Below are 60,948 nucleotides of genomic sequence, written 5' to 3'. Positions count from 1 at the left end.
GTTAGTAGTTTAGTTAACTTGAAAAAGTGAAGAGTCAGGTGTATAGAATAACCAGTGCTACATAGGAGTCCGTACAGGAAATCTCAGTCCTTCCCATTGAAAAAAATTCAAGTGGATTCAAGTGAGCTATGAAGTAACAGATTTAACAAGTAAAAGGAACCAAATCTTTAACAACACTAACTTCAGGATGTCACTGATTCATTTTAATTCAAATTTTCCACTCAAACAATTTAGAAAAATTAATGACTGCAAGAAGCTTATCTAAAATATCATTTACTTCTTTATTAGCAGTTATCACCAAAAGCAGAGCATCAAGCTAAGAGGAAAGATACTTAAGGGTTTTTTAACCACCTCTGATGTTGATTTGTTGTGTTAACTTCGGAAAGACATTCTATGCCTTTATGGTGCTCTTCTTAAATCCTGCCTGGCTTTTTCAGATTAATAGGAAAATTCTAGTTTTACTTTGCAGCAAGGAGACTGTGTCTTGCTATCGATGCATGATACCTGGCTATGCACAGCTTCAATCTGTCTCACTTGGGAACTGTAAAAGCTCTCCTATCAATAAATATATAGAAGATAGGTCACAAACTGTTGAAGGAGGAGTCTAAAGAATAATTGCTTTTTCTGCCTAGGGTTTTTGGTCTTTTTGATGCTTCCCACTCTTTTGCTAGCTCCTGGTTTTGGGTCTCTCACCCTATACCTTCAGTCTCCCCCATGTCATCCTTTAAATCTCAGACTCTCATTGTTGCTGAAAATCACATCCTACCCTACATTACTCAGCAGGAATTAGGTGTAAGTCACAGTAATAAAACATGGCATTAAAAACAAAACAAAAGAATAAAGACCACTAACTTGTGCATTACCAAAAAAAACCCCAACCAACCAAAAACCCAAGCTGATGTGACTGTGCCTTTCTCTTCATTGTGAAGTCTGTTTCCTACGAAGAGCTGCTGTGGGTAAAGGCAGGGCTATCGATCATTTGCCTTTTCTACTGTGTTAATGTCATGGGAGTGAGTGGGAAATGCCAAAGGGAAATGTCACTTCAAATAAACACAATTTGGTTATTCAATCATATTTGTCTGACTATTTCCTGCAGCTAAATTTTCTAGATTTAAATAACTGCCAAAAATCAATAATGATTTAAATTAACATTACTATGACTTTCTCTTGTTTGGATCTCTTACTAAAAAATATCTATTCTTTAAGCTACTGCTTAAAGAAGGCTGGGCACAGACACACTAATCTATGCTCAGTTGACTGAATCCTTAATAGAGCACATCGGTGTACGTTCCTGCCAGATAAACTTGCCATGTTCTTTCTTAGCATTTTCAGACAACCCTTCATGGACAAATATTGCAGGAGCAGTTTACCACAGATCCGATATACCTAATCCCAGGATTAATTTTGTATGCCCATCAGTAGTGAAGCAAGATGGATTTAATAGCCCATTAGTCTTTCAGCATGATCATTTTCATGTCACTTAGCCTGCTGGGTTAATTGCTTTAAAATGGATATTATTGACCTCAATCCCAGTGACAAATGAAGAATGTCTTATTCATCTCCCAAATGTACATTCTTAGACTCTTGTTTCTTTTGGTCCTGACAATAAATCCCCTAGATTATGTGCTTGTATATTATAATTTATACCATATTAGCCCATATTTAAAAGCTTACTGAAGCAATATCTTTCAGATATTATTACCCATGATTGGGCTAACTTTCAGGTTCTATTTTTTATGTAAAGAGTAATATTGCAAGCATAAGAAATAATTGTTTTAACATTTGCTAATAAATTAATTTTAATGCTAAAAGCTGCAGCAGGTGTGGCAGGGATAAAACACTTTTGGGATAAACAGCTGGCCAGTATATTTCCAGCCACAGAAGTCTGGTCATTAGGAGGAGAGAATGAAGAATAAATTTGGATAGAGAAACTGTAGGAAAGTAAATTCAGGTCCTAGGGTAGAGAAACAGCAAAATATGTCAGGGAAAGGAAAACCAAAGAGCAGAGCTGAAGAGTAAAGGTTTTATTCATGTGTTTTATTTGGGGATTTTTTTCCTTTAGTAATTTAGAGAAAACAAAGCAGAACACACACACATACAAACAAAAAACAAATGAGACATCTGCTTTGAGAAAATTAATGCTGGCTGTGAGCAGCAAAAAAATAGTGAAAGAACAGCACAAGTTACATTATTGCTTGTGGGGAGGTGAAACGGCTGGAAGTTAATGCAGCGTTTCCAAACCTACATATGTCAAAAGTATAACACATATATTTACTCATAGGTAGTTGTATTTCTCAAGCACTGGTTCCTATGGGAAATAAGATAAAATATAGAGCAGGGGTGTCAAACTCATTTTCACCAGGGGCCACATCAGCCTCGCAGCTGCCTTCAAAGGGCTGAATGTAATTTTAGGATTGGATAAATGTAGGAGTAGTTACATTTATACACTCCTAAATTACATTCGGCCCTCTGTAGGCAATTGTGAGGCTGATGTGGCCCCTGGTGAAAATGAGTTTGACACCCCTGATATAGATGTTCAGTTGTAGAAACCTGACATTTGGAGCAGACAAGCTCAGTGTCTCTAGAAGAATCCAAATTCCACAGAGTTTCTGGATATTTGGAAAGGGTGTATCCTCACAACCCTCTGAAGTACCATTAGGTAGTTTCTGGGGTAAATCATCTTTCTAAGATATAACATGGAGAGGCTTGGTATTTTTAAAAAGTTACTTCTAAACTAAATTGATGTTAATAAAGGTAATTTATCTACTAGCAAAAGCCCATCTTGGTGCTTACCATGAATAACACCAGAACTGTTTCTTCGTGAAACAAAGGAGAGCCTGCTCCAGTGTGATATGAAATCCATGAGGCTCCTACTGAACTTTGTGAAGGACTTAAACAGCACTAGGATTTTCCCTGGGAGCTCAGTTCCACATTTAAATGTCGATGAAAACTTCAATGGCAATGGTATTGCTTTTATTAACAACTACTCACGTAAGTACATTCGTGACACAAGCAGTTGAAGTCGGACTTTCTCCTGGCAGTTACAAACCACCTTTGACTCTCACTGAAACAAAACCCAACTGTATGCAGCAACTCTCTGCTACAGCAGGTGGTGTGGCCAATCATTGCTCTCCAAAGGATTTTCCAGGAAAAAAACCCTTGCTTTTTAACCTTTAAATTTTCCTTTCCTAAATTTAGGTCATCTACCTCAGGCTGCCTAGGTCATTGGCAAATCACCAATGTTAGCATGTTTCATACAAGGCAAAAGAAATCTTCTGAAAAACAAGAATGTCAGCATTTCAGAGACAAGTGAAAAGAGGAAGCCGTGAGAATTTGATCTTTACAAGGCTGGAGATATATCATGTTTACTTTTAAGAATGCTGTTTAAGCATTTGTGATTATTTAATGATTTAGTGATGTTTATTTTTCACTACGAAAGGCTCCTGTCATCTGTATTAGAAAAATTTGAGATCAGTGCATTATACTCTGGGTTTAAAACTTAGAACTGGTTGATCAACTCACATAAATCCAGAGGAATCGGAGAAGGAATGCTAAATTACTGATACTGAACACCTAGTCCTAGGTTTTTTTAACTAAAACTATGAGGAAAATACACTGGATCAGATCTTGCTCCTACAAATGCTGGTGGTAACATAGGTTCTGACGTCAGAGGTGCAGAACTTGACCCTAAATACACAGCATTGGGAATCATTAAACCTTCAAAGATTTTGATCATATGCAGTGTTGCTAGGCAGTATTGCAAATTAAATCACCAATTTTTAAAGTACATTGCATTTTATTTTTATCTAGAAGTATTTCATGCTCTGTTCAAAAATATTCCTCGAGGCCGGTTTGTAAGGAACAAAAGCATATTTTCTAGATCAGCAGCAGATTTGAGCTCAAGCCAGAGCCAAGGGATATCAGCAGATAGATGTGACTGCTGGGTCTTTTCTTTCCTTTGACGGGGAAAGTGTTCAGTCGGGCACCAACAGCCAGATTCCCAAGGGGAAACTGCACTTCTCATCTCCATAACAAAAAAAGACGGAGACCCAGAGCAGTGTTCTCCTCATAGATCCCGCTGCCCTGTGACAACCGCACTGACAACGCTCGCGGGGCTCCTGGGAAGCACCACGGCCACCAGCGAGGCCCGTGTTTGCTGTTTTATGGAGGAGACTGGGGCTCAGCCCGCGCTCAGCGCCTGGGGCTGGAGGCGCGTGGAGACCCGCGGTCCCAACGGCCCCAACGGCCGCGCCTCGCGCTCGCCCGGGAGCGGTGGACCAGCGCGCCCCAAGCACACGGCGGGGAGGGGGCGGCTCCTCCGCCCCGAGAGCAGGCGAGCCGTACATTTCATTGAGATTTTTCCATCGAGATTCCCTACCAGACTGACCCCCCCGTTCCCCCGGCGTTGTCTCCGGGGCCGCACCTCTCCTCGCTCCCCGGAGCGAGCCCCCCCCACGCCGGGTCACGCCGGGTGACGCGGTAGCTGCGGCGGCACCTCCCGCGGGCCGGGGTCGCGGCGGGAGGGCAGTGCGTCCTCCCGCCCGAGAGGGGGCGCTGCCGCCGGCGAGCGCGTTCGGCTCCGCCGCCGCCATCTCCCTCTCTGATCTCATAAAGGTGTCGCGCAGGTTCCGCCTCGACTCGTCATTCAGCCGCCCCCGGCCTGGCGCCGCCGCCGGTCTCCTCTGCGCCCCGGCCCGCCCCCTCTCGTGGTGCAGCCGGCCGGCGTGAGCGGTGACCGCGCTCCCGCCCCAGCTCATCCGCGGCACCGGTTTCCCTCCCCGCCCCTTCCTTTCCCCCCGCTTCCCCCCCCGCCCCAGCCCCTTCTCCCGCCGGCCGGGCCCCGGAGCGCCGCCGCCGTCGGGGTGTGAGCGGGGCCCGGCGCCGTGCCGGGCCGTCCCTTCACCGGCGGGGCCATGGCCGCGAGCGCCAAGCGGAAGCAGGAGGAGAAGCACCTGAAGCTGCTGCGGGAGATGAGCAGCCTCCCGCCCAACCGCAAGTGCTTCGACTGCGACCAGCGCGGCCCCACCTACACCGACATGACGGTGGGCAGCTTCGTGTGCACCTCCTGCTCCGGCATCCTGTGAGTGCGGGCGGGGGGGCTCTCGGCTCCGGCCCGGGAGGGGGAGGGCGGCCCCGTTGCCGGCGGGGTGACCTCCGCCCCTGGCCGGCCTCCGGGTTCGCTTCGCCGCCGGGAGACGCGGCTGCTGGGGCGGCGGCAGCGCAGCGAGCCGCTACGCGGGTGTAGCCTCTGGTTTGGTTGCGCCGGCCGCTTCCCCTGGGGTCTGCTCTTCCTGCTGCCGCAGGGCAGCGGCGGCTGCTGGGGCAGCCACGTCGGAGGGGAGCAGGCGGGCGGTTTCGCGGCGAGGGGGATGGGGCGGCTTTCTTGGGGTTTTTGCTAAACGTCCCCGTCGGAGTCCCGGCCCGGGGGATGGCGGTGGGTGTCCGGGTGTGCGTGCGGGGAGCGGGGCAGCCTGGCGGCCAGCAGCGCTCCGGACCCGTCCTGCCGCCGTTCCCGGGAGGTGTTTTCCTGCACGTAGGGAGTGGAAGGGTTTGCCTGAGAGACGCACATGAAGGGGGGGCTCCACCGCCACCCTGGAAATCACTGGGGGGTAGTTAATTAAACAAGTGTTTGGAGAATAGTTTTGGAAAGAGAAGGGGGCACATGGCTGAACAGTTAATTTTCATGGCAGTCTTGAAGACGTGGTGAGAGTAACCCTGTCGAGAACACATAGTTTAACGTTTAAAGATCTTACTTTAATATTAAATCACCAGCCTTGCCTTTTGTGTATCAAATTATGCTTGATAGTAGTTTATAAGACAGCTCTCTAAACTCTAGCTTAGAGGATGAACTCTATCCTAATAGTTTAATATGCTTGATCAGAGAAGTAGTAGAAGGGGTTTTTTTCTTGCATCTATTGCTTCCTACAAACTATATATATAAACCTTAGAATGGGATTGGCTCTGATAAAGTGGATTGCATTTTTCCTGTTCCTCATTCCTGCATAGGCCTCCCCCCTATGTCTCCTCCCTTTTCCACCCTTCCCCCTCTGAGACAGTGTGTATGAAACTAAGAGTTGAGATCAGTCAGTTCTGAATTGCAGTTACATGTATGTAACTTGGGGAAAAACCCTACTGTCTTCAGTGTTACTGTTTCTGTAGCAAAATCTGTTTGCTTGTTTATGCTTCTGTGGCACTGTGCTTATGGAATGGAGTGGCCAAAGTAAGCAATAAATAGTATGTCAAAGGATACAGATCTGTGCTCATAAGGGTTTGAGTTCATAAAAGGCATTCAGGAGCCTGAACTAGCTTCTGTCCCCTTACTAAGAAGGACTAAGTACCTCACACAGGCCTTCCAAGTAAGAGGTCTGGTGTTTTAGAACAAAGTTGTTAATTATATTGAGATTCAAAACAAAGTGAACATGTTAGTTCTGTGCTGAATTTACATGGAACAGGCTACCTTTTATACTACTAGACTGCTAATTAGTCTGGTGGGTTTTTTTTTCTTCTTACTTCTACTAAGCGTAGACTTTTGAACAGACTTGACTCAAATACAGAAAATACATTTGGGTTGTGGAACTGAAAGCTTCTAGTTTTTAACTAGATACATGCTACTTAATCAGCCAGCTCTGGCTATTGTTTGTTCTGTTAGCAAACTGTTATTTGTGCTGGCATGCGAAACTATTTTAAGCTACTGCACAGAGCTTATTTAATGGTTGCACATGTTCTTACTGGTTAAACTGACAACATGATAAACCTGCTCCTTGAGAATACGTTCCTTTATTTTTCAGGCTTTTTGACCTTAATAGACAAATATATCATGAGTGCTGCTGAGATTTTTGGTGTGCTCTCGGTAGGATTTGTTCCTTTTGTCTGTTGGCTGGGAGGTATGGACTGCTGGAGTCCATAGTCCAGTGTACAGTAACCAAAGGGATGTACATGCAGCGAGCTGGGGACACTCTCACTTGCTGTGAAGTTGGCCATGTTTGTATGTTAACATGCTTAAAGCAGGAAGACTTTTCCTGAAGAACAGTTGTTAAATGTGTTGGTGTTCTAATAAAATGCAAATAGCTCTTGCGTTCTAAATATGCAGTGTGTTTGTGTTGCCATAAAAAAGAAACCACAGACAACATTTTTGGTTGTTGCAGCTAGTAACACCTACTCTTAAAGCTAGAGTAAAGGACTGTTAAGAGGACAGAGTTTTCTTCTGAAATAGATTTGGGCTCATTCTTTCATGTTAACTTGGAAATGCTTTCATAAATTGTGTGTGCAAGATCATGTGTATTGGCTAACACCTTAGAACCTAGCCAGTGATCAGACTTAGTGTAGAGAGAGGTCATGTCTGTTTCATAATTAGAAACTGTTATTTTTATCACTTCTGTCAGAATAGTCCTTCATGCAACTTGTTTATTTCCAAATGCTTTTCACTGTAGAATTCCACAGTGGAGGGAAATGACTTAGAAAAAACCCACATAGTGGCAAATAAGTGTAAAAGTAGTGCTGCTTCTGTAATGCTTAATGGCTGCTTGCATTCTGCTTCATAATACTTGCTTTACTATAAGGCTTTAATAATGTTATTACTTCATCTTGTTTGTATGCTATGTGAATGACCTGCATTGCTTCTTGTTTTAATTACTTTTTTTCTAGTTTAGTACAGGAAGTATTGTTGGAGTCACATAGACCAGTCTTTTCAAGTATGAAGTGCCCAATGCAAGATTAAAATACTATTAATTCACAAGTCTCCTTCAGAAAGGTTGCTCAAGTAATTAAAAGTGGTTGCTAACATTGATATAATCTTGGACAGGCATGTTGTTCTAGGTACAGTTAACTCTAAACTTTTAAAATCTGAAGAGTAGCTTGTTTTCTTTTGTGAGTTTTCAAAGCGTTTATTCATTGTCCTGGCAAGGACAGTCTATTCAAACCCAAACCTTCATTCTGGATCTATTATTAATTTCTATTAATGATTCTATGTGTAGACAGAGAGTGATACTGTTTATTACTGGGCTTAGTTTTCAAACACTACCATTTTCTTAACTGTTTCCAAAGATAGTATGGCTAGCTTGTTCAAGTACTACTAAAAATGATGAGAGAACTAGTGACTTTGCTATGGAGAGCTGTTTCTGACTTTAGTGTTGGAGGTGACTCTTGTCAAGTTAAAAGTATGAATAACATAGAGGAGTTCCTGTTCTGTAATACCTAGGTTTAAAGTTTTTTCATCAGATTGGGTTTAGCTGTACAGAACGGTGTATGTTCATTGATAGTTGTGTGGATGGTGACTTCCTCCTAAATTCCCTTTTGTCCTGGTTTTGTTAAAAACAAGACCGGTTCTCTTTTAGTGGAGAAATTCAATGAAGCGCGGGTAAACGGCGGGAGTAACTATGACTCTCTTAAGGTAGCCAAGACAGACTGATAAGTTTTCCCATGTTCTGTTGTGAGAGGGGCATGTTTAAGAAGGGGTGGATCGAACAGGTGACTTAAATGGACCAGTTGAGTATTCACCCTCTTATATAGGGGGTATGATGATTATGGGATGGATCACGAGGGTCTGTCGGCTCTTCGACCATGGCCCAGGACCCTGTCTGTCTGCCTGTGATCTACAGGCCTCAGGCCCTGCATCCCTACAACCAGTTTCAGGTTTGCTGTGAAGTCCCGTCTGTGACTTCTGGGGGACTGAGCTGCAGCTGCTGGAGCCACCAGCTCCGCACACCCTGCTCCATCACTGCTGGAGTGACGCCAACTCCACATGGAGCATTCAAGATTGATTTTGTATGTATTTTCTATTTATTAGTAGCATTGGTAAAACCCTTTAAAACCTTCCAGCTTGAAGTCTAAGTCTCTTTTCCTCCTCTTCCCTATCATCTTTCCGATCTAAAGGAAGGGGTGGTGGGAGGTAGGAGGGTAACAGGGAGTGTCTGCCACGGTTTATTGCCGCCTTGCCTTAAACTTTTGACGCCTTTTCTTATCCCCTGTGTTTAAATTCTCTTAATATAGAAAAAAAAGCACGCTAGTATCACACAGGCTGTGCATAATTCAACTTTTTGGTGTTGCACAAGAATATAGGATATGTAGAAATATGCACACAATTATTTCTTCACTGAGAGTGGGAGGAGATGCTCTAGAGGAACAGTCTTCTTGAGTCAAGGATCGTGGTAATACAAAACCAGGAGACTTCTCTTTATTAGAGCAAAACCGCATCTCAGGAAATGCTGGCAGAGATATTCCTTGGTTTGACAGGAGTCCTTTGGTTCAAAGGATGATGTTGGTAGCTGTGTGTGTTGTGTTTCTGCATGCTACCACGTGTCCTGCTGACAGTGACATCCTTCCATTTGTATTATCAGATGCCTCTTTGCCTTGTGTCTCAGCTGTCTGTGTGTATCTTTGCTTCCAAGCACTTTTGTACTGCTTTCAGTCAGCCCTCTCTTAACTTTCATAAAAAGAACAAGTTTTTAAATTCTTGAATGGAAAATATTCCATTCCATCCTGAGTCCCTTCTGCAAGTTTTGTACTACAGAAATTTTTTCTTTAATATTGACTTTTTTTTAATCATCTGCTGATGTGATAATTAGGATGCTCCTACCCTTTCCCTCACTGCCGCCCTCCTTACTCCTTCCCTTCCAATGTACTGAGGAAGTCACTTGTTCAGATGTTTGAACTTCTAGCTTGTGTCAGGAAGGAGCAACAAAGAATGTTTAGAACATGGTTACTGCGGGGAATGCGAAAGCCCTTTTATGATGTTTCTTACAATTATTAGATCACATGGCCTTCTTTTGGCCTCTTGTAATATTCCTAGTTGAAATTTTAAATTTTCCTGGAGAAGGGGCTTCTGTATCAAACACACTGGAGTATTTGATGGCAAATACTAGTAACAAACTGATAAATAAGTTTTGTGCAGTAGTGGTGAATTATTGTCCCTTTCCCCAAAAGAAGTTTTGCAGAAATTAAAATAAACAGTGTTACAATGAAGGTGATTCTAGCTGTGTTGGCAGGATTTTCCAGCCCTTTTTTTCCTTTGGAGCATGTTTGGAATATGGCTCCATATTGTAATGTTTGTGTTTATATATATATTTAAGGGCATTTCCTATACTACTATATTTCTTGTTTTCAGCATCATGGCTGGAGAGCAAAGGAAATGTCTGTACCATGAATACTATGCAGTTCAGAAAGGATGTTTGTTTTTTCTTAAGAAAAGAGTTAAATTAACCTTGACTGTGCTTCTAAATGTGTGTGTGAGCCTTTTGCTGTTAAAAATAAATGAGCTCGTGAGATGGTGGAGGGTCTCCAGGGAGGTCTACAAGTACCAGGAGTGGCCAGTACTGGTTATATTCTCTTTTACTAATAACAGTAGCATAGAAATAATAAGGACTCCTATGACATTGGGTTTTAAAATTGTTTTCCAGACACCTGGGGTTGTAGGATGCTCTATGGTGGCTTGGCATTTGACTTGCCTCATTAACTTCCTGCTTCTTAGGGGATCAGATTTTGCTGGCTTAGACTTGAGATCATGTGAGAATCTGACACAGGGGATGTTAGTGCTGTTGAGTTGCCACCTGTCCACCCTTCCTCCCACAGAAGTTGACCCTCTCTTCCACTAGAATCCACTCTTTAAATGTCGTGGTTGTTTTTTTTTGTGGTTGGTTGGTTTGTTTTTTCCCCATCCTAGCCCTGGCCTTTGCAGATAACTTTGCTGACATTTGATTGAGATGAATGCAAGAATGGCTGCTATGCCAACAATCACAAGTTCAACCATAATTTGCTACTAAATTGTGTTAGTAAGAAATGTTCACTGCTTGTTGACAGTGTTCTGAATGTTTAATATTTCAGTTGCCAGACTGGAGAATCTTGTGTCCGTGGCCCTAAAGCTTCCTTTGTTTGGGAGAGCACTGGTTTTAACAGTGCTCTTTGAAGAACAGAACTCTCCTGTTCTGCTAATGTTCTCTGTAGCTGTCCATATGACAGGCTGTGTCACTAGAAGATTGGACTGATTCAGTGGAGAACAGTCTTAAGCTGGAAGTTCACAGTGCTGGAAGGTCACAGTGCTGTTCCACAGAAATAACCATTGCTGAATATGAAGAAGCTGGCAGCAATGAGTGGGATCTATGTGTGTGATGTTCTAGCTATGGTGTGCTGCATAAGTGCAGATGGCAGAATAGTCTTACTCGGTCATCTTTCCCAAGGGCCTCTTAGGAGACAGCTGCCATCTGGGTCAAGTGCTGAGATAGCATTTGGTTACTGTCTTCCTCAGGAACTCTGTAGTAGAGAAAGGAGTAACTGCTACTGCTGCTTGGGTGCAGGCTGCAAATGCTTGTTCAGGGTCAATTTACATTTAGGCATGATTGGTTTGGACTAAGGGACTATAGTCCATTTTGTCCCCTGTTAAATGTGGAATACTGTAAAGCATTACAGTTGTGCAAACCACTTGTCAAATACATGGAAAGCAACAAAGCAAGTGGTAGATACTTCCCCCCCCCCCCCCCCCGCCCCGTTTAAAAGGTTTGTTAATTCCTCATAATTGATAATTGTACTTGGCTGTCTACCAGTTAACTTCCCCTGTATGTAGATGAGTTGTTTGTGAATCATTTGGGTCATCAAGTAATCTGTATAGGTAAGAAAGAGTATAAAATGTCTTAGCTTTAGTACTTAGGCTTGGTTCTTGAGTTTTGCTTCATAAATCCCACAACTGCTCTGTTTTAGGGAGATTCTAGTCAGTTTGTAGGCATAATGTTATTGAAATGGGCTCACGCTAGTTAGAAATCATAAAAAAGGGGTTTAGCTGTTCTAATGGTAGAATCACAGTAATTTATCTAAGGAACACAATGCACATGTTTTGGGTTGTATTTGTATGCTGTATAATACAGCATCTTGTCTTGAATTCCTTCTTCCAGTCTGACTTATGCTGCTTTAGCATAAGAGGAGGCTTTTCTGAAGCTTTTTCCCCGCTCCTTGGCACGTTAAATAAACATAAAGGTTACTTGTATGTGTAGTACTGTGGCTTGATAGTTAACTTTGCATTTATGGCTATTAACGTTACAGTCAGGATTTCTAGTGTTCCTGACCCATGGATGTGGTGGTGTGCTCTCATCATGCAGGACATCTGCCACTTTGTGAGCTGACCTTTAGGAGTGGGGCATGTCTTCCTCCTTCAGCAGGAGGGTATAGAAGAAATGAGAATTCACCTTATCCCACATCATGGGTATAATGTGTAAATCGGTGAACTTCATAACCTGAACCTTAAAACTTTAGAGCAGTCTTCACTGGAGGGCGTGCCATGTAGGAAGTCTCTAGTTAGGCTAAACAAAATCTAATCTGTGCTTTAAGTACGTTTAATGTTACTGCTTAACAGAACTGAAGATACATGTTTGCTGATGTAAATGCTTTGAAGAGCCCTAGTAGATCAGTGTAGAGTGGGTGCTCCTTAAATAACTTGTGCAGTCCCTTTAAATTGTAAATAGCACTTAGCTATACTTACTGTAAAAATTAATTTCTAGCCCAAGATAGTGTGAAAGCTTAGGTATACTACCTGTGCTGAAAAACATGTGAATAAGTTAGTGAATAACCCTAGCTTTTAAAATAGTCATTAAATTATTTACAGATATCTAACTGTGCATCTTAATTAGTAGGAGGAGACAGGGGACAGTGATTGCTATAATATTTGATAGAGCGTATTTAAGTGAAATGCCAGGCGGATGCCAACGTTATTTCTGAGCTGTCACTTAATATGCAATTCTACAGTCTCGCTTAGTGACATGTAATCACTCACATGCACAGACCAAGAAGGTGTTTAAAAACAAAAAAACACCCCCCCCCAAACCCTAACAACCAAATCTAATCCTAGCACCAGCTCTGAAACAATTAATTTTAACTGCATGGAACTCTTACGGATTTTTTTTTTTTTTTGAAGTTGCATCATCTTGAAATGAGTATTTGCTTCAAAAAATCCTAGACATCCTAGAAATTGTTTTAACACAGAATCAGAATTGTATTCTTACAGGTACAATATGAATTCATGTGTCAAGGTGAATTTGCAAGCTAAATGCACAACAGTTTTTTTTTATTATACTTACTCAAAGTGCTAAAAATATTACTTAAAAGTTGAGTAGAAAGTGTTAATACTTGGAACATCAGATTTGTGTCATTTGCTGTTTGTTTTGTTTGGTGTGTTTGGGTTTTTTTGTGTGTGTTTGTTTTTGGCTTTTTATTTGTTTGTTTTTTTTTTGTTTGTTTTTGTTTGTTTTTATTTTTTTTAAAGATGGTCTTGCAGAAATCCAGGCCTGATTAACTTAAGTGTTAAGCTAATGCTATTGCATTGCCTGAGTTAATGTGTCCACTGTTTGGCATATGTGGGATGTAATGTTCTTGTTTCCATTGAGCAAAACATGGCTTGATTTTAATTGCAAGTATTTGTGGGCAAAAGCAGTAGGTAGCATGCATTTCAAGAAAAAGCTTGAAAAGAAAGAGAGCTTTTTCTTATACTGGGAGTGTTGCTATCAAGATTTTTCTCTATGCTTGCAGGTTTTGACCGAACTGGGTTTGACAATGTCAGGCTTTGGCAGAACCAGGGATTTGAGTTTCTGTTGCAGGACGCTGTGGTGTGGGTGCAAGAATGGTGCCCACCTTTGCTGAAGGGAGAGCTGCTGAAGTTTGGAGCTATTGCATTAGTCATGGTATCTCTCATTTGAGAGCACAATAAAAAGATTGTCTTTTTGCTTTTTGTTGCTGTTACTTGTGTAGTGTTCAGGAGGAGGAAGACAGACCTGTGGATGGAGGAGCAAAAAGTAAACTAGAAAAAGGTGCTGGGAGGAAACAGGAAATATAGGTTAAAGCAAGAGAAAGGGAATCTGAGCTGGGGAGTTTAGCTTGAAGAAATTTAGTCTTTGGGTAGAAGTTGCAGTAAGAATAGGTTGAAGTAAGGGAGGAGTTAGAGGGAAAGAAAACTACAACAGAGAGGGCTCAGGAATGAGAGGGGAAGGGTAGAGACAAGGGTGAACAAGTTTGGGGAAGCAGCTCAGGATTTCTAAAAAAGTCTGTTTTCATAAATATGCATAGAAAGGGTCAGAATGAATTTGCCTGTGCAGTTGTAAACATCGGTCTCCCCTAAAGCTCAGATATTTGACTTTGTATGCTGGATGTTATTTTGAGATGAGCTTACACAGCCTGAAGTTGTATGGCAGTACTAAAATAAGTGTGTTTTGCAGAGGTGGCTCCTGAATTTAAAACTGACTGACTTCTGGTTATAATGTGATTGTATGATGACAGATTTCCTGAATACTGACTATATACTTCTTGCTGCTTCTTTTAGACGGGGCTTGAATCCACCCCACAGAGTGAAGTCGATTTCAATGACTACTTTCACACAACAGGAAATAGAATTTCTGCAGAAACACGGAAATGAAGTAAGTATTCTTTGGAGAATATCAAGTGTTTTTGGCACTTTAGTAAACTTTAAAACACTACTTAGGAAAACTTTTTCCTATTAAGAAGTAGATATAAGCCTTTTAAAGCCAGCATAATTTGAAGTTATGCTTCTAAAGCGCTTGTTTCACTTAAGTAGCTGCTCATCATAATGTTATGTGTTATTTCCCAATTGAGACAATCTAGATTCACATGATCAGTGTTTCTGAATTGGTTTTTCTTTTGCTTTTGCGCAAGACAATATGCATCTGTCTTTTTCTGCAAGCCCAGACCTTGAGACTGACTGCAGCAGTGTTTCCTGAAAGAGCATACCATGACAAAAATAAATCTGTTGCTTGTAGCTGTATTTCTTCAGAGTGGGTGTCAGAAAGTCTTCTAGTGGTTTCAGTAACCTCCTTCTTTAATGGAAGTATATCAATGTTGAAAGTTCTGGAAGAGAGGAAGGAAAGGAAGAATTTTTTCCTATAATGATGTTATCTAATAAGTGTTCATATGTTTAGAGTGGCTTGGGACAGCTTTGAAGACACAAAGTTTTGCCGTTTTGTTCTTTTTAATAGAAAACTAAATATGAGGTAAATGTTAGATTTGCTCTATGGGGACACATGGAGCATGTGAACCCTGGGATGTGGCTATTGCTGTCTGCCATTTGAGGATGAAGTTTTTATACCATACTATAGCATTAAGGATTTTAGAGGCAGCTTTTACTTCTGTTCTGAATTAGAAAATGTTCTGTTTCACTTTGATTTTATCTGTGTTCTGTTTTAGTAGAACTATTGATTATAGGCTAGAGTGTCTTATCAACATGCACTTGTGAAGCTTTGTGGGGTAAATCCCCATCATTATCTAAAATGCTGATACTTGACTTAAACTTGGCCCATTCATAACTGTCAGGCTGAAGAATGAAAACAGAAGTAGCAATTTCTTTTTCTGTCCTGGTAAATATGTGTTATTTGTTGAAACGGCTGTTAGAGGCTGATTGCTCTAGGCAGAGCTGGAACAAGGTCTGAACTCTTCCAGGCACTATAAAATACTCTTAATGGCTTTGACTGTTTTTTATTTTTGTTTTGGCGTATTAAAGCTGTATAACATTGCATATATATTTATATACTTATGTTTGCATATATATGTATGGCATATTTCTGACTTTTTGCATAGGGTGAATAATAAAGAATCTTCCATGGGTTCAGCTATAGTGTGTTGGAGTCTCTTTTCCATAAGAGTAGTTTGTAAACTCCAGCTTTGCTTTAAGTTTCACAAGTGTAAAGTAAAATGTATGTGTGCATGTGTGTGCCTCCCTCTGTTCCTCCATGCATCTGTTCTACCTTCAGTTTTTCACTAAATCTGCAATGGCCAGAGAATGCTACCAGTTTTATTTTTCACTGACCTGAAACCTTAAGTGATCCCTATTCAGTTGATTAGTGTAGCTGTCCTTCTCATTATAGACCTGACTAGTCTGCCAATCATAATAATTTAGTAGATGCATAATTTATTATTGACACAAAAAGGTTCATAGATCTCTGCAATGCTATACTGTGTTTCAAAAGCAGGGGTCTTTGTGTTTGCAGTGCTTATTCCTCTAAACTATTACAGTAATTTAAATGAGCTACCTCATAAATGAAGATGTCCTCCTGAGTTTAGTTTTGGGTTGTTGGATAGCAGTGCATTCCCCTAATTCTAAATTAACACTGAACAGATATTTGTAATTGCAGATGGTAGATTTAACAGGTGCTCAAATACTGAAGTGATATTGTTTTAAACACTGTTAGAAATTAAAAATTTAAACGTTTCCACTTTGTCATGCTGTATGTTGCAGTAGTTATTAATAAATTAGCGTTTTGCTTTCTCTTGTTGGTATTGGACTTTGGAATGCTCACCTGCAGATAAGATAGTATCGGGCAGTTGAATTTCATCTGACCTCACAAAAAACCTGCTTTGTTTAGCTTGCTCTTCAGCACAGATGACTCTTGTGTCTACATTAAGAAACTAAACTTTCTGCGATCTTGTTCAAACATGGAACTGTCCAACGTTTTTAGAATGTGGACATGTGAAAAAAGTACAGTCACTGAATGCTTTAGATGTAACATTTAGTTATTTTAGTTCAGCTATACATATTAAACAAACCTCAACTTTTTTTCAATCTAGTACGTTTAACTTCCATTTTTCTCTAGCTTGTAAAATACTTTCATTCCTACTTTGTCTTCCCAGTCTTTCTCCACCATGGCCAAGGCCTCTGTGGTAAGCTTTCTTGCTTCCAGATGAGTAGGTAATGGTGTACAATACAGAACTTGTTCTGAATAGAAAGGAAAATAGCAAGAAAGCTTCCCTGATATAAGGTAGTTACTAAGGTGGTGAGTTGTTCTTACGGGAAGTAGTTTTCCACTCTCCTTCAAAGAGAATAAGGTCAATGTGTTGTATGAGGTTGAAGTTCTCTTAAAAAAAAAAAATCCTAATCTCTGGAATGGTAACTTTTCCTCAGTTGTCACAAATTGCCATTTTTGGCACGTGTGGGTAAAACATTTAGTTACTAAAGGGCTTCCACAAAGTGATTGCTTTGAGAAGAGATGATTATTTGAAGCAGCTTCTCTTCAGGTGAGAGATACCATCTTTTTCCTGTATATATGTCTCCAAGGAAGGTCTTTCTGGCACAGGCAACTTGAACTTTTTTTCAGATGAGTTTTTACGGCTTCAAATACAGATTTAAATCTTTTTACCATATTTGAAGACATCTATATTTTGGTGTTGCTTACTAATCAGCAGGTATAAACAGATGTCCAGATTCTGTTTTTGCTTATGTTGGAGTTAGCTTGTTTTTTGCAGCAAGAATAGAGACATCTTGAAGCTGATATTCCTCAAGTGCTTTCTGAAGTCCTTTTGAAGGATAAAGAAAATTCTGACTCACTGGGTATGGTCCCGTCCCCCCCCCCCCCCGCACCTCCTTGTTCTCTTAATGAAGAGCAGTGTGAGGTATTCTCACACTGTATTTTCATGTTAGGAATCATGAGGAGAAGAGTGATATGGAGATGGTTCTGTTTGAATGCTCATAATCAAATGATGCTAATGTTCATTAGATCTCTGATTCAGTAGTGCAATGATAGTAGAAAGTGAACTCACTGCAGAAAGTGGAGGTGGCACTCATCTCATGTTGCTGTTGTAGCTGTGAGTATTTATTCAAGAGCTTTTCCCTGAAGCTGGAAAATAGTATAATGACGAAAACCTGTTAGATAGTTAATTTTTCTACCACACTTTTGAAAAGTGCCATATGTTTTTATGTTTTAGAACCCTCCCAAATAGCCTATTCTAATCTGCGTATGGTGGAAGAAAATTGTTTGGATGGTCTTGTATTTGGAAAAATCTGTGTTTATCTGGCAGCAAAGGTCATGTTTACCTGAGCTAATGAGTAGAACGCTATGCAGCTATGCCCAGCTGCTTGGGATTAGTTTATCAGTGATTAATTTTGATTTTGTGCCAATCTTCCTGACTCTTGATAGCACCTCTTCAAGTGTTTCTTACCAATTTCCTGCATTCTAGATTCTAACAGAACCTGCAGTTGCAGAACCAGCAGCAGTATGGAGCTGGTTCAGAGCTGGTGTTCGGCCTGACAAAAATGCTTTCCTAGAATCTCCTTTACTATGGAATGTGGCCCAGAAACCCCAGTGGGAAAGAGCAGCTGGAGCTGATGAGTCCTGACAGCATGAGCTGTGCAGTCAGGTGTTCTTGTAGAACATCCCTGGTTCTACTAATATGATATAGAGATACATGAGCTGATTGTGTGTAGAACAGTGGCTTTGTTAGCAGGATTTACTAGCTTGGACTCTGTGCTTATGAAAGCGGATGTAGCTTCTGGACCCAGACTAGCTTGGAAATCAGTATGCTGCTGGTATAAAATTCTTCTAACCTACAGAGATTAATGAATATTATTGACATCAGAAGTGCTGAATTACTAAACAAAGCTATAAATTGCTTACATAAGGGAACTGTTTCCAAATCTTTCTTCCTGTGGCGAGTGTTGTGTTTTGGAACATAGTTTTGTTGTGTGGTAATCGGTAATTCTTTGCACTGTCAGCATTATATTTAGTGCGTATCTGAGGATATTTTTATTGGCAGGGAGGGAGAGAAGAAGAAATCGAACTTGGCATTTAGGCCCCTGAAAGGTAATAAGTCGCTAGAGCTTTTTAAACTAGGCTGATGTGTAATCTTCCTATGCAATGGTACATCTGGGTCTGAACAAGAAGTGCTCTATGCTGTTGGTTTTCTAGGTAAAGTGCAGCTTCTACCAGCAGAAGTACTTGTCCTATTATAGCTTTTCCTTGCCTTGCTGCCTTCACCATATACAAGAGAAGGCAGCTTCATGAGCAAAAACTTAATTTTGCTGGCCTAACTGAATTTTTATTATGCCTAACTAGCACAACTATGCTAACAGGAGTTTTTGAAGTGTGGTGGCTCGATGTGTTGTGTAAGCAGAAGGCCTGTCTCTCCCATATCCGCCTTCCCACACACACTGGAGATTTGTATCAGTGAAATAGTTAGGCATGGTAAAGTGTTGTTTGGTAGCTGAAATATGTAGCACTGGAATATAAACAACTGAAACCTCAGATTGTTTGAGGCTTTCTGCAAAATTTGGTGGATACTACTGATTTTGGTTTTTAATTGGAAGTTTTTTAGTGTGCCTGTCCTTCCCCACCTTCCCAGCTCTGTAAAAACAGACACACAAAAATCCTGAACATCACAACAAACCTAGAAATAAACCCAGAAGCTAAACGTTTGTGGAAAACAGGTACATTTATGTTCTTTTTAGGCTGGGTTTTAAACCAAAAGCCTTTCTGGTCAGCTTTACTTTGTGGAGTACCAGATGTGCAATGAATGGGATGAGTTCTTTGTTCCTTTCTGTCAAAGGTGAAAACAGGGGTAATTACTCAAACTGTAGGACTACAAATGTAAATAGTACATTGTATTAGTACAAATGTAAATAGCACAGTCTTTTATGGAAAAAAGAAAGGTAAGTGCAGTTATTCTAGGGGAAACAGTTTCTCCCTCAAATAGGTAGCTGTTGAGTACAGATGCAGAGAAAGCAATGGTATGAAGAGAAATGTAGGTAAAGATTTTATTATATCATACAATAAGCAATTGGCCCAATTTCTGCTTTCAGTTATATATTTAAGCTATGGCAACTCACAGTTTCTGCCTTGCTACCTCCTGGGTTTTTTATCTAGGTCAGGGTGAGTAGGTTGAAGCTGGTTGTGATTCTCTTTCCCTCTTTGCTTCATGCTGTACTTACTGATCTAATTCTGAGCTTCCCAGTATCTGCTTGCCAAATGTCTAATGACATCCCTTGCAGGACTGAAGCTTGTTGGCAGAGAACAGGTACTGTTCTTCCCAAACCAGTTGTGAAAGGATTCTCATGAACTTTTAAATATCATGAAGATAACTGCTGAATCTTTTACTTATTGTTACCTGACAAGATAAAACTTTGCTTTGTCATGCTACTTCGCAGCTCCCACAATGTAGCAGAGGCAGGCGAAACTTCAAAGTCTTGCTTCCATCAGCCCTTCAACAAAGGTAGATTTTCAAATGCTGCATACGCACAATCATTCTGACTTCAATGCTGGCATTTTTTTTCTTCTTTCAGCATTGGTGAACCAGTGGGACATGGACTAATTATACTTTTCAGTGACAGCAGACAATAATTATGGATTGTTGGATATATTCCACTGTTTCTAGGGGCTTCCACATAACTTGACTGTTTACTCTTGGCTCCAGATTTCCAGGCTCTTCTCTGAGCAGAGCATTTTATTTAATAGAGCTTTGGTTATCAAAAGGAGTATAGCAATGCCTCTTGTGAATGAACAAAACTTTTGAGCAGATGCTTACCTGTGCTGCTGTTGCAAAAAGAACAATATTAATACTAAATGGCTAAGCCAGGCTATGCCCAAGAAGATGGTGTGATGTTAGAAGTATTTCAGAAAGCTATAGCATTTTTAGGCCTGAGATGTTAATAGTAATATTGTGGAACTTCTGGTGAATTGGGATGCTTCTTCATGTATTAACAGTAATTCTCATTCTTTAGTTTTTACAGATAAAACGGAGCTTAAGTGGTATCATGGAACTTGGGCAGTAGCATTTTCCGAATCAGCTCTGCAAGTCTGGTTTATGAATGTGATAGTTAGAGAAAATATGTGCTCTTTAGGATATTAAATTCAAATTTCTCAAAGTATATGTTCTGATTTTTTTGTTTCTTTTGAAATTTTTTTTTTTTATTCTCAAATAGTAAGTTTGTTAAAAAAACAAGAAGAAAATTTTGTGTTTAGCAGAGCAACCAGTAGGTTAAAGCTTGGTTTTGTGCAAATTTATATGACCTTTACTGTCTCTTTTCCCCATGTCCTGCAAGTAATGGCTGGGCAAAAGTCAACACATCTGTGCATAACTGTGTGCTCATTTTTCCAGGTCCTGCCTGGGCAGCTGGCAGAACTGAAGCTCATGTTGAAGTATTGGCAACTAAAGTTGCCAACCTGATTTTTCTACCTTTCCACTAATTTCTTTTTTTTTTTTTTTTTTTTTGGTTACAATTAATCTTTTACTGAGTGATCATTCCCCACCATAACTCAATATGTTGTATGGCATAAATTTCCTTGGTCTTTATCATAAGAGTAACTTTTAAACAGCTTTGAAGTAAAATGTGACAGCCTGATCAGTAGAAAAATTCACATTTCTCCCAGCAAACTCTTCTTTGCACAAGATTTGGTACTGTTAGTGACTTGTTTTAAGACTATGGAAAGATAACTTTCAAAAACCAACAATTGTATATGCTGCAAGTTCTGTCTCTGACAACATTTTTAAGTTTTAATTTCCAATTTTGATTTTATTGTATGATATTGTGCCACACGCTGCCATTTTCTTTTTTTGTAGTTTGCTTCATGTGAGCCAGAAAACACAGTTTTCAGCTTAATCAATGCAGTATTGTGGATCCCTGTCAAGTCAGATGATAGTAACAAAAGTATAGCTAGAAAGAGTGTACAGGTCACCAGCAAACAGGGAAAGACAACGGGCCTTTTATTGTGTTCTGAATGCTGGCTTGGAACGGCTGCTGGTGCTCAAAGCATTGTGTGGTGCTTCATACAGAAGCAGACAAAACTGTGCCTTTTAGTAGTTTTCGTGTGGTATATAAAATGTGTGGCTTTATAAAATTCAGCTTTCTAAAGGACTTGTCTGCATTTAAGACTTTAAGAAATTGTACTTTCTCTGAGAACTCTTTAGGTAAGGAGACTTATGTGAAATTTATTTTGCATCTCTGGTGTGGTAAAGTAAATGTTTTAACTTGTGTTCATATAGCTGCTGCTGTCAAACTGTTAAAATGAGAACTTCTTGCTGAAGCGTGAGTGATTAAGTCTAGATTCTTCTTTGCTCAGTGGTTGTGTGTTGTCCATTAGTCATACAGTTTTCTGTGCTAGCAGTAACTGAACCAATAAAGAGTGCCTGGCAGGTTTAATTAAGTGGATTATAATAGTGACTTCAGGCATATTTCAGTTGCTACTGCTTTTGTGTATAGGTATTTAGAAGAAGTTAGTTGCTTCAGGAAACATTTTTGGAGGTCTGCTTTCTGAAGGTTTGCAAACATGGAAATGTGATGCAAGAACTGATGCCTTTAAAAAGTTTGCATCATTTTAAACCAAGAACGTGTTAGGACAGCGCAGTCCTTCATACCTGTTTACATATTCATAGAACCGTTGTCTGCCATAGCTTCCAGGGCAGTTGGTTTATGCAGCTCTTGCTTGTTAGAGTATGTGCTTCCTCTGAAGGTCATGGAGACAGCGCTGAGAACCTGACGCTGTTGCAGGGGGAGAGGACAACGTTTGTAGGAGGCATGTAAGAGGGGCGGTCAGGACTGCTTCAGAAATGGTGGGCATCGTAAGAAGAAAGCTTTTTTGACTCCACTTCTTTGAAGAAACCTGTTCTAAAATGGCAGAGTGTGTTTTTAGAGGGTGGCTAATGTTTAGTATATTGTTTGAGTGCATATTCAGGTTACTTGCAGAGTAGCCTTGAATGCTTAAAATATTTTAAGGGAGACAACTCCTGTGTCTTGTTGAGTTTTGAGAACAGTCACCATTCCTCTTGTTTAGGTCAAGAATTGAAGCTGAACATGCTGAGAATTTTGCAATTGTTTCAACTTTTGCTCACACAACTACAATTAGAAAAATCAAAGCAGAGCAAGAGTACTTCCCCCCTTTTCTTGTATCCTCACTCAAACTAAATATATATGATACCATAGAAATTGCATCATGGTAAGAAAGGCTGTTTAAAAAAAAAAAGTTTCTATACTCAAATAGTAATTATAAGTATAAATACTAAACCTCAGATCCTATAACAGCTATTATTTGGGGCTTGTGGCATATGGAATCTGTTGAAACAGTTTAAACCCAGAAGTATAGGTAAGGAAATGTGTGGAACTGAGTAAAGGAGAAGAATCTTAAAGATCACAAGTGTAAATCGGGTACTTTGCCTCTTTATGAGTATATACTACAAATATTTTGTAAAAGCAATATTCCATAGTGAAATTGGATGCTAGGATTTCCTTGCCCTGCTGTGACAGATGGTCTTTCAACTTTAAGTATTTAGACCAGTACATGATGCACCAGTCAGTTGTTAAAACTGCTCGATCTGGAATAAAAAATGTGCAGCCGCACACTTTAGTGGTTTGATGTATTAACAATTGTAACTTAAATACGTTTTTCAATTAAGGTATTTTCTCTGATTAATCTTTTTTTTTTTTTTTTTTTTAAAGGTGTGCAAACAGATCTGGCTAGGCCTATTTGATGATAGATCATCAGCAATTCCAGACTTCAGGGATCCACAGAAAGTAAAGGAATTTCTACAGGAAAAATATGAAAAGAAAAGATGGTAAGATAGCTTTACAGTTATAAAGATTGCCTCTATGACAAGAAGTGAAGATGGACCGTTATCTTCACATTCTTGAGTGTGCTTTCTTTCTTGTGTGTTCTTTGGACTAGATCGCACAGCTCTGAAAAGGAAAATGATTTCTGGGCTTTATTCAGAGCTCCTACAGGAAGCAGAGAAGACAAGCTATTTAAAGTAGTCTCTCAATGTGTAGTTCATATTGATAGAACAGAAATGGTTTAAGGGAATGTCAACAACAGTGTAAAGTAAGGGTTTTGCAGGCTTTTATTGGGAGGTGAAAGATGTGTTGTTTGTATTAAATAGGTGCTATAAAAAATGATGATTTAGAATTCTAGTCCCTTTTTAAAGGAATAACTGCCATATTTAAATAATAGGTATTGTGCAAACTACTGGTAGGATTTGTTGCAGGGTCCTTGGTTAAAATAGCGAAGTTGAGATCTATTCGTTCTCATGCTTGAGTCTTATGAATGTTGAGCAGAACTTTTCCTTAAACTTGTAAAAAGCATTGCTCCTTTTGAATGTAGGTATGTTCCTCCAGAGCAAGCAAAGGTGGTGGCATCAGTCCATGCATCCATATCAGGGTCTTCTGCTAGTAGTACAAGCAGCACACCTGAGGTGAAGCCACTCAAATCTCTCTTGGGAGAAGCTGCACCCACACTGCACTTAAACAAGGGCACACCGAGCCAAGTGAGTAATAACACAGCTGAAGAGCATAGAACTGTTCAGCAGTACTTCTTCTCTTTTAGTGGCACAAGAATTCTTGCAATAGCAACTGTTACCTAATAATATGATTGCTAAAAACAGCTTTATTTTATGTATTTTGTTGAAGTATACAGGTGTTTGCAGGTCAGAATCTAAATTAAGCTTGTTTCTATTGACCACATTGATTTTTTTTTTTAATGATTGTTTTCAGTAAGCAGAATTTTCCAGTGTGATTGACAAGTTTAATTATGTTTGTCTTTTGCTTAAATCTCTCTTAAGGTTTGAACCTAACCTGATATACTTTCATTTTGTGTGTGTTTTTATTTTTGATTTGAAAAAATAAAATGACTGATACTGTTAACCATGACATTAGTAGTGAATATGTGCATGTTCATTATTACTTGCTATGCATTCTCTATCTGTCTTATCAAGTGGGTTTCAGGGTGTCTGTATGCTGTTATGTAAAGTCAAACAATATTATGTACTTAGGTTTTGGAGGGAAGACTTTTTTGAAAAACAGTTTTATCTTTAGGATACAGGCAACTCTTGAATTGACCTTTTATGACTCAAACAGAAATTTGCAGCTTGGAGCCTTTATCGCTTGCATTAGTACAATAGTTGCAGTTTTAAATACATAATTTTTGAAGTTGTTTGTATGCTGTTACTTTATTCTTCTAATCCATGGAAATCTGCTGCATAGTTCCTTTAACAGCATAAATTGGTAGTGTTCTTCATACTATAGGAGGAGGGCCTGTGCTCTATACAGCATCTTAAGCTTCAGGAATAAATGGCTTGTTAAAGAAATATCCTTAGTCTATTCTTCTAGTAGTTCACAAAAGTCAGTTTATAAAATATCAGCTTTTTTGTATTGGCTAACTGAAATGTTGTTTGTAGTCTCCTGTTGTAGTTCGATCTCAAGGACAGCAGCAACAAGAAAAGAAACAATTTGACCTCCTCAGTGACCTTGGCTCAGATATCTTTGCTGCTGCTCCTCCTCAGTCAACTGCTACAGCAAATTTTGCTAATTTTGCACACTTCAACAGTCATACAGGTAAGTATTCTGAGCAGGATATCTCTTTTAAATGTATAAAATGTAGTCTTAAATTTTTTGATTACCTTAGACTAAACTTTTTAATGAGGTATGTGTAACTTCTGTGCCTTGAGAATGTTGTATTACTCAAGATTGCCTTTAGATCTTTATAAAGAAAGCTTGAAGACAGGCTGATAATCCTGCTTTTGAAGTGGGAGTTGCTATAGCTATTTTCTATGATATGTATGATGAGACTCTTTCTGCCTGCTACTAGAAATTTAAATTTTTTGGGGGAGAGAGTGAGAGGATGAGTAACAGAATGTAGGGAGAAGCTGCTATTAGACCTTCAATTTTATTTCTGAAAATTACTAGGAAGAACATTTGTGGAAAGAAGATCTAATGACTTACAGGGAGTTCAAATGCATTGACAATAACTGTCAATTTGTTAAGAGGAGAATAAAGGCTTCCTCAGTTTAAAGAATGACCTCTTATTTTGTGTATGTGTCTATCTGAAAGCCAAATGCCACCCATGTGGGTAGTATTCTGTAGTTTCAGGAAGAATAAACAAGCTTTGAGCATATGTGTTGACTGAGGATGCGGGTAGGCCTTGAATTCTTAAAGAATTATTTCAGTAAAATATATTGAGCCCTCAGGATATATTTTCAGCCAAAGATCTTGAGACATAGTCTATCCTAAATAAACAGTTGATTCTGTGGTCACTGAAGTATGTTGTTTCTAACTTGCATTGTAATTGTGGGAAAGTACCTTTGCCTGTCTTGTCTGAATTGGCTTTTCATCTTGTTTTTCTGAGAGAAACAGTGATGCTGCTAAGCCAACAAAAATAAGAGATATTTCTTGCAAATCAGTCCTGAAATTGTTAATAGCTGAGAGGAAACATGATGGAGGGGACTTAAGGCACATATGAGGAACTGTGCAAAGTATCAAGGCTTTCTCCAAGTTACCTTTCAAAAAAAAAGTTTGAAAATAATAATGTAGAATAAGAATGGTTCTTGCAGGGTATTTTTTTAAAATAAGATTTCATGTTAGTCATCTTTTGGAGGTATATTTAACTGGGAGAACTTGTGCTGACTGGCTGAAGTTGTACAGTTTTACTGAAGAGAGCAAATATTTATTTTTTTCTAGCAACTTATTCTTTCCAGATTTGTTGATGAATGATTTTTATATGTATATACACTTAATTGCTCTTTGTGGGTTTCAGGAGAGATGAAAATTCTGTTAAAGCGATATTTCAATACTATGTTTCAAATCTAGGTAAAATTCTACTGCATATCTGCTTTTTATCCTTTTAAAAATTACCAAGCAATATGAACACTCTGGAATAAATATAATCTTATGAAAGTGTATGTTAACTTCTGGTTATAGTAAGTGCTGACAGTCAAAATTGAGAGGGGTACTCAGCTGTGTGGGCTACTGGTCAGTTTCAATAGTTAACCATTGTGGTCATTCTCATTACTCGTTTCCATAAGTTTTAGAATCCAAAACAGTTTCAGGGCTGGTAAATCAGTTTCTAAAAGACAAAATGTCATTTTGAGTATGCAGTAGCTGAATGTGTATTGCAGACTGGTTTATCTGAAGGTATTTTCTGACTCACTAGGGTAAAATACTTGTAAGGCTTGTTCTGTGTGCAGTAACCACAGAGTAGTGTTAACTGAAAGTAATAAATGTTGCTCTTGCCTTTGGAAGACAAAAAGGGTTAATCAATCTACCAGGTTTGGCAAAAATGGGTTTTAAATGCTCATTTAAGGAGCTGTATAAACATGTAATTCTTGTTAGTAATCACACTTCAGCAGAGGATGGATGAACTTATATTTAGTCCAGCACTACTTTCTCAGTTTTTATGGTCTGGTGTTCTTGTTTTAGGGCTTGATTTTAGCTGTGCCTACAGGGGATGGACCTTTATGTACACAGTGGTTAACTAAAGAAATCACTGAAGAGCACCAGCAAATTTATTGTCTTCCAGTATAAGTGCAATTAAGGCACAACTGAGTGCAGCAGCTGTTAGGAAAATATTAACAAACTTGTGCTGTGAGCTGAAAAGTCTTGATGTAAAGCTTGAAAATCATGCAGGAAGTGCAACTTCTGATATGTTCCCTTTTTTTTTTGAGTTTTCTAATATACTAAGCTGGCTCAGGATATTTTATGTTGACGGGGAAACATGCTGACCTTATGTTTATTGCCTGTATTTACTTTACAATGTTCCATAATTTCTGCAAAATGAGATTTTGAAGATGATGGTAGACAACTGTTTACAGACTAATAGCAACAAAAATATTTTTTAAAAAATTGCATGTAGACTAATTGAATAGAAGGCCTGCACAAAAGATTTTAAAAAGACTTAGTCACACAGCATAGCTCTTATCATGGGTAACAAGTGAAAAGAGTCTTTACCCATAAGAAAAAATAGTATGACAGTTATTGTCTTCTAGAGAATTATTTTCAATTTTGTAGTTGAATATATGTGGACTTTTGGGTTTTGTTGTTGTTGTTTGTTTGGGTTTTTTTTGTAATTTTTCATGTACTAAATGTAGTGCAGACCTTACAGAAGAAACTTTAGGGGCAGCTTGCATTGCCATGGCCAGTGCTGTTGTAGCAGAGCTAGCTTGGGCCAGCTAGCTTTTGTACTGCCTTAGTGATCTGCAGGCACAACAGCAGTTGTGCATCTATGCCAATCTGCAGTACGCTACAGTTCCTTAACTTACTTAGGGTCTTCTTGGGTTTCTGTGTGGAGAGCTGAATTTTGGAATTGCCAGTCCATCCTTAAAAACATGGTACAGGAGAGTACAAGTCTTACATGGTCTTTACCTTTGTGCCACTTTTACATAGGTTAAAACTTCACCACATAAAATAAAGCAAGATTAACATCTGAATACTCTGCAGAAGAGTCTCTACAGCTTTACGGTTTTAACATGGGCCCACTTGCAGATCATATTTTCTGTGCCAGCTGATGCAATCAAATTGCTAAAAGTGGCCTGAAATAGAATGTGTTCCAGTTTTTAATGTAGACCCAAAAGATATTTCATTTAAGATTCTTGACAAAGTATTTGGTTTGAGTAGTTTTAATGAACAATTTTGTCACTATTCTAGGAGCGATATTTATGTACTTAATCTTATTTGGTCAGGTAAACATCAGTCTCCGAGTAGCCCCCATCCAATTCATGCATCATGATGAAAGCATCGCTCCCTCTTCGCTAACCTTGGTGTCTGCAGGGTTGTTTCTCTTGCATTTTCCTCCCTCCTCACTCTCACAGCTGCTTCACAGTGTTTTTACCTTTTCTTACGTATGTTACCACAGAGGTGCCACCAGCATTGCTGATGGGCTCAGCTTTGGTAGCAGCAGGTCTGCTTTGGAGCCAGCTGGACCTGGCTGTTGGAAATGGGGGCAGCTTCTCAGCTCTTCTTGCAGGGGCCACCCCTGCAGTCCCCAGCTACCTAACGCATGCCACATAAACCCAATATGCATGGACACTTCCAGTAAAAAGTGATATGGAGTCAAACCTCACGCTCTCTCCCAGTATCCCCTGTGAAGGGAAATACTTTCATTTATGTTAGTACCAGTGTGAAATGCAGTAGTTTGTATAAAAGTGACCTTGTAGTTTATAAATCTGTACTATAGATGCTTTTTGAATAGAAATTATGTGACCTAATGCAACTTTAGCGTTACCTGCCTTTTAAATAACAGTACAATCTCCATATTTTATTGTTTTTTTTAATATATGCAACATCCCTCCAGAAAAAAACAAATCATGACCTAAGAATATAGTGTATTGCGAACAGCTGTTGTAGAAGGTGTTTTGTGGGCTTTCTTTAGATAACAGGGGTTTGAGTTGCATTTGATTAAAACCATTTTTTTTCCCTTACTGCTGCCTTATAACAGTGCTTAAGACTTTCTGCGGAACTTAGCAGCTAGGCACACAATTCCTGTTGAATCTGTAGATGCTTGAATATCCAGCTGTTTGAAATTAGATGGGTGTTAACTTTCATTTTCTCCTATAGCATGACACGAAAGGAAGGCGAAAACTGAAATTGTTTGAAATTTCCTTGGATTTTATTTTGTGGATACACTATGAATGCTATCTTCTTGACATTGGTATCAGTTTTCCATATTTCTGTATTCTGATTTATTAATTTTTTTTAAACTGACTTTTCCAGTGAAAAGAATATATAAACCCAGCCAAAGCTATTCAAGTGGTGCCACACTAAATTCACCCGTGGAAGAAGCACTTTGTATATGAGGAATTGAAGTTGCCAGTGTGTTACAAGAATGCCTTCTAATTTTTATTCCCAAAGAAATGTTCAGTTAGGCCACAAATTCTAGTTTTGGAAATCAGCATTTAGAATGATACCTGATTTGGGTTCTACAGGTATACATCTGGTATTCTGTACTTTTTGGCTGATTTTCCCTGACCCAACCACCCCTGCAAACACTCTGGGGTTAAGCTGAACTGGACTTATCACGTTATGCAGTTGTGAGTAGTAGCATATGTGAGGAAGAGAAAAGTAGCATTAACTGGTACAGCTCTGGGAAGGTGACTTGTAAAAGTTTGTTCAAAGATTCTATTGTAGAGTATCACGTATAATTTTTTTCATGTAAAAAGAAATTACAAGGTAGGACATAACCCTTGGAGGCTGTCATGACCATGAATTCAGTTAATACATCTGTTTTTGTGTTTATTTCCCATATCCATTAACATGTTTTGTTCCTTTGCAATTTACAGCGCAGAACTCTGCAAATGCAGGTTTTGCAAACTTTGATGCATTTGGACAGTCTAGTGGCTTGAGTAATTTTGGAGGTTTCCCCACAGCAAGTCAGTCTTTTCAGCCCCAAAATACAGGTAGAACTCCTAGCACTTTTGATTAATACTTAATTGAAATAATCCTTACCTTTATGTTGGAAGGTACTTAAGCTGAGTTTATTTCTTGCATCTGCCTGCTTTAATGCAACCAAGCCATCAGAAGCTCTGGGGAAACTCAAAATGAATTCCTTCTGTTTGGTGTTGATTTTTTTTTTTTTTTCTAATGCTACTCAGAAGTCTGATTTGGCACTGTGTTTGTTAGCTCTACACCTGAAATAACTGTGAAAAAAGTAATCCATACTGCTTTTGATAAATACCAAATTGACTCTTTATCTTGTAAGAGAAGCATTTCAGTAAGACCCAAAAGCACATCACTGTACCAAAAAAGTGTGTCTATGCATATGTATAACATATGCACACACTTCAGTATATCTGACTTCATGTGTAGAGTCTATTGCTGAGTTTTATTTTGCTTTCCTTTCATTTGATCATGCTTTAGAACTTCTGCTTGAGCTTACACTTGCTGTTTGTCTAGATCTTTGGCTGACTGACTTTCTTTTCCTTTTTTTTTCTTTTCTTTTGAGTGTGGTGTTGTGTTAAACTTTTTTTCAAATTTTCTTTTTCCCTTCTTATGTTAACTTTAACCCACACACAATTTCTGGCTGTCCAGCGTTCAGAACGCTTTCATCTAGCTGCAGTTTTGGTGAATTTACTTCAGCTTTTCCTCTCCAGGCTGTACACAGTAAGTTCCACACAGTGGAAAACTCAGCTTGCTTCATTTTCATTGTAGTATAGCATTTTCATTCCTACTTTTGCATATGTTTTAACTTATTGATTATGCTATTAGAAACTTGTGCATTCTGTAGTAAGAGTCAAATCCTCAACTGTTATAAAATGTGGAACACTTAATGGAACAACTCCTTTAAATTTAAGTACGTGTCTGGACACTGTAGAGATGGAAGCTCATGGTTTCATGTTTGAACTGAAGTTCAGTTGTGTGGACATAAGTCAGATCTTTAACACTGATTTATGTATTTCTGACATCAGTGGAGACTTAGTACAAAAAGAGCTGTGTTGTGTCTTCCCCCTCATCTCTTCCCTGATTGGATGTAGTTGAAAAATCTGAGAACAGAGAACCAAACTGTCTCTAAACCTTGGCATATCATACTACCTTTTGACGTCTAGGCACTGTTTTTTGCTTAGAATGATTACTGACACTCCATGTGGTTAAACGTACCATTAAGTAAATGCAAATAGGAGGTATTCATTAGACACATGACAGCAAAATAAAGCTTCTTTATTTTGAATGTAAAGATTCAGGCAAATATTTATTTTTCTAGCAAAATATTGTTGTTGAAATTACTTCAACAGCTAATAAATAGCACATAGTTTTTCCAAGATCAAATTATGATTATGAAAGAAAAGTTATTATTTTTCTCATGTCCCAATGAAATGTTGAAGGAAACGGGAAAGGGTCTTAAACATGTGGGATGGGGTGGGGGAATACATTGCCTCATATAACCAGAAAGAGGTGGGATTATTGTGCCATCAGTTGCCATTGGACACACTTTCTCTAGCTTTGGAGTGTTGATCATGTTTAACTTACTTTGTTACAGGTGGAGGTGCTGGATCAGCGAATGCTAACTTTGCTCACTTTGACAACTTCCCCAAATCCTCCAGTGCTGATTTTGGAGCCTTCAATGCTTCTCAGATTAACACAACAGCATCTGCAGCCAGTAAAGCTGCAGTGAATAAACCCAGTCTCCAGTCAGCTGACAAATATGCAGCTCTTGCTAATTTAGATAATATCTTCAGCGCAGGGCAAGGTATTAAAGTTTATTTTCTGAGGTGCTTATTCCACCTCTGTATACTTACTACAAGGATGGCTGTGCTTGTCAAAATAATAACCATATTTCAAAATGTCCTCTCTTTAAGTTATCAGTAGAATTTCACATCAGTGTACCCCTAATGTGCAAGATGTAAGTTTTAAGACTAACATCACTCCAAAAGGCTGTCATCAGAAGACGGATTTTTAGGAACCTACTTCCTATCAGGATGAAGAACTCTTAGTAGTAATATCTAAATAATTACTGCAATGATTCAAAAATATAAAAATATATTTTATTTGTGTTAAAACCTATAGTGAAGGCTCTTGAATGGAGAGCTACAGTTGTTGCAGAGAACTGCCAGAGTAGCTTTCCTACCTCTCTGCCACAAAAAGATTTGGCTTTAGTTTTTTATAAACTAGTAGAAGTGATACTTGGATTTGCTTGATTTTTAAGTCAGGGAGAAAAAACTAGTTATTCTGTAACTTTTTTTTCTTCCTAAATGGTGTATAAAAACTTGCATTGGTTCATAATGTAGGGCTTTGTTCTGAAATGGATTATTTGTGGATATGTGCTTTATTGAATTTTCTAGTTGAAGATGATGGTAGTACTGAATCATTATTTTCCAGGGAAACTGGAGGCTCTTTGGAGCTGCAGAAGCATGATGCTTTGGTAATAGCTAATGGCTAATATTTTTTCCTGCATGTCCTAGTGCGTATTTAATTTTTAAGTGAAACTTAAACTGTCCATGAACTTTAATTTAATTCTCAACATTGGCAAGGCATAAAGTGAAACTATCTTTACTTTTAATCCGTTTTCTTTCTTTGTAGGTGGTGGTGAGCAAGGAAGTGGCTTCAGTACAGTTGTGTCAGCATCAGCAGGTCCTGCGTTGGCAGCTGCAAATCAGTCAAGTGCATCTTCAGACAAGTATGCGGCTCTAGCAGAATTAGACAGTGTGTTCAGCTCCACAGCAACCTCTACTAATGCATATACTTCCCCCAGTAATGTTAACAGGTACGTGTTAGACGTAGCTGACTTTCTACATTGCCTTCACCAATATGAGTTCGGAGGTATTACTGAAACTGCATCCTTTGTTTAAAATAGTAGCAGTACTGTCTGATAGGGTATTACAAGATAAAGTTAAGACTACTTTCTGTCAGCAGAATGTTCTCTGCACCTTCGTAGTCATAGCATGCAAAACCTGTTAGATGGCAACACTTTCCTGTACAGAATATTTGCATGCATACTGAAAATCATAGTGTTGTCCTTGGCAAAAAAAGAAATTCAGATATTTATAATGTAAATTATGCAAAGCAGTACTTCTTTAGATCATAAAAGTAATAGATATCAAATGTCTATTATAGCTTTGCCTGATATTGCCTGTGCCCCTAAAGCTTCAGCTTTGCAACCTTCATCCTGATGGCCTCTGTTCAGTATTCTTTCCTCTGTTGTTGGTGGTGAGGGTTTTTCATTGCTCAGCACTAGTTATAGTCTCTGACCCTGGCATCAGGGGCCCAGTTTCTGGCAGCAGTGAATTATATTGCAGTTTGCAAACTGCACGTAAGTGTTCCTTTTCTATTATTTTACGTGCCAACAATAATTGTAAGTTGTATTTAATTGTTAAACAAGCAATTCTGACTTCGCTGAATATATGAATTATTTTCAGCAATGCTTTTGGAACAGTACCCGTGGCTGCTACTGCACAGACACAACCTGCATCTTCAAGTGTGCCTGCTCCCTTTGGAGGTATACAAGTGTTACTAACACCTTTTGTGGACTGTACGCAAACATCTTACTAATTTTTAGTTGCTAGTGCTGTACTTTGACACTAGTGATATTGAAGCTACTAAAGGTTGCCAAAAAAGTAATGTTGTTGTAATGCATTTCAAATTAAGCATTTCATTATCAGTTCCTAATTTTTCATGTAATTTTAGATAGTTATGTGTCGCTGTATAAACTTACACATAAGTCAGATTCTCTATTTTTAAAAGACTTCATTAAATGTTTTTGATCTTTCAGCAACACCTTCCACAAATCCATTTGTAGCTGCCCCTGTTGCCCCAGTGGCACCTTCAACAAATCCATTCCAGACCAATAGCCGAGGAGCAACAGGTTAGGAAAAAAATCACTAAGTGTCTGAGAAACTTTCTTTCAAGACTTGCAATGATTTTTTTTTTTTCATAGCTATGTAATTTGTTCCTTAAAGATTTTCTGTATTATCTGTCTCTAGTCTATGTGATGTTGTGTGTGTGTGTTCATCGTAGAGTCCTGTATTTATGAACAGGCTTCAGAAATCAACTTGAAATATTTTTTTTTCTTAGACAAGTGATGTTTCTTCTTGGGCTGAGGACACCCTTTTCCTGTTTCTGACTCAATCATAAGATTTCAAATGATGGCCACAAAAAATGTCAAAATGATCTATTAAAGATCTTCTAATACTACCTAAGCTGTTTTAGCCTGTGTATTACCAGTTGGGTACCTTCCAAGCGTGTAACCTTGGCTTTGAAGTATGTTTCATAGCAGGTTGCCCTGAAATCAGGGATCTTGAAAGCCCTGCTGCTAAACTGGTACACTTTTAAAAATTTCTTTCTTTATTTCAAACTCCTGAAAGCTCTCAAAACCAAAGAGTTGGAGCTAGAACCAGGAAAGACAAGGCTGCTGAGCTATTAGCTGCTCACCAGTCCACTTCTTCAGTATGTTGGTGGTATCCTTTACTTTTTTTCTTTTTTTAACAGTAAAGCATATGTTTAAGTATAATCTTTACACTCAGCAATTACACTAATTTTCTGGAGGAGGATTCTGTAGAATCATCATTCAATAGACAAAAACTTTATCAGTTTTTAAAAAGAAAACTTGTCTTTAAAACACTGAACTCTGATTTATATGACTGCTAGATTATGCTACATTTTTTCTCTGCAAAGGCACTACTACATTTTAGCACTTTTATCTATTAACTGGACTTCCATAGATTTAAATCTGCTTGCGTATGCTTTTTAACAGAGTTGTGCTTTGCTCAAAGTTTTAGGTAGGTTGAATTAAACTGATCAGGCTGAGTTAAAACTGAATTCATAAAATTCACGTCCTCTGCTAAAATGAGTTCTCTTTCCAGTCTGTTTTGGGATATTATGCAGTTAAACTTGTTTTAATACCACAAATATATTTTTCCTTATTTTAATCTCTTTCCTGACTGTGCTATTTTGGATCATCATTAAGAATTTGTAGCCTCTTTAGATAAATTTGCTTGAATATGGCAACTCTGTCCTACCTTCTGAACTGCTGAACTTGGCTTGCAGAGGTTCCAACGCTTTGGTAGCTATTCTGATGTTATGTACTAGGCAGCGGGGATAATGACTATAAGTAAAGATAATATTCTACTCCTTTAAGTGTAAGGTCTAAGCTTGTAGCTTGTCCTTTTATGCTAAACTTTCTTTCTGCATGAACATTGCTATTTATTCCATGGGAGATCTGTTTTGTAGCATTTATTTCTAAAGGTTTCCTTAGCTTAATCTATTGCTGGTCATGCTATGGATGAATTGTTTGGTACCTGTGTATATTTATATCTATATGTATACATAGATATATAACTGAGAAACAACTGTTCCAGAGTGTATAAATGACTTGACGTTGTCTGGTCTCTTTGTGGCTTCCATAAGGCCTCTCGGGAGCAATGCACTCTCACATATTTCCTCAGGCTCATTTTGGTAGGTGGCCACATTTGGTATCAAGTTTCTTGTGGCTAATTGTTCTTGCTTGTAAAAGCTTATTGATAGCTATCTGGTTCTCTGCACGTTGAATTTCAGAAGACTTTCCATGTTTTAAAATAGAGTGGATGTGGGTGTTTGGCAACTGGGCAAAAGGAGAGCAAAGCATAAATAGACAACCTATTGAGTGACTAAAACAAAACCATTATTGACATCCTCCATGGTCACAATCTAATGCTAACAAGTTGAGTGACTCTTGAAGTTTTTACCAACAATAGTTTGATGCCTTTTGGGATATCCCATGTCACTGCTCACTTTGTGCTTTTGTTTGCTCCTTTTAGCAAGTTTTCATGTTGAATAGCTTCTCTGCTAACCACAACTTGAGAACAATGTCAATACATTAGTTTTGTGCATACTTTGTTGACAGTTTACGTATGTATAACATCTTGCCCTTGAATACTTTAGGGTTAATTTTTTCAACTGGTGATTAAGCTATGTTCATTTTTTTTTTAAAACAGTTGAGCTTGCATAAAATTTAACTTGTAACAATTCAAAAGAAAAGTCCTGTCTTGATGTTTAACTAGAATAAAATGTCTGGTGTCTGTATTTGTACCAGAAAACCTTCTATATGCTTCTCCTTTAAAGAATAACTCCCAAAAGACTGAATAATGGTTTTGTTACTACAGTTTTGCACTTGATGTGCTCCTGTTTATTTGCTGAAGGCATGTGCAATCGCATATGAACTGTGTGTTCTTTACTTGAAATGTTCAGCAGAGAATCAGATGAAAAGTTTTGGATTTTTAAGTCTTACCTCAACAGTAAGAGTGTTTGCAATATGAACTTTGTATGCAAATAATGTGCATGGTGAGAATTTCCTTCAAAGTGACATTAAGGATGGGATGAAGAGAGAGGGGATGCATGTATCCCTTTTGGTTTTGGGTGGTGTTTTGTTTTGTTTTTTGACTTGTAGCTTTCTGTAATGCAGCTTGATGTAGGAAGATCCTTTCATGCTTTTCTCAGGAGGAGAAAAACAAAAGGGCTTATACTGCCTGAAAGTGCTTGCTTCTGATGTGTACAGAGTTTTACCAGTAAAACGCTGGGGCAAGTATATGATACTGTAGAGAATGTAAAACAAAATTTCCTTTTCAGAAAACGTGTCTGAATGTGCTGAACCTAGTAATTTTTAAATTGTTTCATTTATTTTTTTAAAGTACAAAAGTAAACTATGTACCTAGTTGGTGGCGATCCAAGCTAACGAATCGGCTCAATGGCTGTAGAAATAGAATGTAGCTTTTGTATGGTCACTGAGACATTAGGAGACTTCTCTTAATATGGCATTATAGTAAATTGTCTGATGAAAAAAAGTGATTTCTTTCAAATAATTGAGTGTTCTTTTTTGCCTGCCAGCCGCAACATTTGGTACTGCATCCATGAGCATGCCTGCAGGATTTGGAACTCCTGCCTCCTACAGTCTTCCTACCAGCTTTAGTGGCAACTTCCAGCAGCCCACATTCCCAACCCAGGCAGCTTTCCCTCAACAGACTGCTTTTGCGCAGCAGCCGAATGGTAGGTCTATACCTTCTAGATAATATTGTTTAAATTGGGAACACGGAGAAAATTATCTGTCTTTAAGTTAGCAATAATGGGTGCATATTTATTTCTGTTATGAACTTGATAATAACATTGAGGGGTTCCCATACTGTTTTTGCTCTCTAGTTGAACTTTCTCACTTGGCTGTGTGCAAAGACTTAATTGATACTTTTGATTTTAGTATCAGATTATGATAAAGTATTCCCAGGATTAAAGGGTTTTTATGTAAGAAGGATCATTCTGTTTCATTTTTGGAGTGTCTGCAACCAATTACAACACTTTATTGAACTTCATAGAACACAGTCATGAGAAGATTGGAAAGTACTGTTTTACCTAAATTTAAATGATAAAAATAATATTGAAAAAAGTGCCTATGTAGAAAATGGAAATTGATTAGTTCCAAACAGTTGAAAACAAACAAAGCTGAGCCATGGTTTTTACCCTTACGTTCCTGATCGTTTAAGTAGTATCAGTCCTACTGATTGTGCAGTCTCAGTGTCCACTTATTTTTGTGTGGGAGCTTCAGCGAAGAACTCTTTAAAAATTGGTTACTAGAGTTAATATTTTTCACTTATCTTTCCAAGGAGCAGGTTTTGCTGCGTTTGGACAGGCAAAGCCTGTAGTAACTCCTTTTGGACAAGTTGCAGCTGTTGGAGTATCTATTAACCCTTTTATGGTGAGTTGTTGCATGATATTAATAACTTCTGTATTCTGAAGAGGCTTAATTTCTAACACTTAGTTTAGAGAAACACAAAGTGTTTTTTTTTTTCTTCAAATAAGGGAAGGCAGCATGTGAGTCTTGTAAATGCAATTCAGTATTATGATGACATGGCAAAACAGAAGTTCTTGTATTCCATGCTCTTACAGTAGTGTAATTTCAGACAATCACCAAAAAAAACCAAACCCAAAACCTGCAATATAAGTCAGAAATATTTCCCAGTAGGTTGTTTTCTTTTTTGTGTATCTTGAATTTATGATTTACAATATGGAAAAACATCTTAAATATTTGTCTTATTTTTTTTTCTTTCATTTCCTCCCAGGCTGGTGCACCAACAGGACAATTTCCAACAGGAAGCTCTTCAACCAATCCTTTCTTATAGCCTTATAGACACTTTACCCAAAAGAACTCTTATGTGGTCACATAACATCTCTGCGCCTCTTGCACTGTTGTCTTGTTTCACTGATATTAGCTTTAAACACAAAAGAAGTCTTTAAGAAGTATAAATAAAAGCCTGCATTGTGTACCTTTAAAAACAAAATTTAAAAATTTACACAAAAAAAAAAAAACAAAATCACCCCCCCCACCAGGTAATAATGTGCAAAACAGAGGGCTGTGGTAACATCCTTGAACCTATGAACTGGCAGGTAAAAAGTAGCGGTATCATGTATATTAAAATTGGCTAATAAGTTATTGCAGATACCACATTCATTATGCTGCAGTACTGTACATATTTTTCTTAGAAAATAGCTATTTGTGCATATCAGTATTTGTAACTTTAACACATTGTTATGTGAAAAATGTTACTGGGAAATAGATCAGCCACCCTAAGGTGCTGTTGTATCTCTTGGAATGAATGATCTACATCATTTTAACCATTGGTATTGGAGGTCATGAAGTTAAATTGAAGGTTCGTTCATTTCTCAAAACGTTTTTCTTTCCTAAGAGCTCTTCTATTTATACATGCCTAAATCTCTAATGTTAGAGGGATACCTGTCTGCATAATAAAGCTGATCATGTTTTGCTACAGTTTGCAGGTGAAAAAAAATAAATATTAGAAAAAGCAATTGTGTAGCATCGTTTCTGTGCAATAATGTTTTATGGGGTTAAAAATGTATGTAATTTGTGAGTCTCATACACAGATGTGTTACCAAAACTGATATGCCTAAAGGTGAGTTAAGCTTAATTTTCGTATGCCTCACTTGGATATGTTTCTTTGTGTCCCTGTGATTAAGCTTGCTTTCTGGCACAAGTGCAGTGACATATCGAACAGGAAAATGTGAAGTGAACTTGGATTAGTTTGACAGAATAGCTGTGTGGGGAAGGACACTGGAAGCACTGAGGAGTGTAGTTACTTGAGACAACTGCAAAAGACATCATTATGGGTAGCTAGTGAGAGTCTGGGAACAAGACTTAGTTGTGATCAGGGCGGTATGTGTAATAGCAGGACAAGGTACCACAGATATAACAGCAATCTCTTTATTAAAAATTGATACATGTTATAAGACCTCTTGTGGAATATTAAATTCATCAATTACTCTTTTATTTACTGGAATGTTTCCTGCCAAACTAAAATAGAATTTGTAGAGGGGAAAAAATATCTGACTTGTCTAGTCTGTAGTTAGTAAGGAGGTTTGAGAAAAATATAACTCTGCATTAAAGTAGTTGGTGATGGTGTTTTAAACAAAGATAACTTGGCTTAAGTTCAACATAATACTGGAACTAAGCAAATAATGTCAATGTATCATGAATACATAAGCTGCAAGATTGAAAACAAGTTTCTGACCAGATGGAGAAAAATATTCTAACACCTTTCAAGATAACAGGAATAAATAAGATCAGATTGATTTTTGAGAAAAGGATGTGTGAGACCATTTGAGACAAACATGAAAATTCATGAAGGTAAGTAAGACATTTTATGTGTAACCAACAACCTGAATGTTAGATCTGCCTGTGTCTAGGGAAGCTGAAATGCTTGACTGCTGTTTGTAAAACACTTAGAGCAGTGATTTTTGACTTCTGTTACCTGCCTACAAGGGGGTTGTAAATTCTATATCTTTTTTCCCAAAGCTGGGGACAGGCAGCTTATACAACAAGTTACTTATAGTAGCATTCCTCACTTAAATGTCTGGTTTTGTCCTGTTGGCATACTTAAAACAGACCTGAAGTCTGTCTTTTCCTTCTGATGAGGACTGCTGGATAGAGTATGGTGTATAGTTTAATTCCCAAGATTCTCTGGAAAATTCACTAAACAAATCCCCAGCAATAGAGGGTTGCTAGGATGTTGGCGATGCCTTTGCTCTCACCACAGTATAATAGCTGTAGTTCTTCCGTGCTGTTGATCTTACCTGTTTTAGGATTGCAACGTAAATGCAGTAGAGAGCAGGGAACTGCAAGGCTTCAGAGGACTTAAGGACCACTTAAATATGCTTATTGCAGGGAACTGGATCAAATCAACAAAATGAACAGCCTTGTAGAAGGGGAACAGTTCTGTGCTCTCTTCACCTAAATCGATGTAAATTAAGGTTTGGGCAACAGCTAATGAGATCAGCATCTATTGAAGTTGTTGTTCTGATCCAAATGAAGCTGATTACTGCTAAGAGATGCTGAAGTTCATTTACATATGCAAAGCATGTAGCTTTAGATGTTGCTGCAGAAATAGTGGAATACCTTATTTTTCATAACTAGCTTGAAAGCAGATACTGGTTGAGGTTGCCAAACCTTTATGTTCACTAATTTTAAGTTTGTCAAATTCCAGACAAGTGGTTGAAGAAGTTGTATTGTTCTGAGTCTCCTTTATATTGAACAGGAACTGACACTGTAGCTGTTTTGTTGATTGGATTTTTTTTTTTAAATAGCCATATTTACAAAATGAGTTATTCACCCATTACTATAAATGGTTTTGTCTCCCAAATTTTTGCAGTTGTTCATGCAAGTAACATAGCTGCACAAAAAATTATACTTCCACTAGCTTTTCAGTATCTTCTTCTGCTTTAGCATCAAAGCACTTCACTTGATACAGGAATTAATTTTGAGACCTTCTAGATTAATACTTTTAATCCTAACATGTCAGCTCTAACACGCGTAAGAAGATGCTGTAAGAGGTACATCCTGAGTTCTACAAGGCAGATGTGATGTCCGGGTACTGCAGTTCAAAGTTATTTAATGGCTGCAAATTACCAAGCACTGTGAAACAAATATGAGGCAAAAAATAAATTTGAAAAGGACCAAATTGGGTTGGAATTCCTGAAAGAGGACTATAAATATGATCCAAGTATTTTGCTTTCTTGAAGTGTCTCATCATGGCTTAAAAATAAAGTGAGTTTAGGAGTTTTTGATTCCAAAGATAAGTGTGTGGGTCCTGGCAGCTGACAGGCACTCAAAGGGAAGTTTGTGTTGTATTCATACATCTTCAACAAACTCACAGTAAAACTGTCACTGTACCGGTAGCAGATGATCTGCAGATAAGACATGTCCTGTAACTTCAGATTCCTGAGGAGTGTGGTGTCTGTCTAGAATCCGAAATGGCTGCACTTGGCCTTTAGTAAACTGAAGTGGCAGTATTGTTATGCTATATAGCATTGTACTAATCCACCTTTGAACATACAGAAGTAGCATCTTTTGGAAAAAATTGGTTGATTGATATTTGTTAACTGGCTTTAAAAATGCATATTGCAGCTTCCAGTTGAAAAAGTCTTAAATAGTCAAGAGGCTTCTGTGGCCAGCTTCCCAACAGATCATCTTGCTGCTGTGGGACAACTGCTTCTTCACATTCTCTAAGAATTTTTGAAGGTCTTATGTCTACTACTAAAATGCCTTTAATTGAAAAACTTAAAAGTGAGAGTTCAAAGGTTGCATTCTAGGAGTTCTGTGTGGTGTTCAGGCATTTGTATGTACTTGCTTGTTATGCTTATTGAACATTAATAGGAGTTTTGGCGTCAGATGATTATATTGGAGTTGAAATAGACGATTGCTGGAGGGTTGGTGAAGAAAATGGGCAAAACGCATTGTTGTGTCAACACAACTCTTCGTACTGTAGGCTCATAAACAGCCTCTTTCACCATTGACCAGTCTTGCTTGATTGAACATGATTCTCCTAATTTGGTGTGCCGATGATGCAGCCTTCTGTGCTATTGCTTGCAACCTTTCTTTTTGTCTCTGTGGTTAAAGATCAGTACTTTCACCAGCCTCACTGGTATGTCTGCATTTGATGGAGATAATGGTGTATATACTTCTGATCAGGAAAATGCCAGCTATGAATGCAAAGTAGCTGCCATAAATGAGAAACTGAGAAATGGAGGTGGGGAAGAAGGAGGAGGAAGAGTCAAAAATTGCTGTTAAGTAATAACTTAAGGGGTTGCCCCTCCACTGCCACCTTCCCTTCCCTGTCACCCATGCCCTCAAGTGATCCCATCTTGAAAGGATTCAAGAAGTCTGGCTGCTTTGACTTTTTAGTAACTTAAACATACATCCACTGAAACTATGTAACTTAGAATTACCCTAGTAATAGACCCACAGATTGCCTTTCAGCTTGCTTCCTACTTCTGCTTAGGGTATTTTGTGAATAGTAAGCCTTTATGTAAAATAAACAAACAAACAAAAACCCACACCAAAAAAACCTTCAGTAATAGGTGGTCATCTTTCCCTTCTGCTCTATGCAAATATTCTTAAAATTATTGCAGAAATGCAAAACTGGCAGGACTAGAGGACAAGTAGGTTGTAGCCACTACTGCCAATTCACTTTAAATAAATCCATTTTTCAAGTGAGTAACTGTTCTAAGCTGGCAGATTACCTTGTGTCTTGCCAAAGGCTACTCTTGGAGTAGAACTGTCTTTTGGAGGAGAGCAGGGGAACTGTGAGCAGCGTAATGTAGCTTACCTGGGTGCTGATATCCAGACCCAGACCTCTCGAATCTACTACAACAACAGTTATAATTGTCTGAATCACCAGTGCAACAAAGTTGTTGAAGCCGAACATCAATGCGTAACGCTCCATGCTTAGATTGACAGCAATCTGAAACCTGGAAATGAATGTATGGGTTAACTAAACTATGGAGAACAAGGCTGTTTGCAGTTTACTTATGGGAGGAAATTTGGGAACAATTTAATTTGTACAGTGGATTCTTCAAAGGATAAAGCCTCTTCAATCTGGGCTATTAAGCTTTAACAGTTTCATTTTGGCAGAAATCCCTTTTTTTACTGGATTTGGCACTTTTGTGCATTCTACTTACCTTTTACTTATTTGAGTGGGTATTTTTTTTCTAAAGAAAGACCTGGATGTGTTTGATTATTCAGAGAATACTTGATCATTGAACAGCTAAATGCTGAATAAAGTAGTTTCTGACTTGGAGTAACCCATGGTAATAGGTCATGACAGCACTACATAATCTAGTTTATATAAAGCTATGCTTAAAATTATATGACCTATTTAAAAATCTGATTTATAGGGAAGCTTTCAGTAAAATTTTGATAAATCTGAAAATTGAATCCTTAGTGATTTAAATACATTTAATTAGAACAGTTGTGTGTAATACTTACGTTGCTATTGTTATGAGGAGCATATAGCATGCTTTAAATGCAAGGTAACCAGCATAACATGCCCAGATGTTGTCAGTAAAGTGCATGAGAAAGAGACTGCCAGCATCCATTGCGGAGAAAATTCCCAAAGCCAGTTCTCCAGAAAGATCCCAGTTTACTTTGACATACCCAACTGCCATGGATGTTGCTGAACCTAAAAAATTTAAAGTAATAATTAAAACTCTACAACATTCTCATCCTTCCAGAGCCATTGCGTAACTCTGTAAATGGACCATGCCAGGAGCTCTTGAGACTGTTGCAGTCACAATGGACTTCAATAATGGTGTGGTTTATATTTTCTGTTAGTGGTGTGGGAGTCTCCGGTTTGGTTGGGTTTTTTTCTCCTTGCTTACAGAGCCTTCACAGACTGAAGTGCTCTAAGAAAAGTGCCTCATGCCTAAGGCTGGAGGCAGCAGTTTACGGTCTATTGTTGTTACTCCCTTTTTTGACAACTGAGTACAGAGAAGAACAATCCCACCAAGCATTTTCTGCCAAAATATGCATAATGGAGTTTAATTCTTTCATGTAAAGATCTTTATGAAGTGAAAATCTGTTGCAGTCCTTTGTTTACATTTTTTAGTGAAAGCATCTTTCCAGTTTCTAGCGCAAAATCTTATCAACTGCATTTGTCAATGCCTTATTGACCATCACATATAGTAAAACCCCTTATTTCAGTGTAATATCCTATAACAAACTCCAGCACTGGCATTCAGGTTTTGAATGTCTCCAAGGATGGGGAGTTTAGACCTCTTGCCAACCTGTTCTAGCATTAAATCACCTGTACAATAAAAATATTCTTGTATGTTTAAATGGAACTTAGGACAAGAGGCATGGGTCACAAATTTAAACTGTCTTGAGGCACCATTGTGAAGAGTCTGGCTTAATCCTCTTTACTCCTCACTTTCAAGTATTTATGCACTTCAGTAGATCCCAGTTTTCTGAAGGCTAAACAATTACAGCTCTCTCAGCCTGTCCTATGTCGCATACAGAGGCAAACTCATTGATCAGGATACAGATGCAGTCATGAAATATTTGTTCAGGAGCACACATCCCGTAATCTTTACTCCACTGCTGAAACAGACTAGAGCAGTGTGTCTGTTAATGTGCTCTTTTAATTCTTAAACCACCCAGCCTCAGGGGCGTTTAAGGGAGGAAGAGGCAAAGTGTCATTGCACAGTTTTTGAACTGCTTACTTGGGGTTAAATTCATGGTCTTAAACAGAGCTGTGAACTTAAATTATGGAAATGCTTTGGCGGAATGAGGATCCCTGAAGAAGGAAAAGCTTTTATCTACGTATTTTTTTTAAGGTCATTTTTAAGAAGACCCCACGATAAAGTTGTACAGTAAAAGCATGCTTTGCACGCTGATTGGTACTATTTATTGGAGGCTGTTGCTGTTGACCTATGTCCTCATAGGAGATAAAGACAAAGGCACCAAAGACGTTGCTGAAGAATGCCATCAGCACACGATGGGTTAGAAATAGTAGTTAATGATTTTTTACTCACCTAAAAAAGTTGCTGTTGCTTCAACAGCTCCATTGTACACAGCAGAGCTGTGAGAGGGGGCTTTGAAGTCCCACAGCACCTGGATGTAATTCACAACCTGGTTAAAGCCTGCTGTAGCCAGAGCCCACCACAGGGACCAGTAGAGAAGTTTCCTTGAGCTGTAGCAATCCCTCAAGTCCTTGCCCAGCTGCACCAGTACTCTGAGCACGTGGTTCTGGGGCTTGGCATGGTCAGCCTGTGGCTCAGGTGTTGGTCCGCGGCCAGCAGGTGCAGAGCCCTGGTCCTCTTGGCAGCTCAAGTCAACCGTAGCCACAACTTTATCTGGGCCTGGGAGTGTTTCTGGGATGCCTTTCCTGTGGAAGAACATACTCTTTTGAGGCATTGGGAGCAGAAAGGAGCACAGGAATGCCAGGGACACGGAAGCCAAAGTAATGGCATTAAGGTGAAAGTAGGATACATCTGCTAAGGAAACCAGCAGCTGTCCCAGCACGGCAGCGACGGTGGCTGCAGCAAGAGTGATACTTCTGCAATAGCTCGTCACTCTCTGGTAGTGCTCGGTGCTGACGACGCTGTAGATGTAGGCGTAGTAGGCAACCTCGGTGGCCGTCACCATCCCGTAGAAGAATTCCACCACCTGCATGGCCACCACTCCATGTGCGAAGAGGAGCAAGAGCCACGTGATGATGAAGCTGATGCCCTGGAGGAGGAGGACGGGCTTGTAGCGCACATAGTCTGTGATCAGGAAGACTGGGACAAGGAGTGCAAGGTAGGAGTATGTCCAAACGGGGAAAATCTGGTTGGTAACCTAGAAGAGAATAAAAGAGAAAATACTTTAAAACAAACAAACAAACAAACAAACCAAAACAAACAAACAAAAAAACCCCCAACAAAACAAAAAAAAAAACACCAAAACAAAACCAAACATTTAAAATGTTGACTTTGAAGCTTTTTGGTGGTTTTGAAGGATCATATTTGCATCGATAGGAAACACTGAATTGTTCAAATTGTGCAGACTTAAGCTGCCTTAAATTACAAAACTGTAAGTGTATTCCTTAAGAGGCAAAGACAGTGATGCCTGGCTCTGCTACATAAACAGGTAGTCTGGCTTAAAACATGTTTGTAGTGAAGGCCTATGAAGAAGGCAGATTTTTGTGTGTAGCTGTCTAAAGCAGCTATAACAGTGTTTGTGTCACAGGAAAGTCGGTCTAACATCAAATCCTATTCCCTGCAGTAGCTGAAATTGAATATCTATTTAGTTTTAACTCTTATGTGAGTCATTGTATACATTTGGTTACTTCTCTCCTTTGTTAGAATTAGAAAAAAATGCATATGCCTCTTAATATGGGGGAACTGAAACTGAACGTAGTGAATGTGTAGCTATTGTTTCTTCATCTCCTACATTTTCTTCAAATTTAATGTCTAAGAAGTAAGCAAGTCTTTGATGGAACAGTATTTCATTAAGTTTCAGTTGGCCTTCAATGCACAGATGCACTGGAAAGAAATTCTCTGTTTCTAAAACTGATGTGCGTTCAGGTTGGAAGGTGCTGCTTCCTGTCGCTCATTGCTTGCCCAGGCAGCTTCACTACAGCTTTAGATACTGTCTGGGAAAAAGTTCTCTGGGCAAGTTGCCTGTTTTGAGGAGTTTTTATCCAGTAGTTGCTGGACCTCCTAGTGTATCTCTTAATGATCACTCATTCTCTGCTTATGTAATTAGACTAGAAAGGAACCAGTTGTAGCTGGTTACCTTTTTACTTCTGAACTGGTACTGGAGTGAGTTGCATTGTGAACACCAGATTCACTATGTCCTTATGGGTGACTTCTTTTGTTTCTCCTAAATTTTAATTAGAATTTTTAGGCATTTGACTGAAACTTAAGGAATGAGCTCACCAGAGGTGAGCTTGGCTGAAAGAGTCAGTATCTGTACTGCGCTTATTTTTTAGTTAAGCATTCTTGTTGAAATCAGAATTAAGGCATCCTATCATGCTATTTGTCTATCTCACATGAAAGAAAATTTCTCTTTGTGCTTAAGAAGGAAAGGGTTGGGGGGGGAGAATGGCAACAACCCAAGCCATTAATTCTGTTTTTTTCAGAAGAAACCTTGGAATCGCACTCTGCTAGCAGATTCTGCTTTAACATTTGCTACTGCACATCAGGAATAACTGTTCTTCATATTAGCTGTCTGTGGGTGTACCAAGCTTGTGTTTTCTAATTATACCATTAGCTCCATGACTCAGCCACTTGTTAACCATGTCCTCTTTTGTTTGGCAGTGTACTGAAACAGGCAGTGCTGAGCAGAGGAGCAGAGCAAGGAAACTTGCAGTGAATGTTTTCATAAAACAAAACAAAACAAAACTACCACACAAACAAAAAAAACCCAAAACAAAACAGCAACAACAACAAAACCCCCCAAATAACAATGAACACCCTGAAGAAAACAAAAACAGAACACCAAAAAGAAACAAAACCAAAAAGAAAGAAACAAGCAAAAAACAAACAACCCCAACAACAAACCAAAGACAACCTTTTTTTGAATGTGAATCTGACCTCCACAGGTTAATGAATGCATAGATCAGCCCTGTAATGTGGGTCATAATCTTAACAGCTCATAAAGGGAAGTCTGCTTGGTTTTGTTATGGTTTGCAACTGTTACATCACTGTCAGTGTAATCAGTTCCACATTAAGTATAAATAAATACTAGGGTTGCTCCTCCTCTGGGGTTCTAGGTGGACAGAGGAACTAGCTGACCTGGTTTTCCTGAAAGTTTCCAGTTCTTAAATGGCCAAAGTGGTTTTAAAGTCCTAAAAATATATGGACTTTTAAAGAGTCCTTACTCTCTTCCAGAAAAACCTTAAATATGAGTCTCTAGATAAAATATACCTGTATTATTGAACACTTTATCTCTCCTTCAGTTATTGCTGCAAGACTTAATGCTTTAACATTTCAATTATTACTTAAGAGAGTAGTTACATACCTCTTCAATTGTTAAGTTTTTGTCTGGTCCAGTTAGGTAGGGAGTGAGAAAAGGTTCTGATGGCCTCATTGTGGAGAAAAATCCATTTGCACAGATGATCAGCGTGGGATAAATCCAGCTGTGGCCTATGACTCCCTTCCACCAATCCATTGTCTACCTAAGAAAAAAGGTGGCAAAGAAATGAGCATGCCAGGCATTTTATATGCTCTTCACAGCTTGTGAAAACGTATTTGTAGGTTTCCTTTTTAACTAATGCTACTTCGGCTAATGTTTCTTCCTCTAAACCTGCCTATGATGGGAGATGCAGCTTGTAAATGAACAACTTGGATCAAGGTGCATTGGCGGTGGTAAACCCCAGCCTCTGTATCGTCTGTCAAAGGTTGTTCTTAATGACATACTTTGAATTGCGTGGATGCGTTGTAGCAGAAGAAGAAAGTTCCATTAGAGTCTCATTTCCAAATAAATGAGTGGGCAAACTGAGATTAAAGCTCATTCTCAGTATGCTCAAGGAGGCTTTTTTCTGTTGATTTGCAGCCTGAGAAGCAAGTGGAACAGTAGAAGTACAACCCTTTTTGCAGACAATAAAAGCCACCAGCCGGCTCAAAATCCATCGTGAGCTCGGTTTCTTCAAAATGCTTTAATACTCATCATATTCTTTGCACTCCAGTCGTTTGGGTGGGCAAAGAAAGATGCAGAAGCTATCTGCTCAGGGTACCTGCTCAGGCTTAGAAAAGGGGAATCTTGACTTCACTTTGGAAAGTGATCATCAAAGGAAAAGAATGAGACGAGACTTGTTTCTTCATTGTAGCTGTCAGTGAATAGAAGGCTAAAGAGATCAGGGTCTTTTTTAAGCTGCTTTTACTTGTTTTGCATTAGAAAGTCAATTCCACTGTTCTTGGACAACAAGTGAAACAAGAATGTTCTGAAACATAAGAGAATGAAAGCAAAGCACTGACTGGTGTTTAATCAAGCTGTTACAAGCTATTTATTTGAAATGGTGGAATTCCATTTTATGGCAGGCACTTTTGAAAAAGTGCTTCTACTTGCACTGTGAGATGGTATTGATTAAAACTTAGCATAGATAGTATGTTGTTATGGCAGTTTTTCTGAGACCACAGAGGAATGTTACAAAAAGCAGCCCTATTCTTGAAAGTTCATTTTAAATTATTGCCTCCAATTATTATCTTTATCTTACAAATAATTGTATATAAAATATAGCCTGTATTATCCTTAACTCTATATCTGCTTTGAACTCTTGATATCTGTTATATTTTTAAAAATAAAAATCTATTAAACCCTGGACAGGTCAATAGTATTAGCATAAATCTTGCACCACTTGCAAACGCACTGAGCAAGTGAGTGGCCAGCACACTTCCACAGAACTCTGAAAATCGCGAATTACCTGTCAAAATTCTGGCTGTGGTGCATTTGCTGTGGGTTCATGTGCAGTTTCCTCCTAGGGTGATTTTCTGTCCTGCTGAAGTCAGAAGCCACACTTTAGGATTGGAGGTAGTAAGAAATTTGTGTCTGTTTCCTAAAAGTTCTTTCTAAGCTTGATTAAATGTTAACAAAATTTAAATAATAATAATAATATTTCATCACAGCTCTTCTTGCTTGCAGAACTTGCCCATGAAGATTGCAGGGGAAGACTTCACCTTTACAGGCTTTGCCAGCAAACTGAGTTCTAATTTTAAGGTAAAAGTTTAAGACTCAGAGTAGCTAATGATTAATAAACTGACATAGCAAGAAAGCAATCACTTGATCAGTTTTTTTCTGTTAATAAATACCTTTAAAAGCTCTGGTCTCCAATTGAGAGATAAGACACAGCACCCATTTCACAGTCTGGGCTGACACTGTCCCCGCTCTGCACAGCACAGGGGCCGCTGGGTTCATGGAGTCTCTTCTGACTTGTCCTGGCTTTGCTGGAGGTGTGGGGAGGTAGGGTGTCAAATGCCATGGACTCTTTGGTCCTTCCATAGAAGTAATTCTTGGACAACAATCTGTCACTTAAGGGTAAATGGACAAGAAGATAAGAAGCTTCTGAATTTAGCTTCTAAAACTGAAGTGCTTCAGAGAAATGCTGCTGCTTTGCTTTCCTTTGCCTTTTTTTTTTAGGCTGGACTCCCTACATCTTCCAGAGTTCATCAGAGGACAGAGCTCACCCTGAAGCTTGTTGGTGGCTGCGTGTGACACTGGGAGCAGATGCTGTGGCCCTGGCAGGAGGGGCCTCATGTGCTACCTGGAGCAGCTTTGTGAGCTGGATGGAACCTGGTCTTGTTCTGCAGGTATGGAAACTTCTTGCACTGCTTGTAGTGTGTGGTGCAACCAGGCAGGTGAGTGCTCAGAGCAGCCAGGCTTGGCTCTGCTGCCACGGTTCAGGCTCTTCCTTTACCAATGGCTTCTGGGGAAAGAAAACAGCCATGGGGAAGGTGCTGCTGGGTAGGTCTACTGGCCTGCTGACTGGCATTTCCCTGGTAACCCACACAGTGCTTGGTAAATACCTGCTTGCTTTGAGTGCAAAGATAGAATTTACTTGCTGCCTTGTTTGCCAAAACTGGCCTTATCAGTTTGCTGGACTGAATAGTCTTGGAAGACTTGTGCCTCAAACCACTAATGTTCCGAAGGCAGTTAGTGTTTTATGTAGATGGAGTTGTAGCTATGGGGAGATGTGCTTAGCTCTGGTTTTTCATACTTACGTGGAATCCTTTGGCCTGCTAGGAGAAAGATGAGCACTTAATACTAAAAGCTGCAAGGAGAGGTAGATTTGTTCAGTTTCCTTTTCCTGCAGATTTAGAGAGCCTGTGGTTCCATCTTTGCTCATAGCCTCAACTTTGCCAAGCCTCAACTAAGTCCTCTTCAAAGAGTGTGTGTGTATGTACACAAACACATAGGTGGATGTGTGCAGTTTACTGATTTGGTTTAAATCTCTAATTGCTGGGTTAATACTGATTTGCTGCTGAAGACCCGGGGTAGGGTAAGACCTTACATTTCTCTTGCTGTTGTTTCCACCTCCAATGTGTCACGTCCTTTTTAACGCTCTAAAATGCTGCTCTCTTCTTCCCTGATTTCCCACCCTCCACCTCCTCCAAACACTCCCCCAGCTCCCAAACTCAGAATATTTATTTTGGAAATTTGAGAGAATAGGAACATAAATACATACATACATATATATATATACACACACACACACATATGTGTGTGTGTGTACGTGTGTGTGTGTGTATATATATACATATAAAATCTTATCTGTTTTCAGGAGTTAGTATTCTCTACAGCTGCAAACCAAACCCATTGTGTCTGCATGGCTCTTTTGCCTTAGTGCCAACCCATATATGCAGAAGCCAGTGAGCACTGACCAGCTCAGAACTTTTATGGTTATTTCGAAAAGTTTTTCTAGCTCATTTCCTGCAGCTTACTACTGTCATTAATTTTTTTTTAATAGCAGAAATTTCATGTTTGTGATTCTTTTTCTTTTGCCAGATGTGACATAGAGAGAAATATTTAACTTTCCATACCAAAGGCAATTTGAGACTGTGAATCTGGAAACACCAAGTTTTTTCATTTAAACACAAACTCTAGTTAGCTTCCAGTCCAGGACTCACATCTAGTTCTTCAATTAAATGCCTGAAAAGAAGATTCCTGCTCATGAGGAAAACACAAAATAGTCCTTGCTTTAGTGGACTTTGTCCTAGTTTCTTCAGGCAGGAATATTACGCCCTCAGTTCTGCAGTAATAAAAGATACTTAATGCTTAGCAGAAACTAAGTACATCTTTCACTTTTACAATTGTATTGGTTATGATTTTCTGTCTATAGCCAATTTACAACAGAAAATGTCTGCACAATGCGCAATAGCAAACAAAAAGCCTAGAAAATAAGCTGGGTTCATTTGGTCAAGTCCCATCAATATTTCTTGTGACTTGAAACAAATTGCTTCTTTCCTATCTGCTCTTGCCTCTGCACAGTTTGTCTAGTAGTGGTATGTCACAATTTTATGAAAAGCACGTATGTCTGTACAAATGAGAGCGGGCATCACTACAGGAAAAATATTATTCTGTAAATGCTAAGTATTTTCTATTTTTATTAGTTAGATGTAGGTATTGGAAGCTAGAAGCAAACAGCAGTATAGAAATAACTTTAATGTATGGATATAATGTTTATAAAATTAGGCATGCAATAGGCAACCTCAGTCTTGTTTCTTCTCCTGGACTGTCCTTTGTGCTGGACTAAATTAGCCGTAGCGGTTGAAGCTTCTTGATAAATTCTGAGATGCTGACCCGGCCAAATTCTTGGCCAAGATCAGTAGACCTCCTCATTTGGCAATCAAAAGCACACGTGATGCTAGTTTTTTGTTTCAGCGATAGGTCTTCTTGGATATTCAGGTTACTCTGGAATTTTGCTGTGTGCAGAATCAGCCAAATTTACCCACAGTGCAATTCTCTGGGCTCAGTGCACACTACTCACTTTATATTTTTTTCATTTGCCTGTTGAAACAGGAAGACACTCAGTTCTGAATTTAATTTTACTGGATGCACAAGGAAAAAGTGGGGCTCTTTAATTTTGTTTTGAGTCTGAAGTTTTTCCCTGCTGGGCTGTGATTGCTGTGGACTCAGTGCAGTGGGTAGGTTGCAGCTTTCAAATGTGGGCCAAGCAACAATTGTGGCTTAGCAGCGTTTTAGTGAACCTTCTCAAACAGGTTATGCAAACCCTGTTTTCCTGCACCATTGTGTGCAAAAGGCCTGTTTCTGACATGGGCTTTTAAATTGGAAGGGAGGAGTCTGCCACGGAATCACCTGTCCTTAGGAAAGAATATTATGATGCAAACACAATCTCTTCTTCCTTGGTTCAGAAGAAGAGATGTGCAAAGGGGGATAGACCCTTCACCCACATGCATGAGCAAATGTGTGTGGCAGCAGCTTGCTAACACTGCATACCAGAGCTGGAAAAAGCAAGGCAAGGTGAGCTCTGGTCCTTGCCATTGTGCTACAGCGGGATGCCAAGGTGGTTGGTTCTTGTGTATAAATTACTGCTGCTAAGCTATTTATAGGCAAGTGAATAAGAATCTAAGGCAACTTATCTTTTTTTTTCTGTCTTGGCACAGTGCCACGCTGGTGATCTCTTGGCTGGCATATGTTGTAACTGAGTGCGGTAATGATTCAGCGCAGCTTTTCAGGGCTGTGTTGTACCTTCATCTTGCGCTGCCATTCCCTGCGTGCTGCGGTAGGAGCTCTTCTCCCACGAGGGCCTGGCCACGTGAGCCTGGCTGCCTGGCTCCTACAGCCACGTCGTGTAGCCAGTTACAATCTGCTCTTTGGATTCGTGTTCAGCATGGTTCCGATGATCTTTGCAAGACCTTGCTAGTTTCCTTTGGCATTTGCTTGAGACAAGCATGTATATGCTTCGGATCAAGAAAATCCCAGCTATGACTGCAAAGTAACTGCCATAAATTAAAAACTGGGAGGGGGAGGAGAAAAAGGCAGAATAATTAATGCAAAACACTTCAGGGAAATGTTGTTCTTCTGGAATTGACAGACTATTGTTTTGATTACCTGTGTTCTGGCACAGTTTCTCTATGTTCAACTTTATGCTTTGTAATTAAGCAAAATCTTAGTTTTTCTAGCAAACAGCAGATCTCTGAGGAATAAAGAACTGCCCGTTGCTTCCAGTCCTTATGCCTCTTAATAAACAGCAGAGGAGGGGAAGGAACAGGAACAGGATATTTTTCTATTAGTGAAAAATGTAGAAGTCGATTAATTACCCTCATAGTCATGAATAATGTAAAAGTGAAGAGTCTTGAGCTGGCCCTTTTTTCCTCTTACTTGCACATTTCAGTGCTATCACCACAGTAGCTTCAGTAAATTTGCTATGACTTTGCATCAATATCTCCAACAACAGTGGCAAGGCTATTTATGAAGTCCTACATACTCCTTTAAGTCTGAAGTTTTAATTTTTTAGTGTTTAATTCAATATTTAATCTTCTAAAGTAACTTTTGCCTTCTCTGTGCAGAATATCTGAAGAGCGTTAGTCTTCTTCAAATCCATGGGAGTAAGAAGCTGCCTTAGTTGAGATTCCAACTGAGAAAATGCAGAAGTCAGTACATTTCAGTGGATGTGGAATTGGGCTGACTGAAGTTAGGGACACTGTTGTGAGATAGGATATCCCACCCCAAATTAAGTGCCCTAACTATGGACAGAAAACTCTATTATTCATGTTGAGATGCAGACCAGGTTTGCTTATGAGCTGGAATTAGAAGACATATGTCTTTGTCACTTGAGCTGAAATAACTCCAGTAATCCAGGCTGTGCATCATGGTCTTGATCTCCTCTGACAACATGTGATCTCATTGGTTTGGAATCTGAGAAAACCACTCTGAATTTTTGGGTAGAGAGGATGTTATTCAGTGTCCTATTAATTAGCAAAAGCTGGTCAGATAGCAGTGCTCTAGTGTTTACATTCTGGTGTATCTGCCCTTAAAAAGTCAAAGACCAGCATCTGTAATCCTAGTGCCACACTAAAAGGCAAAAGGGAAGAATGACAGCTGACACAAGGGAAGAGCAAGAGCTCTAGATTTCTGTAGAAAAGGGAATTAAATTGTCCTTTGGCATAGCAATTTCTTCCTTGTTAAACTTTTGAAGCTGAATTGGTTAAACAGTAAATATGAAGTTATTGGCACTTACCTGAGTCACTATGCCCAGTCCCAGGCCTTTTGAATCCACGACGACTACTGTAAGAATGGTCTGAATTACCAGCGCAACGAAGTTGTTAAATCCAAACATCAAGGCATAGCGCTCCATGCTCAGATTGACTGCGATCTGAAACCTAATGTGAGACTGGCAGGTCAGTTACTTCACACTGAGTAGAAGGTTGTTCCTCTCTGTTTAGCTGATGAAGAGAAACAATTCATGCAGATGATATATCAAGGATGGAGTAAATGGTGTTTCATTTGTTTGTTTGCTTCCTCGTTTGCTCTAAACAATGTTCTGACTACCATTGTGTATTTTGATAGGTTTTTCACTTGCCTGTGTTGCTTTTCCAAACAATGTTATCAGGTAATCTGCTTTATCCCATTAGGAATCAGATCTCTTTAATTATCCCCTTTATTTCTTCTCCGCCTTTACAAACCATGCCAGACAGTTTGTTAAGTCTCCATAGAAGCTTTGAAAGACATGGCCAGACCATACCATGACCTGTCTGGGACATGAGAAGGACGTGAGAAGGTCACCATGTGTGTTTTCTAACTAGCTTTTCTATGATTATGTGAATTGCTTATTGCTTTGTGGGATTGTCAGTGGAGGTAGCATACCGTTTATTTCTGTTAAGAGCTTGTAGTTTCATTTTCAACAATAATATCTTTCCTTGCAATATTTACCTGCAGAGTTCCTATCTGAACAAATGTGTATTATTCCTGCAGCACTCTTTTAATTGGTTTTTATCAGGGCTTTTATTTGTGCAAGCTTTTACTTTTTAACTTTTTTTTTTATTTTGTTGAGGTAGTCCAGGTGTGATCCACTAACAATTCACTAAAATGAAAATAGAGGATTTGCTTGACTTCATTCAAGATAAGCATAATTTTGTCACGCATTATAGTTTTAGCAGATTTTTTTTAAATGATATCTGAATAATTTGGGGGTTTAACATAAAATTAATTGGATATTTTTGTTAATGAAACAGTGTGGTATGTCTAAAGACATTCCAATCAACATAATAACTGGAGTAACAAAAATGTTTTATGCTTACTACACAGATTATATATTATATTTTTATTTATATTATTTTTCTGTTTCTGACAACAGAATAGCTTGGTCTCCTAAGAGAACTTTTCTGATTCTATATGTCTGATGTTCTCTTTTATTCCTTGGTAGCTTTATAATATTTTTAAGGATCATGTATATATGAAGTTATGTTGGGGAACATGCTATGCCAAATCCTGTCTTACATGCATGCAATTCACAACTTGCTAACAAGTATATCAGCAAGCTGGTTTAGGCATAAGCGGACCTTAAAGGGTGGTTGTCTGGGCATGCCAGTCCCACCTGCTCAATTTTCATCTTCCATGCCAGGAAGAAGGAAAACAGCTTGTATGTTTTACTGTTACCACTACCTTTAGTAATAAAGATACCTTGTACATTGTTTAATTTCTGCCTAGGCGCATGTTCAATGTCCATTAGATAATTTTTCTTTTATGGTTGTTTAGAAGAATGAAAACAACATAGCTACACATACCAGTGTCCTTGTGTTTACCTAAACAGTTACATCTAGCATTAGATCAGCTACCTCTGAGTAAAAGGAGGGATGCCCATACTTTAAGTATTATTCATATTCTGTGCATAATAGCAGCAGTATAAGGTTTTATACTTACGTTGCTATTGTTATGAGGAGCATATAACATGCTTTGAAAATGAGATAGCTGGCATAACATGCCCAGATGTTGGTAGTAAAGTGCATGAGAAATAGAGAACCAGCATCTATTGCAGAGAAAATTCCCAAAGCCAGTTCTCCAAAAAGGTCCCAGTTAATTTTCATATATTGTACTACAAAAGATGTTACTGAGCCTAGAAAAAGAGAAAAAAACAATAATGTAAATGTTGTATCTGTTCTATAGCCTGTATCACCATGTCTTGCCAGCCTCACATGCTGAAATGCAATGCAGCATAATGAAGCAGAGTAGTTCTGAAACATTTTGAAAGCATTTCTAAGTGCTTCTGCAGTTGTGCAGATGACTGGTCATTTTTTGACAGCTGCATAAATCAAGTCTCTGCCATTCCTTTCTTAATGTTTTATGCCACTTCACAGGATAAACTGTTATGTAGAAGGATTCATTATTTAGCTGTCTATAGCCAGCATGTACCTCTGGGGAGAAAATTAGGAACGTGGTTTGGAGCTCAAGAAGAACATTTCTTCCTGCTTCTACTAACTAACTAACTAACTTCATAGCTAAGCTAGTAAACAGTTACCTTCTAGTTCAACAGTTCACCTCTCTGCAGCTTTTAAAAGGGCCAAGCTCTCAAAAAAAAAGAGAATTTTGTGAGGTATTGAGTGAGTATATTCAGGGAAATGAGAAATGTCAGGCACTGCTTCATTTTGGTGGGCCTGCTACAAAGACGCAGCTGTTGCGAAGGTAAGCTACCTGACTCCCCATCTTAAGGGCCTCATAGAATTTTAAAACTTCTACACCTCTACATTGAGAAATAGGCAATTATATGAGAAAGAGCAGTTCATCAAAGAATAGACACTACAGGACCTACATGCTTCTAATTTATTATTCATTTGGTCTATGTAGTTGCCTACCTCAAGACAAGAGTAGTTTTTAGTCTTAGAAGTATGTGTTTCTCCTTACTGTAAGGGTAACCTGAATGACCAGGTATGATGTAGACATATTTATTTTACCTGGTGGATCACACCCCAATGTCTTGTGCAAGTTCTTTACAGCAATACAATATGAAAATGTGAAACACAGCCAAGTGAGGGTGGTGTCCCCTGATGTTACCTTTTGATACCGTCACTTTGCTTGTGCAGTGCGGACATCTGCTTCCAGTGCAAGAGAGTATTGGTTAATGTCAGGACACAATGAATTCAATAAGGTCTTTTTCTGCAAATCTGCCTATCTTGGAATGACTAAAATTCTTTCTTCCCTCTTGCTGTGCAGGAATATTTCGCTAGAGCAAGATCTTAGCAAAAGGGTTATGTTCTTTTTGTGTAAACATACTCATGGAAATCGTCTGCATAAGCTGATACCATTGTTATGGGAACTCTGCGATACTTGTTTGGGGAAAAAAACCAACAACCCAGCAACCTCATCAAAAGAAACACAGGTGCCTCTGAATGGATTTAGCAGTCAGATGCAAAGTCCATGTGACCTGTACACTCTCTGCTTACTAGGAGGATATTGGGTGTCCCCATCCTAAACAAAAAAAGCACAGCATGCATTTGAGCTGTTTTGTACACCAAATAACTAGATTTTGAATGCAAAATACATACACTGGTTTCCTGGATCACCTGCAATGGAATGGCTCTTTAAAAATATTCTGAAATAAAACTTCAGAAGCTGCCTTTCTGATTGATGCTTGGACACCAACTTACTCAGAAAAGTTGCTATTGCTTCAACAGCTCCATTGTACACAGCAGAGCTGTGAGAGGGGGCTCTGAAGTCCCACAGCACCTGGATGTAATTCACAACCTGGTTAAAGCCTGCTGTAGCCAGAGCCCACCACAGGGACCAGTAGAGAAGTTTCCTTGAGCTGTAGCAATCCCTCAAGTCCTTGCCCAGCTGCACCAGTACTCTGAGCACGTGGTTCTGGGGCTTGGCATGGTCAGCCTGTGGCTCAGGTGTTGGTCCGCGGCCAGCAGGTGCAGAGCCCTGGTCCTCTTGGCAGCTCAAGTCAACCGTAGCCACAACTTTATCTGGGCCTGGGAGTGTTTCTGGGATGCCTTTCCTGTGGAAGAACATACTCTTTTGAGGCATTGGGAGCAGAAAGGAGCACAGGAATGCCAGGGACACGGAAGCCAAAGTAATGGCATTAAGGTGAAAGTAGGATACATCTGCTAAGGAAACCAGCAGCTGTCCCAGCACGGCAGCGACAGTGGCTGCAGCAAGAGTGATACTTCTGCAATAGCTCGTCACTCTCTGGTAGTGCTCGGTGCTGACGACGCTGTAGATGTAGGCGTAGTAGGCAACCTCGGTGGCCGTCACCATCCCGTAGAAGAATTCCACCACCTGCATGGCCACCACTCCATGTGCAAAGAGGAGCAAGAGCCACGTGATGATGAAGCTGATGCCCTGGAGGAGGAGGACGGGCTTGTAGCGCACATAGTCTGTGATCAGGAAGACTGGGACAAGGAGTGCAAGGTAGGAGTATGTCCAAACGGGGAAAATCTGGTTGGTGACCTAGAAGAGAAGAGTAAGTCTCTGTCTTGTTATTCTTGGGGGGAAAAGAAGTTCATTTCTTTTAAATGAAATTGCAGAGGGAAGTTTTTGTTCTGAGAGAATTCATAAAATATATAACCACACTGAAGCAGCATATGACTGTTGAGCAGGAAAATGGATCTTAAATCCATTAAATGGATCTTTTATTTATGCCATCTGTTGCAAATTGGAACCTGCCAATGGCCAAAGCTGGTTACAGTATGCCTTTATTTATTTATTTAATTAATTAATTTATTTTCTGCTCCATATAAAGAAAAGGCAGATTGAAACCATACCTCATCTATGGTCAGATTTTTATCTGGTCCTGTTAGATAGGGGGTTAGGAAAGGTTCTGATGGTTTCATCATGCAGAAGAATCCATAGAAGCAGAGGATCAGGGTGGGAAAAGTCCAGGTGTTGCTTTTCTCTGGCTTCCAGCAGCCCATGGCCTCTGCAGCAAAGCTCAGGACAAAGTTCATTAAAAGGATGATATTAACCATGAAAATGCAAAGACATCTTGTAATTTATTTTTATTGTGTGGTTTCTAATGCTAAGGAGTGCTCTTTAGAGGCTAGTGGTTGGAAAACATTTTTCTTCATAACTTCTAAGTGAACAGTTTTTCCTTACATTTGTCTAATGTTTCTCTGTCTTTGTAGATAGTGTATAAAGAATGACTTGGAAGATCTTCAGCTGGGAAACAAATTACACTGGCATTCAGTCTGCACTGACCAAGCTAACCACAGGAAAAGCCTTTCTAGACAAAAGGCACTGAAGACAGCTGAGCACTAAGATTTCACTTGACACCATGACTGACGACAGCCAAGCACCTTGTTGAATGACAGTTAACTAGTTCATAGTCACTGTTTTCACTCCTTCAGCTCCTAGATGTGCATGGCTTCACTGTTCTGCAGAGCTGGTCACTCTGGAGCCCAGCAGTTGAGAGTCACTAATAAATACAGGAAAGATGTAAAACCAGATCCTCAGCTGGAACTAACTGCATCAGAAGTTCAGTTTGGATATAGACATCCATTTTCAACGTATAAAAAACATTCCTGGTCATTGAAAGTAATAGTTCGCACTAAAATGAAACAAAACTGATATTTTTACTCTTGTCTCCAGTGGAGACTTATGGACAGAGCCCAAAGAGAAGTCAAAATGGGTGTAATGGGGGCGCACACAAAGGAAACAAACAGTAAGTTATACTCCATAGTCATGTTGGTGTAGGCAATGTCAGTAATCTAAACATGTACAGTTTATCTTTCAGAGCCCTCTGGAGGGTGCTTGTTACAGGCTGGGATCTCCATCACTCTGCTTTTGACTTTTACCTATTTACTTTCTGAGAAGTCTGGGTTTTTTTGTTCTTTTTTTTCAGGCCACATTTTTAATCTTAAAAATTAAGTGTTTTGCAGGCAGTGTTTTTCCTCAAACTTTTTTTTTGGTAAAAGCTGAAGGAAGTTATCTTCTAAAACAACCAAAAATGTTAATGTACCTGTAATGTAATGTAATCACTCCAGACTGGATGGGCAGAGGGGCCCTCTTATAGGGTGTGATATGTAAGGTGCAAGGCAGCAGGCATAACACATCTTTTCTAACTTCACAGGATGTTAGCACATTTTACTAATGGCCCAGGCGCAGATCAAAGGAAACTTGAATTATTTCATTTTAGGCATAACAGCTGAAACTGTTGACAACACAGGATTTACTTAAGAAAGAAACACAGCTCTGTAGTGTGAACCACTAGAGGGCAAGATGACCCCAGCAAAGAAAAAGCATGTATGGGAGGAATGTGAGACACGTTCAGGGTGCTCAGGGAAAGAGGCATTTCTGCCCCTCCTCCCTGCACAGTTGTTGTAACAGCTTCTGCTGCAACCTTGGCTTTGGCAGGACCAGTTTTGGCCCAGCCCAGGATCACACTCCCTTAGTCACCCTAACATCCCCTCGCTCTCCTTTCACATGATAATCATTAAAGTGTTACAGCACCCCAATGCCATGTGAACACGTCATGTGGTACCGAGAGGTTCTGAGACAGACGTCAAGAACAGGAGGGATGAAGAGCATCTCTAGTGCTGTAATGAAGAACAGTTGAACAAGTTAGCTCTGTGACTCAGTCAGGTTATATTTTTCACTTGCCTTGACTTTCTGTCACAGCCTGTTTCAGGTATTGCCGTGTCTGCTCTCCCCCAAGCAGGCTGTGTCACACAAAGGCCACAGGTCTCACAGATTGCTTCAAAATGTCCTGCACCTTGGGAGGTGAGTAGGGCACTGCTGTGTTTCCAGGGCTGGCAGGGTGCTGCGT

General features: G+C 39.2%; 3 protein-coding genes across 9 annotated transcripts; 1 reads left to right on the top strand and 2 right to left on the bottom strand.

The window, feature by feature from the left end:
- Nucleotides 1-4,621: 4,621 nt before the first annotated feature.
- On the top strand, nt 4,622-38,764 carry AGFG1 (ArfGAP with FG repeats 1). 7 transcript variants are annotated; one of them, XM_082056798.1, is made up of 14 exons: nt 4,622-5,080; nt 14,294-14,387; nt 23,183-23,298; nt 23,841-24,003; nt 24,913-25,069; nt 29,785-29,901; nt 30,533-30,604; nt 31,479-31,688; nt 32,519-32,702; nt 33,355-33,434; nt 33,708-33,800; nt 36,797-36,955; nt 37,570-37,655; nt 38,020-38,764. In XM_082056798.1, the coding sequence occupies exons 1-14, from the start codon at nt 4,914-4,916 to the stop codon at nt 38,077-38,079; spliced, it is 1,758 nt and encodes a 585-aa protein (XP_081912924.1). In that variant the 5' UTR covers nt 4,622-4,913; the 3' UTR covers nt 38,080-38,764. The 7 variants fall into 7 exon arrangements, with proteins under 7 accessions (XP_081912924.1, XP_081912923.1, XP_081912927.1 ...); XM_082056797.1 differs by having other exon boundaries at nt 4,623-5,080; nt 37,564-37,655; XM_082056801.1 differs by lacking the exon at nt 29,785-29,901 and having other exon boundaries at nt 4,623-5,080; nt 37,564-37,655.
- Nucleotides 38,765-41,861: 3,097 nt separating this feature from the next.
- On the bottom strand, nt 41,862-48,982 carry LOC309440990 (thiamine transporter 2-like; the record flags this gene model as incomplete). The annotated part of the gene is made up of 5 exons (XM_082055302.1): nt 47,751-48,982; nt 44,780-45,584; nt 43,236-43,428; nt 42,577-42,718; nt 41,862-41,984 (listed from the first exon to the last, which is right to left on the bottom strand). Exons 1-5 carry the CDS (start codon nt 47,898-47,900, stop codon nt 41,862-41,864), a joined length of 1,413 nt encoding a protein of 470 aa, XP_081911428.1. The 5' UTR covers nt 47,901-48,982.
- Nucleotides 48,983-53,022: 4,040 nt separating this feature from the next.
- LOC309441579 (thiamine transporter 2-like) lies at nt 53,023-59,098 on the bottom strand (the record flags this gene model as incomplete). Its single annotated transcript, XM_082056378.1, has 5 exons — nt 53,023-53,202; nt 54,427-54,568; nt 56,109-56,301; nt 57,830-58,634; nt 58,949-59,098. The coding sequence occupies 5 exons, from the start codon at nt 59,096-59,098 to the stop codon at nt 53,023-53,025; spliced, it is 1,470 nt and encodes a 489-aa protein (XP_081912504.1).
- Nucleotides 59,099-60,948: the final 1,850 nt, after the last annotated feature.

Source organism: Streptopelia decaocto (assembly GCF_964273445.1).
Source record: "Streptopelia decaocto genome assembly, chromosome: 6".
Classification (NCBI taxonomy): Eukaryota; Metazoa; Chordata; class Aves; order Columbiformes; family Columbidae; genus Streptopelia; species Streptopelia decaocto.
Note: the sequence above shows the minus strand (reverse complement) of the source record. Positions and strands in the feature narration are given on the sequence as shown.

Excerpts from the sequence above, each read along its gene's own strand:
- AGFG1 (XM_082056797.1), top strand. The coding sequence starts at position 4,914 with ATGGCCGCGAGCGCCAAGCGGAAGCAGGAGGAGAAGCACCTGAAGCTG. Across the intron at positions 25,070-29,784 it reads ACACTTCAACAGTCATACAG|CGCAGAACTCTGCAAATGCA; the intron begins GTAAGTATTCTG and ends TGCAATTTACAG. Across the intron at positions 29,902-30,532 it reads TTTTCAGCCCCAAAATACAG|CGTTCAGAACGCTTTCATCT; the intron begins GTAGAACTCCTA and ends CTGGCTGTCCAG.